Here is a 72,089-nt window from a genome sequence, read left to right on the forward strand (position 1 = left end):
ATCCAGCATATCAATGATCGGTGAGTGGCTGCGTGTTGAAGCTATTTGGATGCACCGTCATCTGGTTAACGCGGAAGCAGCAGACTGTAGCGCTGTCGTCGACGGAGGCAGAGCTTGCGGCACTTTGCATAGCCACGTGCAACACGTTGTGGATGTTGCGTGTGCTGGAAGATCTGGGGAAGCCACTGGATGGTCCAGTACCGATGTACGAGGATAATCAGTCTACGATTAGGATTGCCGAAGATTCCAGGGAGTGCAAGAGGATGAAGCATATGGATACAAGGTTTCATTTCCTGCGGGATCTGGTACAGCAGAGGAAGATATAGATCAGATTTGTGCGATCGGCTGGGCAACAAGCGGACATCTTGACTAAGGGACTTCCGGTAGCTGGTTTCAAGACACTCCGCTCCAACCTTGGATTGGAGGTATGCTGTGGTTGAACAGGGGTGTTATTTTTCCTCTGTTCGGGACCTAACACCACTGCGACCAGTAATTTGGTCTATTGTAGTATATCCCGTGTCCTTAGTTTAGTGCATGTCGTATTACTACATCACTATTGAGAAGTGATGAAGTATTCGATTTTTTTTACAGTTGTCATTCTTGCATTTATCGCAAGGATCCGACTCTAATTAAAAGTGTTGGAACACCCTCCAAAGGCGCGCCTAAGGCGGAATGTTGAAACACCCTCCAAAGGTCAACATTGGGTTCCTTTGCAACAAAATTAGGGAATGACACCGATAATGACCATGTTTTAATCACATGAAACTAGCGAACAACGAATACAAGATTAGAATCGCATAGATTTTTTTTTCTTGATTTGTTTTCCGTCGATCTTGTTTTCCGTGCTGAGCACCAATGCTACCGACGCCAGTGAGGCAGCTCCCACATCTGGACCCTACCTATCGACCCATCAATTCATGAACCGGGGACCAACGGCTTTACTTCCCTTCAGAAGGAAGGCGTGATCAGAGATGTTATGCCTCAGAACATCCCGGCGGCGCCGACTGGGATTGAACCCAGGCCTGCTGGGGTGAGAGATAATCACGCTTACCACTACAACACCGGCGCCGCTGAATCACATAGACGAAGACTAACTAACTCATTTTTTCCTTGTCTCAAGATCATCCTCGGTGGACAAAGCCGATTCTTGTCACTATCAACAAGGCATAAAAAGTAACAAGGACTAGATGTGTTACTTTGATTACTGAAAAATCCTGTTCTCCTGGTTTGAAGTAGTCACGACTAGGCTCTCTTAGCCAGATATTAGAACGCGCATGCTGACCCTGAGGCAGTGTAGAGAAAAGTCTCATTAGTACCACACCTGTGACAATGTTTTACAACCACCTTACAAATAAACATCAGCCTTTATTTGGATGACAGCCATATTGGAATAAAGCAGATTGTTAAAGAGTTCTAGCAATTCAATAATCATTAGAAGTATTGCGGATGTTTTCGTTCAGTGCACTGCAGTGATTGCTTTCTAACACCAGTGTGTCTGGGTTCAATCACAGTCGAGGTCGTTTAGATTTTTCTGAGGTGAAAGTCGTTGGTCCCGGCTCATGTGTTTATGGGTTCGATACGTTCCAGATGTGGGTTTGCCTCCCTGGAACTCGGTTGCCATCGGTGATTAATCATCAATTGGACAATCCTATTGGAAATCAACGTTGGTCGGTGGTTGCGGAACAAAGACCGAAGATAAATAATGCAAATAAGAAGAAGAAGAAGAAGATGTTGAATGGAGATGACTCAGGAAAGAAACTCAGACCTTAGCCTGAATGGTAAGGTAAGGTATGTACCGACATAAAGTTGTACCAACAATCAATACGAAACTAACGATTTTAAATTGGCTCACTACTTGACTAGCCTATTGGTCCCAAGCAAACGATTAACGTATCCCATTCTAGTCGAAATTCTAGTACTACGCAATGTTTGTTTTGATTCGCTATGAAAGTTTGACAGATAAAATGAGGGGTTATTGGTGTTTCCTATGTTTCGAGGGGTGAATCGATTAGCTTGGGACAGAGCTGAGCCAAAAAGTTGAGCACGTTATTTCGGGACCTTCTAGTCTTAGAGTTACCTCTATGGTTGTACTACTTTAATCTAGAAACGCAATTTACGTACTATATTTAAAAAAAATACGATGGTACTACATATACAGTATGCCTGTACATGGAATATTGTGTTCCAATTACTGCCTATGAGAACTCCATAGGCCTTAATTGGAACACACCATAATAGGAACGTATAGTCATTGTAGGTACACCTTCCCTAATACAAGTAAAAGTACTAGATATCTGGAGGTGTCTGTCAGGTATTCTATTCTGATGTCTGTTAGACGGATATCTAGGTATGTTGACTGCAAAACGGTTTTTGTATATTTTCCGTTAGATGTCACTGCTAAAATCCGCATAGTGATATCTGATGCAAAATAAGTACAAAAGCTGCAATAAATGGTTCATTCTCGCTGAATTCGAAGTCCTCAAAAACAAAACATAAATTGTTGTAAACCAACAACCGAAAATCTAGATATGTAGATGATTCACTAGTATATGGGAAAATTATTATTATTATTTAGCTTTATTAAGGAGGCTTTCAGCCTTAGGCTGGTTCGCCTCCATAAATATGGGAAAATTATAAATTTATAAAATATCACAATAATACAAAATGTTGTCGAAATACGTGGAATTAGCCGCTGCGTGAAATTATGGTACTTTACGGTAGTTACATAAACAGCACTATAATCTAAGAGGTGCAAAATAAAGTTTTTTGAGAACATTAGCAAACTAAGTGCCAAACTTAGTAACCCGGTTTCCTTGAGAATTGCAAGTTAGTGTGAATTCCATGTGAGTATAATTCAAAGATCCAACCATAACGTGAGAGGTAAATTTCGAATTCAATTCAAAAGAAAACGGAAATATTCTAATGTTTGAACATGATTTATTTAAGATCTTCATATCATATTGTTTTCTATAAATAGAAGCTATATTTCAGTAGACTTTCGTTTTGATAATTACAATGCGTGGTATCATTTCAGATTCTTCCGGTTCCTACAAACTAATCTATCATATTTTCGTTCTAACAATTTAAAATAGCCATGCATGATAAATAGCTTATCCATGTTTCGAATAAATATATCTCTGAATGTTCCTGTTTTCTCATCAATATGACGATATAGTAGTTATTATGTTAAGTGACAATTTCCTATTACAGTAAGGGTTCGATTTTGGCAACACATTTTTTTTTTTGACTTCAATGCTTTCCTCATTTTTTTATAATTGCAAACCAGATTATCTGATCGTCCATCCCAAGGTTTGCAATTACCTATCCGGAGAGTCTAAGAAATTTATTAAATCAGAGTTTGACGTTTTTAAGTGCTTAGTATTATAATATAGAGCAAATAAAAACGTACGAGACCTGTTGCCAAAATCATTGCCCATACTCTACGCTCGTGAGTAGGAAAGTTTTACGAATTGTATTCAGAAATTTATACAGACAAAAGTCACTAAAACGACGAGTTTCAGTTCTTATTGCTAAGGCGCTTCAATCGCTCTTTCAAGGAACCAGCCTTTAGTTTACCGGTCGATGTTTGCTTGCTATTGCTAATCGTAGTTGGGGGTGGTCGTTTAGTTTTCTTCAACCTGGAATTAGTAATGAAAAAAATAGAATAAAAATATGACATGTTTATTTGGTTCTTACAATTCGTTAGAAAGCTGCAGAATTTCTTTCTTAAAAATGCTTTTGAAGTCATGGGAGAATGGTGTCCATAGTTCGAAGAATTGTTCCGGTTTGCACTCCTCCATGATTCCGGATTTCGGTGTGAAGTTGTAGAATACCATAGTTTTGAGGAATATTTCTCGACAGTCGTCTAGTTTGCGATACTGCTTATCAATCCTCTTGCTTGCAACTTCGATGAAGGCTTCCATTTTCTCTTTGAACGGTTCAATGTTGTTTTCAGCGGATTCCAGTATTACCTTTTCCGATATCCGTCGGCATTCTGCGAATGTTAGTTAAAAATACGTGAACAATTATTAACAATACCTCTACGTTGTTGTCAAGAGTTTTAATGCGTTTCTAAATTAAAAATTGACCATTTTGAAAAAAAAAAATGAATAGAAGAAAAAAAAAATATAAAATTATAGTTTATTTCTGTGATTTTCGATGGTTGTTCGATGGTTTGATAGACTTTCCATAGACAAAAATAAGAGTATTCCCATCTCACGATATATGTATATGTTGCATTAACAGCGAAGAAAAAGCGTTTTTAATGTAGAGAGAAATGCTGTAAAATACGCCGGTGATATTTCATATACGAAGACATTTTGATCAAATTTTAATTGTATCAACCGGTTGTATTAAGCGTTTCAATGCGTTTCTAAATAAGGGCCACACACTTGGAAAAATTGATGTAAATTTAGGTGCTCTGAGACTGACATATACGAGCGTCAATTTTGACATAAAATTGAGTCATAATAGACGCAAAATTCAGCTCAATCACGTACTTTCGAACTTTTCAGTCTCGGAGCACTTAATTTTACATGACATGTTTGTTTACGTCTCATCCTTCATGTCAAAGATGGATTCCAGCACGTGTAAGATTAGGTATTTCTAAGTGTGCATGCATCAATCATGTCACGCTAAGTTTAGAAAAAATCCCTCCCCTCTCTCCCCTTTCGTCACGCTTTTCCTATATCTACTGCATTGCTTGTCACAAAATCTTACACTTCCTCCCCCCCCATAATATATGCATCACCCCATGTAAAATTTATCATTTTTACTCCAATAAAAATACACACTACGAAAAAGACATGTAAATTTAAATGCCCTGAGACCGACACATGCAATGAATTTCCGCAATCGGAAGAGGAATGTATTCTATGAAGGGAACAAGAACGCGTGTTTTGTTTGCAAGGGGAACCGGATGAATTCCTATCCCAAGTGGAAGTCACGGAAGCAGCCAGAGAAGCAACAACTGAACGAATAACGGAAGCAGGATGAAGAAATCGTGACCAGGACGAAGTTTGGAAGTTAGTTCGTATGGTGCCATAGCGGACGCGATTGAGGTGCTAGCCGAAGAAGTTATGGCAATCTACGAGACGACCCCAGATGAAGACAGCTAAAAAAAGAAGAACAAGCAAGTGGAAACCAGATTCAGAAGCGGTTCGATTACCGTGAAGACCCGACTTACTTGATGGCAAAGGAATTGTTTAATCAACAACAGCATATTATGGAAGTGAAGTAAACAGGAGAAAGGAAAAAAATTACGGGCGCATGAGAAAACAAGCAGCCGCTTCCCGAGTAGACGAAAATATCAAATCAATAGCAAGTTTTACTATTAAAATTGGGTAACAGAACATCAAAAATTGCTATTAGTTTGATTTATCAATCAAAGAGGTAAATATCTAAAATAATATCAAAAAATCAATGGGACAGAAACTGACCAAAATGTATTAATCGGCTCCATAAAGCTAACGCGGTTGAGCCTTCCAAATAAATGAACGGATAAAAAAAATCATCTGAAATTCCTACTTACCGTCTGTTTTGGATTTGAGCATGTTTAGCTGCGTCTTACAATCGTCAAAGTCCACCAGCACAGCTCGATCTAGATCGCCAGGATCTGGTACTGGCAGTGGCACCTCGTGCAGAAGAACGCCCTTCTTTCGGCATGCGCCGATGTAGGTCTTGATGATGAAATGCAGTAGAGTGATATTATTGTCTTTGGATTTTACATCCTTCAACTTCCCGAGAATTTCCAGTCCAAATCCGTCTGCTTGACCTCGTGTCCGATTACCGCCATTCATATAGTTTCCCAGCGTCAAAATAATAGAAAATAGGTGCTTGAGCTGCTCGCTATCGATCAGAAACTCACAGGTATGCTTGACTGTCTCTAGTTTTCTAGTTACGGAGATGTAATGTTCATCAAACTCTGCCTGAAACACAATACAAGAAATCCTTTCCGAAAAGGAAGAAATTTCCGAAATACGTAACAGGAACTGCTCTGGAGGATCCAACGGTATGTTTCCTTCGGCACATTCTTTAATTTGGGCGAGTTCTTCGTCGGAAGCTTTGATTTCAAGTATTTTCTGCAATGCCTCCAGACTGACCACTGATGTATCACAGTGATAGATTGCAAACTCAATCTCATCGAAGTGGACGTGTAAACTTTTGGCGAAAATTCCAACATTCTGTGAGCGCTTGCTGTCAAGAACTTTGACGGTTTTTTCAGGCTTTTCGACTTTTTCTTTAATTTTCGGTACAACTACCTGCCGGGAGAAGAGTTCGGTGAACTCATCCATATTGTCGAGATTAGTTTCCTCCAATTCTTGCCAGAGTGGCAGTTTGACCTCGTCGGAAAGCTCACATGGGGCGTCTGTTTCCGTGACTGGACTCGTTTTTGGTGCTACTATTCTGGTCCAGTATAGGGGTTTCATCGGTTTTGGGGGATTAACGGCAATCTTACGAAGGGCTGTAATGATGGACATATTTAGCAGGAAAAATCACCTTTGTTTTGGTTAAACACCAATGGTGAATCTATATTTTGTTACAATGAAGGTGAATAGTTCTATCGAGGCTGTACAGTTGGATGGTTTCAATTGATCTACGCTATATAGTGACACTATTCAGATTGAAAAACTATTTACATGAAGTGAAAACCAATGCAGGCAGCTTTCGCGTATGAATTCATTTGTACTACCAGACACCACGAGGAAGAAAACTCAAATAATACACGATACGATACTTTAAACAAATATCTTGAAATTTGAGGATTTTCTGTCGAATACAAAATTTGTTAGTGTGCATTGTCTCAGGTTGTCTATACAAATTACTCAAAATAAACATAGAGGATTGAAGAATAAAGATGGCTACAAAGTAGATACCTACAACTAATAAAGAAAAACTAAATAAACATTGTGGATGATAAAATCAGAGTTGTAAATCGGTGTAAATCTAAAACTATCCTGAAACATAACTATTTATATGAACATAATTTAAACGAACTTAATTGAGTATAATTTACTGTTTGATGTTCAGTAAAATTAAAAAAATATCTTTAACGAAATGCCTTAAATAAAGATCTGACCCTTCTTACTTTCAGTAAGACCACCAATGATCTTATTTTTGAATTCTCATGTGATTTAATGTGACGCATGATGGGTTTTAGTTTAAGTCTGATTATGTCTACTTTCCCGGGGGTATCTGCAACCAGGGTTGCTTCTACTCACTTGCTATTAGATGATATAATTATATGTTGTACTTGTTAGTAACAAAAAGAGAGTGAGAAGTATGTGTTTGACTCATAAACCTGTCAATTTCGCTTTCAGAGCGTCATAATCAGCGATCTTATGATTCGCGAGCGTTCACTCAAAGTGAGCGCTCACGAATCGTTTAATCGCTGATTGTGACGCTCTGAAAGCAATATTGACAGGTTTTATGTGTCAAACACATATTTAACGACCTCTTATTGTAACTTCCAAGTACAGTTAAAATTCCTATAGTACGGATTCGTTCTTGCCGGTTTCTTATAGTACGGTTGCCACTGGATAACTATAGGACGCCCATATTCCAGTCACAACTTCGTGTCCATATTCCAGTCACAACTTCGAATTCATTCTGATAAGACGTCTAGGATTGATTTCAAAAAATTCGCTGAGCTGTAGGATCAGATTCATGAATTGATCAATTTTACGGATGTTCCGGATCTTCCGGAGGACCATACTGTGGTCTCCAGTGTCCATATTCGAGTCACAACTTTGAATTCAGTCTGATAGGACGTTTTTGAGTGGTTTCGAAAAAACCGCGGAGGCTAGGATTAGTTTCATGAATTGACCACTTTTACGGATGTTCCGGGTCTTCCGAAGGATCAGACTCGTGACTTTCCGGATGCTAAATGTTCCCAAAAGGTGGCAAATTTTCTGTTTAATAACTTTTCATACGACACCAGCAAGTTATCTCTTCAAATTACCCTACAATAAGCGTTTGTCCCCAATTAGCTCTAATCACATATGCTACGTGTATTCGTTAATGCCGGGTCCTATAGTGCGGTCCCTACTAACCGTACTATAGGAATCTTGACTGTACTAATTATCATCATAACATCTAATGTTTTCATAATTCGGAAAACTAATTTTTTATAGCTGGTGAGTGGAAGTAACCCTGTCTGGAACATGTACAGATGTGGTCCTGGACTACTTAGTTTGGCTGCCAATGACCTTGTTTTTAAATTCTAATGTGATTTGAGGTGTCGCATGATGGGTTTACTACGTTTCAGGCCGATTCTAGACTTAGGATATGAATTCATGAGAGAATGTTCCGATATGACTGGAACCAGTTTATAACCTCATTATAAAAATATTTGATAGCATTCTACGAAACCATGATAACTTTCATTTGTTGCTTGCTTGTTGCGTTCAATTCTGTCCAGTGGTTACTGAGAAACACTTCGGCCCAAATTGTTTGACACGCACTTACACACATACACGTAGACATTTTCTGATCTCGTCGAGTTGAGTCGAATGGTGCACTCTCGATCATAAGTTTAGGGCCACCCTTTAAAAACATGTGAATGTTTTTTGCTCATATCTCTGCCATTTTACGACCGATTTTCGATCTTTATAGGTTATTTGAAAGGTATTGACTTATATTTCGTTCATAGGTAACTGGTTTAATAGCCAGTGATTCTCTGCGAAGTGATTCTCGATATTCTTTTGTTTTGTTGACGAAAAATCATTTACGTGCTGTCATAGAATCGTAATTTGATGTGTCACATGATGAGTTTTTGCTCAATTCATTATGTTCAATTCGTCATTTGGCGTGGCGTTTGGAAATTTTGAATTTTGATAGGGAGATTAATAGCACTAAACTACATATTTTAAGATGGGTTAACTGAAAATTCAATTGGATTTAACGTAAGCATTCTTTATTAAAAATTAATGAAAAAGTCCCAAAAGAGCGATCCATCCCTGTTACGCCAAATGACGAATTTAACGGAATGCAGTGTGCTCTATTGTGGTTTTGATACTTGACGAACTTCTCAAAAACTTAGAAGCAAAGGGCTTCGAGATTATTGGCTTTGCTGATGATATTTGATGATGATTTGATGATTTGACAATGTAATTTCAGGTAGAATGCAAACTGCTTTATATTATGTTTCGTTGTGGTGCGCTAAAGAAGGGTTGGATATAACCCCTTCTAAGACCACAATTGTACCGTTAAGTTAACACGGAAAAGAAAATTTCCTATAAATAACATACAATTGAAAGGAACATCTTTAGAATTTTCACGCATAGTCAAGGATCTGGGTTTAATTCTTGACAGTAAAATTATCTGAAATTCACATCTAGACCAGGCTGTTAATAAGGCAACCAATGGTCATTGCTTGGATAAGTAAAAAAAATATTGGTAGGAAATGGGAAATGGGACCTAAAACCAAAAATGATCCACTGGATTTATTTGACAATTGTATGACCCAGAATATCCTACGCATCATTGGTTTGGTTGCCGAAAACTAATGACAAATCGGATCAGAAGAAGCTGGGAAGACTGCAAAGACTTGGTACTCTCTCAATAACTGGTGCAGTGAACAGTACACCGAGTATGGCGCTGGATGCTCTATTTTATCTGCTTCCTTTGTATAATTTATCCAATTAGAAGCTGAAATGAGCCTTTTAAGGGTTCACAGACAAACTACTTCCTTGAAGGTGATCTTACCGGACACCTTAGTATTCTAAAAATGTTTGATATTGATTATCTTGTATTAAAAATGAAGACTGGATGGAGAAAAATATCATTTCGATCGTTTATTCAATTCAACAGAATTTGATCGTAATGTTTGAGAAAGTGGGGGACCAAACATCCGTCCACGGTTCAACTGTTTTTTATTCAGACGGTTCAAGATTGAACAATCGTGTTGGAGCAGGGGTAATTGGTCCAGGGATAGATATCTCAATAGCTATGCGTTACTGGCGAACCGTGTTCCAAGCAGAAATTCAAGCAATTCTGCAGACATTATAAACATTCGAATATCTGCATTATGTCTGATAGTCAATCAGCATTAAATGCTTTAAAATCAACAAAATGCTATTCAAAACTCGTATGGGAATGTGCAATGTCACTGCAGAAATTGGTATGTCGAAACTATAGATACTATAGATTCCATAGATAAGCGGAGGTACAAAAAGTTGTTCTGGCAACCATGAAAAATAAATGATCTTACTGGCATCCATGAAAAAAATTCATGCCATCATAGAGCTCTTCGTTGTGCAGTTTTGTTTTGTTGCGTGCGTAAAAGTTCAAAATGAAGTGCAAAGCAAATCTTTGCAACAATGTATCGAGGAATGGTTTGCTTTATCTTTCCTTCTTCCTTCGTCTTCTTCTTCTTCGCATTTCAAGCTTATTGCATATCGCATATTAGCTTATTGCGTGCTCTCAACTTAGTGTTCTAGATGCACTTCCACAGTTATTAATTGAGAGCTTTCGATGCCTGTACCATTTTTGCATTGATATAATTGTGTGGCAAGTCCAATCATACTTCTATGCCCAAGGAAGTCGAGAAATTTTCCAACCTGAAAAATTCCTAGACCGGACCGGGAATCGAACACAGCCACCTCCAGCATGGTCTTGCTTTGTAGCTGCGCCTTTACCGACTGAGCTAAGGGAGGCTTCCGTTGTCCACGAAATAAATCGGAATGTGCAGTGTGGAAAACGTTTTGTGCTCATAATATTACAATACTTCTCCCTAAAACAACACCATGATGACGTCATGCTTGTTTGGCTACACTAACTGACAGTTCGTTTGGCTACATTATACTTTTCCTCCGCTTATCTATGGAATCTATAGTATCTATAGTCGAAACTAAGGCTGTGAACCATTTGCCGAGTTAAACTTAACTCGTGGTTAAAAGTAACATTTCGAAAGTTATTCTGTATGTTCGAGAATCGCTGTTCTGTCGATCGACCGGTTTTCGAGAAGAACTCAGCCACGGTTGTCAAAATTTAACTTCTTGTCTGTCAGAAATAACCACGCTCGGATAGCAGAGTTAATCGATAACTTTCCATCTGTCAAATTTTAACAAAAAGTTAAAAAAAAATCCACCAAATGGTTCAGAGCCTAAGTGAACTTATATTGGGTTCCTGGCCACTGTGGTATTTAAGGGAATGAAAAAGTCGACACGTTAGCCAGGCTCAACCATACATAGAACCAGAACCATTATGTGGAGTTTCTGCTTGTTCTCTTAAAATGAAGATCAAGAAATGGGAAAAAATTAAAGTGGAATACTTCCATTGCTAGGTAGTTGAAACGGTTCATAATTCCGAACATTTCAATGACTAGCAGTGACTCTCAGTTGAGCTCTCACTGGTTTGATAACAGGACATTGTCCATGTAAATATCACTTGAAGTTAATAGGAAAACTTCAAGACGATATTTGTTGATTCTGAACACCTGCTATGCTGTTGTACAGCTTCAATAAAAGGCGTATTTTTCTGCATACAACTGCATTGTTTAGCTTGATTTGTGCTAAAATTCGGCCCTTTGAAACTAGCCTTTTTTTCAAAATTGCGTATTCGATGTTCTTTAATAAAACCACAGACAAACAGACGTAACTCTTCATTGTGTATCTTCGTTCATGCATTTAACGGTTGATTTGAATATTATCAGTTCCGCGAACTTCCTCGCCGCAGCGCTGGCATCGGAACACTTTGACGTTTCTATATATTCTATAGGACTTTTATGCAATATTGTTTACGAGTTAGCGAGCAAGCTTGTTTTCCGCGAGAAGCCAGAAAGATGTCGTTACTGAGGTTATATGTTTTTAAATACAATGTTTTCAAGAACAAGTTTTTCTAATAGTTACGTCTGTTTGTCTGTGTCTGTGTCAGACTCTGTGATAAAACGTACCACAAAAACGCCATTTATAATCGAAACCACGTCTGAAACAAAGTTGAAGGGAAACATAAAGTATTTCTGGGAAAAATATACTCGGTAATTTATTTTAATAATATGGGGGAAAAAGTCGAAAAAATGTTAAAAATTTAAATAACAAATTATGTCCTATTTCAATGTTTAATTTTTTTATAGGTTATGAAAAATGCAACAAATTGATTAATTGAAAACATTGGACAGTTAAAAATCGACACAAATCGTAGAACAACAACTTTTGGGTAAAATTTTGGAACAAATTTTTTTTGAGGAATATTTTTGTAATTTTCGCACAAAACAATTTGTTTGCTGTTAAAAGCTACAAAAATAAAGCGTACTAAAAAAAAGTTCAAAAACTTGACCAAAAGTTGTTCTTCTACGATTTTCGTCAACTTATAAGTGCCCAAAGATTAAAATAAAAAAAAATGCATTTTCATAAGCTTTTAAAAAAATCTGTTACCTGATCAAGTACATTTTTACGTGATTTCAATCAGGAGTGACGTTTTCGTGCTTCAAAATGTAAAATGATGAATATGCCATATGTTCTTCTACGATTTTCGTCAACTTATAAGTGCCCAAAGTTTAAAATATAAAAAATGCATTTTCATAAGCTTTTAAAAAAATCTGTTATCTGATCAAGTACATTTTTACGTGATTTCAATTAGGAGTGACATTTTCGTGCTTCAAAATGTAAAATGACGAATATGCCATTTTGAAAAAAAAATATGCTAGATTCAAAATGGCCGAATTTTAGCACATGTGCTTATGCAAAGTTTGGTGGCTTCTGGTTTCAGAAAAAAGTGGGAATTAATGTCAAATACCCATCAATAGTGGTATTTTTGGAATCGGGGTGACGACTAGAGATTGGAAATCGATTTCTTACGCCATTTTGAAATCATAGATGGTGGCTTCCGGTTTAAGAAAAAGTATGAAATACCTTACAACATGGGTATTTTCGGAACGGGGACGACACGTAGATGCCAAAAATTGATCACAGACGCCATTTTGAAATTCAAGATGGCCGAAAATTGATGAAAGATGTCTTAATTCAAACATTTTCTCGTTGAAACCCGTGGTGGAGCTTTTTAGAAATTCAAAGTAAATCATCAAGATTGTTTCAATAATTCTCAGGGTTTGAAAATCTTTCGAATTCTGATATAATGAGTTTGATTTTTTGACATTGTACATTTTTCTTTAAATTCCCAATTTAGTTTATAGTTTAGCTTTATCAAATTTCCGCCCCAAAGCCTCAATTTGGACATTTATTCTGTCATCCATTAAACCACATGCAAATTGAATATCATCTGGTTCATATGGGAATTTTAAAAATTTCTTCAATTTATTTGTTACAGTTTGCAATTGTTTTCGTACTTAGTTTAATATTAAGCAAGCAATAGTTCAGAATTTTATATTTTTTTCAAATTCACCAAATTTGGCAAAAACAAGCTACAAATATATCATCAACAATAGTTTTCATTTGAATTCATTTGTTATGTATTGAATAAAATATAAACAATATAAAATTCAATAGTTGAATTGAATAAACAATAAAAAAAAGGCTATGTTTATAAACAAGCATTAATCGATTTTATTCAATTTAAGATGCATGGCTATTTTGCCCCATATGGGTTGGCACTTTTGCCCTTGCCCCATTGCAGTAAAAAAAAAAGATTTTAAATTACATTTTCAAAAATTCGTATGGCAATAATATGAATTTGCTATACGGTGTAGAAACTCCTATAAATATCCACTATTTGGCATATGTAGAACGTACAGTTGTTAAGGTTGCCCCACCAGACCCTATCTTAATTTTGAGTTTTGGAAAAAAGCGTTGATCTGGAGCTTAAATATTTCATAATAGGGCAAATTCCGGCTTCGTCAATGACTTTTACTTTACATAAAGACTATGTTTTGCCTGGATCACGTTTCAGGGAATCATCTGGTCAAAGTTGAGCGTTTTAGGACTTTTTTAACCCCATGACGATATATTATATATATTATTAAAGCCAGGGTTACTTCCATTCATTTCGCATATTTTGTATGGAGTTTTGGAATCATTAGATATTATGATGATATTTTGTATTTGTAAGTGACACGAAGAGGTTGAAAAGATTGCGCTTGACTCATAAACCCTGACAATTTAGCTTTATGAGAGTCAGCGATAAGCAATAAGCGGTTTTATTATTTTGTCTCACCCATTTTTTGTTGTCCCCTCTGTTCGGGACCGAACACCACTGCGACCAGTAATTTTATGTATTGTAGTATATCCCGTGTCCTTAGTTTAGTGCATGTCGTATCACTGCATCACTATTGAGAAATGATGAAACATTCGATTTTTTTTACAGTTGTCATTCTTGCATTTATCGCAAGGATCCGACTCTAATTAAAAGGTCCCGCTATTTATACCCTTTGGAGTGTTGATACACCCTCCAAAGGCGCGCCCCATTTGTCAGTCAAAATTGGATTCCTTAGCAACAAAATTAATGAATGACACCGAAAATGACCATGCATCAGAACCCTAGTCTTAACCACTTCAAACTAGGGAACAACGAATAGAAGATTAGGAATCACATAGATGAAGACTAACTAACTCATTTTTTTCTTGTTTCAAGATCATCCTCGGTGGACAAAGCCGAGTCTTGTCACTATCAACAAGGCATAAAAAGTAACAAGGCATAAAAAGTAACAAGGACTAAGATGTGTTCCTTGGACTACTGAAAAATCCTGTTCCCCTACTTTGAAGTAGTCAGGACTAGGAATCGGTGGTAGATCTTACATCCCGTAACGTACTACGAAATGGTGATCTACCCGCGTTACGGGGCAGCCATTCTTCATTCTTCATTCTTCGTGAAAAAAAAAAATCGCTGATAGTGACTCCTTGAAAGCAAAATTGGCAGGTTTTGTGTCTACAGCACATTTCTTACAACTTCTTATTGAAACTTACAAATACGAAAAATATCATTAGGGGAAACAGTCCTATTGTTGCGGTACTTTAGAAGCGGTAGAAGCATATTATTCAAAACTGTTGGAAAGCGTTTTTACAACGCTCCAAACTTCTCAGGTGAGTGCGACTATTGTTGGTAGCCCCTTTTTCTTCGGCATTTTTTCCATTTGATCTGCGTATTAATCAGCTGTTCTATTATCGACGCATTTCGCGCCAAATCGAATCGAAGCTGGCAATACCCTCTCAGATTTTAATGAAATTTTCTGGATGTTCCAAAATTTATCTAGACTAACATTTAAAAAGGGCCAAACTTTCTCTGACAGATTTAAAAAAAAAATATTATGGAAAAATGACAACTCCTACAAACATGTGTTGTATGGATGACTTTTAGGAAATTGTCCAAGTTTTCGAAAAAATACTGAAAATAATTCCATTTGAGACCTATACTGAAAAACATCGATTTTTAATTTTAAAATCGATTAAAAAATGGCCATGCTTGATTTGGATGAAACTTTGCCTCAAGATAGGTATTTATGTTTACTACCATCCATACATCGCGAGATGGGCACTTTTAAGGAAAAAAAAGATTTTCATACAAAAACTTTTTCATGTCTGAACTGTTTTTTTAACGTACCATTTTCACACAAAACTAAACCAGTGAAGCTCAAAATCATCTCAGAATCCAATGAAGCTCAATTTGTGATTCAATTTTGTCTGATCAGCAACGTATCACTTGGATTAATAGAGAATTCTATATGAAAAGGGCTTATATCATTAGAAAATAAAAAAAAATTGATTATATTGTCTACTACTGAGGCAAAATCCGATACTTCTATAGCAACTTAGCATTCTTAGCTAAAATTATCCATAAAGAATTAGGTATGAACAAAATTTAAATTGAGATCTTCTTTCGTATCAACAACGATTTGGGAAGTCATCCTATCGCATCATAATTCTATATGCCCTTCTGTTATTTATACCTAAACCATTAACATTATATACCTACCACTTCATTCTACCTATGAGCACTATAAAACTAAGCAGTCAATCTGATAACGAAAGTTGTGAAGACAATTTTTAGTAAAATTATTATCATAGACCAAAGTAGTAAATTAAGGCTCAAAGGATTGTTATACTGACATGCAGGTTTTAAAAACCTGTTTAAAATACTGAATTGCCAAGGCAGGAACAATGTAAACACAATTAGATATATATCATAACAATAAAGGCTGGTAAGTTACTGTAGTAACTGGAGCACCTAGGTTAAAATGAAATGTAATTTATTTTGAATATAGAACAAATAAAAAGTTTAAAAAAAGGTTCAAAGGATTGAAATCTTGTGAAAATATAAATAATCCGAGATGCAACCGAAATAAGTTACGGGCCATATCGTCAACGATGGTAGAGAAAAAAAATACATTCTATGGTTATAACCACAAAATTCTTAAACGATGAGAATTTGTAAGTCATGCCGTAGCGTGATATCTCATAATAGAAGTCCAGTAATGAAAAAACGCCGATCGGTTGGAAATGAAGTAAATATCCAACCGTCAACTAGTGGGCAGCAGCATAGTGATGATCCAGGTCCATCAATGAGTGGCCATCAATCCGTAGATGAGCTAGGTAAGAACAGTCATCCTGATGATTCTATCAACTTTTAACTGAACCTCCTAATTGCACTTATTATTTATTTTTATTTTCTTCTTTCCTTCAGATACGGTACCATCGGTTCTATCATTGGAGTCAGTTCCATCAGCAGATGATCTGCAACGCCCATACAATGTTGAGAAGTTTAATGGCTTTGTGGAAACGTCGAATTTATCTCCAATTTCATCGAGGAACATGAGGAGCATAGATTAACGTTAAAAAAATCTCTAGAAATTACACAAGCAGCGCGAAAAAATATATTTGGCCCAGACATTAGCAAAGTAGAGACATACGAAGAAATTATTGTGCAGCTAAAGGAGAAGTTCAATTCCCCTACAGCTGACAGAAAAGATCAGATAACAGTATTATCAATATTGCCAAAGTCTTGGTCTGTGAATAAAGTCGTAGCAGAAATTCAAGAAGTGGGCATGGGATCAACGCAACGAACTTATAACTCATGGCTTTATTTAAAAACAACAGTCATCTTTTCTAAGAAATAAAAATAAATCATTAAAGGAAGGGGAAATTCTAGCAATTTGTGATTTTTCTGAAAACTATTCATTCATTATCCAAAACGCTGCTCAAGGATATCACTGGAATAATTCTCAAGCAACAATACATCCAATTGAAGTTTATTATAAGAAAGACAATGAACTTGAAAATGTTAGCTTCATTATCATATCAGAAGTAATGACTCACGATACAGTTGCAGTTCAGTTGTTCATCTTAAAAATGATAGATTTTATTAAAAAATCGATAGATTTTTCTAAAGTTACTTTTATGTCAGATGGAGCAGCCTCACAATAAAAAAAACTATGCTAGTCTGTGTAGATTTCAGTCAAAGGATGGATTAGAAGCAGAATGGCATTTTTTGCAACGTCTCATGGAAAAGGTCCCTGTGATGTCATTGGTGGCACTCTCAAGCGAATGGCAAAGAGAGCTAGTCTTCCTCGAGATTATGGAAACACCATAACAACTCCACGAGAATTATATAACTGGGCAATTGAACAAACAGATTAAAATATCACAAAACTACGTTTCGAGTACATATCCACTGAACAGTACATCGAAATGTCAGAAGAACTCTAAGAACTATATCACAGCACAAAGACAATATCTGGCACATAGAAATTCCACAGTTTTGTGCCTATAACTGGTGACAAAGTAGCGGTGAAAAGGTATTCTAATTCAGAAGATGAACCAAAAATATTTAACATGATTGGAAAAAGGAAAAAATAGTATGTATGAAATAGGTTTAAAACATTGAAAATATATAAATAAATGATGTATGAAAAATCTTGTCTTTTTTCTCTCAAATATTATCAGATTTTGCCTCAGTAATAGACAACAGAATAAGGGAATGATATTTTTTTGACAATGTCTACATGTCCAGAAAGTTTTATTAAACTCTGATTAGACAAAATTGAATCCTAAATTGAGCTTCATTGGATTCTGAGATGATTTTGAGCTTGAAAAACTTTTGATAGAATTTTTTTCCTTAAAAGTGGCCATCTCGCGATGTATGGACGGTTGGTAGTAAACATAATTACCTATCTTGCGACAAAGTTTCATACAAATCAAACATGGCCATTTTTTATAATCGATTAATGGAATTTTCTTCAGTATTTTTTTTTCGATAATTTGGACTATTTCCTAAAAGTCATCCATACAACACATTTTTGTAGGAGTTGTCATTTTTCCATATTATTTTTTTTTAAATCGTCAAAAAAAGTGTGGTCCTTCTCAAAGGTTAGTCTAGATAAATTTTGGAAAAACTATGTATATGCATTATTTAGTCAAGATCCACACATCCAGAAAGTTTCATTGAAATCTGAGAGGGTGTTGCCAGCTCCGAATACGATTTGGCGCGAAATGCGTCTATCAGCAACTCGAAATCAGCCTCATTTAGTAGTGGGTATATTTCATTTAAAGGAAAATCTGGCTTAACAGGATTGCTCCGTTGCAAAAATGAAGCTGAAAGACTAAAGAAGGGTTTTGATGGGTAAATACAGTAAAATTATCGTTTAAACTTTATGTGCCGAAAGCGGTGAATGCCGAAGCCGACATTTACCTTATTTGAATTGTAAAACTTAAAAAAATACTAGCGATTTGGTTGATTTGTATTGTATTTTGAAATTGAAACCAGACCCCTAAAAAGGGTGGATTCACAAGAAAAAGTGTGAGTTTACGTTGAATCATCTTGGAGTCTTCTGCGTTCTTAGCTGATAAGTGCGCCGAAGCTACCAAAACGATTTAAATTAAAAGCGCACTTTTATTAGCGCTTCCGCACTACCAATCGCACCTATAATGTGCGCAATGTCTCTGTGAATGAAATAGTTTTTAATTAATATGACGGCTCAAAATCAAGCCGTAAAAAAAGTGTTTTCGATTTTGTTTCAAAACTCTTGAATTCCTTTGGAAGCCTTAAAAAATCATTTCAAATTTGCAAGCTAAACCATTTTGTATGATCAGTAAGCATGTTATCTTCATTCAGAACTGTTACTAATAAACAGATGAGATAAGTTGTCTGAATTCTAATGTTGTGATGGACAGTCATATGTATGATTTCATTCAACTTTTTCGAGACATGTTTGTTATGCAGACGTTGCCATAGAATTGAGGTAGTTTAAATTAGCTGAACACGAAACTTTTATCTTATTGAGGTAGTTATGAATAAACAAATTTCAACACTGATCTTATCGTCCGTAGAAAAATTCAAAGTACACACGTTCAAACGGGATTATTCAAAACCAAGATCTTAGAACAGAGAATAGACAACTGAGAGGCTACAAATTGCTAGAGGTATCTCTGTGGAGATTGATCAAAAACGCTTACTATTTGCCTGATACCATCCTCCGGGCGTTGGTATTGGTAATGGTAATGGTGGTGGAGGGCCTGCGATGGCCACGTGGCCGGAATAGGCGGCATTCTGAGTAGCGCTTGACGGTAATTTACCTGGTCCCAGGGGAGCAGCAGCGGCAGCAGCCATGGGTGGAGGCGGTGCAGGTGCACCAGTTGCCATGGCCAGAGTAGCCAATGGCGGTAGAGGTGGTGGTGGTGGCAAGGGCGGTGCTGCTGGTGGACCACCGAAACCGACAACTCCCGGTGGCATCGGAGGAATGGGAGGAGCTAGTGAAGAAGAAGGAGGAGGAGGAGGAGGAGGAGGAGGGGGAGGAGGAGGTGGTGGTGGTGGTGGCGGAGGTGGAGGTGGAGGTGGTGGTGCTTTAAGCATAGATGGCGGAGGGGGTGGTGGAGGTGGTGGAGGAAGTGGAGGAGGTGGGGGAGGTGGAGCTGCAATCGGAACAGGTACATTATCGATGAGCTTTTCTGGGTCGGTTTGCGTTTCCTGGGTTACTAGTTGTTTGGTCGTATCGGGAATGCTTTGCACTGGCTGATCACTTTCGACAGTACTGGAACTTTGCTCATTTGTGGCCACTGTTTGCTTACAGCAGTGTTGGCAGATATAGACGGTAGAATGAGCCTCGTTATGGTTGTTATTGAACACAGTGCCGTTAGTTAGGTTACTATTGCTATCACTAGTGTTAACGTTCGGCGCGGAGCAATCACTGCGGTTATGAATACTGTTAGGTAAGCTTGTGTTAATCATATTGGAATCACATTCAGTCGATAAATTTCCATTAATACGTGGTGTTTCTGGTTCCTTTGCTGAACTAACGAGTGGCGGTGCCTTTGGAGGTGTCACTGGCTGTTTCGTATCTTGTTCGATAGGATAAATCGTCACTTCGGATTCATTGAGCAGGTCACTTAGAATGCACGTTCGATTTTTTGCTTCCACAATTTCCACTTGATTTGAATGACCATTATCCACTTCAATTAGGAATGTTCGAATCAGTCTTTTCACATCTGTCATATTTTCACACTTGCTCACTTTGTTCTTTAGATCTTCGAGGTTGGAGTCGGCCTTGGGTTTGACTGCCTTCGGAGTACTTGTTTTGATGATCATTTTGCGCTCCTCATTTTCGCTTTCTTCCACAGGACCGGTGGTGGAATGAGCTGCCGATTTGGTTGCTGCTTCGGAGGATGGAACAATGTGTGGCCAAACAACGTGGGGTTCCAACCGACCTGGAGTCAACGGTGCAGGGGACGGTACTTCCGTGTGAGTCCACTGGTACATCAGGTTTGGCTGACAATATAGAAATGAATAGAGATATTCGGATTATTATCGCTTCATTCAGCCATTCATTGCATATTTGGTCAGTTGGATTTAATCGAAGAATTTGTGGTTGTTGATTTGCGGTTGCAAGAGGGTGAGTTTCCACTGCCACACCGGAGAGGAAGGCAACATACATATTAATTCGATCAAATGAGATGAAAACGAGCTTGAAAGCAGCCAATCTTGAGGAGACGCATTCATCGTCATCTTTGAGTCACCTTCACATTGCGCTCTTTGAATGACGAAAGCCGAAATGATTTGATCATGCATGCAGCTATACGACGGTGTGTGGCTGGTATAGCATATATGCGTAGGTTGTTGAATTATATTTAACAGCCGGCTAGATAGGTACCGAAAACAAGAAACGATCACGAATAAGAGGGGTATACCGAATGACAATGCCACTGGACCTGCCCGCCTGAAATGTGCATTGAATTGGATTGTAGGTGGTCGTTCAGTGTCTACTGAAGCAGCCACTATGGCTTGTTGGTAAATTTGATGAGTTTGATATGTGAAATAAACTACATTTTTTTTTCATTGTGTAACCAATGATTAATTAGTAATCAATGGGTAATTGCCGAGATCATAATTCGATTTAAACCAATTCAAAAGCATATGTGTTAGATATCAGTCTTTCACTCACCCGAAATGTCTCCTGCGTTGGCGCCAGTTTATCCGGTATTTGTTTAATTACACCGGCAACCATCAGGTTTGTGCAATACTGCAGCATCACCGTGTGCAGCTCTAGCTCGTTGACCCTTACGTTCGTGGACTGAAGAGTTGATGCTAGCCAATTCATGAGCATTTGACCTGGGAAAGGATAAGAAAACCGTCGCAAGTTCAATGTTGATTACTGTTATTCCCGAGAATGGACTTTTATCTATGATATTGGATGACAGAAGACACATACTCCTATCCGACAATGACGCTTCCTTATCTCCAACGGACAACAACTGATAAAAATTGCTTCCACGCTGAAACCACTTTCGCCGATGCCATTTGTAGCATGGGTGCTCGTCGTCAAACACTACGACCACTTCACGTGTTTCGTAAATCAGGTACACCCAAAAAACACCCTGCTGGCCGAGAATCATCTTTCCTCGGTAGATGGCAAATTGAATTAGAGCATTGAAAATTTCGCAGTTGATTGTGGATTTTTTCCACTCCAATTGTGGTCTGGTAAAAGATTTTTTCCGGTTTCGATGGCCCCGTAGCAAAAGTCGAAACCTTTCGCAGCGATTTTCATTGATTACGGTGAATTTAAAGGCGTGCAGAAAGAGTTTGTGCGGGAAAAGCTGCTCGCAGAAGATTTTTGGCTTGATGAATGCACTTTCGGTCATTTTTGGGTACCGAATTTGGCAAACTATGTGACTCAACTATGAATGTTCACTGGTGTAGTTTCGAGGCAAGACTGATCAAGCGAAGCAGTGACAAACGACGCGACGCATGGCTATTGTTTGGTGTCTACGTTTATAGAACCGCGATAAGTGGGTGTTAATTGACATCGGACTGGAAAGGTGTGAGCGTAGCTGAGGATAGTGCTGAAGGATTTTTAATATAATAAATATTGCAGATATATTTGCATGGCATGTATTCAGTGCTCGTGCTAGGAAATTTTACTTTTCAATGGTAGCTTGGAAAAGAGCTGTTCATAAACTACGTACACAGGTTTTGAGAGATTTAGACCTTCCGCTTAAACAAACATTCATTCATTTTTTGAATGAAAATTTATTTGGACCGTAGCACTTGCAAAACCTTTTGAATTTTTGTAACCTGTAAATTTCTCATGATTTGAACTTTGTTGGCGGATTCGACTCTGAGGAGTTTTGTAATTGAAGTTTGGCTCTGTTTAGTGAAAACACCAAAATGTTTTCTCTATCCAACGTTTCGGTCCTCATTGGACCTTTTTCAATAATTTGAAAGTGAGGGTGTTTTCTTGTCAACTTGACAATGTTAAGTGTTAATTTTTGTTTCTGAATTTAGATACTGGGGTTGATTAAAATTTTGATGTGTTTTACTACCGGTTTTGATAATATTTAAGTTCTAACCGCTTTCTCGAGGATATCCGAAACCAACTACAGAGTGACCGTTCTTTGGTGGTTCTCAAAATGTTTCAATTAACATCAACTTGCATAATCAAGTAGCTTGATACTCAAATTTAAAGGGTTTAGTGGAAAACAGATACTGGCCACTTTTCCAGAACAAATTCAGTAGACGACAGTGGACTTGTTATAGAGCCTAGTGTTTGAGAAAAAAATATAATATTTCAGATTTTCAACCTATATACCACAAAAATTGCAAGTTTGATATAACCTCAGAACATGCGACACATTTCCAATATACTAAAATAGTTTCCTTGTCGAATGCTTCTAGGTTCATCATCAGTAATCAATCAGTTAATTATGAGCATTTCCAGACCAAATAACAATAAAAAAATAGTCAAATTTCAGACTCGACCTTCTCCGATTTGTATGAAACTTTGCATAATTGTTTGTTATGGTCAATCATTCACATTTGAGTGAAAATTAGGCCATGGTGAATAACAGAAAAAACCTCAAAATGGTTTATTCTAAATTTTTCAACAAATTGTAACTCGAAAACGTTACATCCGATCAAAATGACGTCCGAGACAAAGTTGTAGGAAAAAGTTATCTTGAAATACAAAAAAATATGTTAAAACTTATGTACGATTGAAGACGTAACGGGTTTTCCAACTCCCGAGAGCAAACGCAGCTTTTGTTGTGCTGTTAGCTTTAAGCTGCAAGGTTATGTTTATTTAATCTAAGTTTCAGTAAACCTTTGTGATCTTCTGGAGTTCCGGGTACAATTGGACCAGGTTTACCACTGTTTATTACGTCCAAAACAGCTAGTTTAAACGGCTGGTCGTCGAAGAAATCCCGTTGCAGCGCGTACGAGCGCCTGATGGACACTCCCGTCTTTGCCAGGGAACACCTGCTCGATGCGTCCTCTCAGGACGTCCTCCTCTCAAGATCCTTCTCTTCTTTGAATCATTTGTATTTGCGTGTGATTACTGGCAGGTATTCTTTCTCCCATCGCCACCAGAATTCTTCACTGATGAACTGCACCAGATTTCAGTTGGTCCTAAGTATAGCACGGCTGTCTACATGAGCCGTCGGATGAATTTTGACCCCAATAGAAAAAGCCTCCTGATAAGCTGACTCCAATAATGGTACAAAAGTGAGTGGCCTACTGTTGATCATCGCCTCGGCTTCTAGGATCACGGTCTCCAGGGCTTCGCCATCGGGCTTACGAGCGGCATCCAAAACTGCCCCGGGTGCACCCTTAACCGCCCGAGCTAACCGTTCTCATATGCCTCCCATGTGGGGCGCAATAGGTTGGATGAACTTCCAGCTGTTTTATGCGCTCGTGAAAGGTAAGCGCTAGGGTATCATTCCGCTTCTCGATTTTTCCCGACTTGTACCTTGGAAGTACGTCCCATTGTCAGAATAGAATTCTCTTGGAGGACCACGGCGAGCCACGAAGCGACGCACTGCCATGATGCAGAATGTATCACCTCCATGTGCACTGCTTTTACCATCAGGCATGTGAACAGGGCAATCCAGACTTCGACCGACTCAGATTTAGACTGGCCCGAAGTAGTCAAGTCCGAAGAATGAACAAGACCGAACGATGGAAGCAAGGCACATCTTTGGTAGTGTGGCCATTGCTGGGGGCCTAGGCTTCCGTTGGCGTTGAAGAATGCTGTTCCGGCCATGATTTTGCTGGTTCGAAAAGGAAATTCGGTCATCGAAACTAGAAATTCTTTAACGAAAGCAATGGTTCATTCTTCCATTTCGTTGCTTGGTCAGCAATGTTAAGGTGAGAACCCGTCGCCACTCCGACACATGAATCTCCAGGCCATCAATATTTTCCGGAAGAGCTGACCGGAAATAACATTTCGGAATACGAAGCAGGTCCAGCGTTGGAAAAATTCTCGTCCAGGTACGCCAGCATTCGTACAGATCGTTGAGAATGGTAACGTCCCAAGCTGTATCTCTGGCCCGAATATCCTGAATCAGGATATTGCCATGAACGAGGTCATCATCACTTTAACGACCTCGCGTTTCGTAGGAAAATGACTATTATACAAAATTGGCTGAAGATCATCTCTCATGACGTCGTCTTCTGGCAGTCATTTTATCCCGAGCAGTGATTCGATATTTCCTCTTCTCTTCAGTAACATTTTTTTTTCTTTCGTCTTCCGCAACTACTCCGATCCCACGCAAAACATTCACTTCATTGGACAAGAAGTGTCGCAGCGTAATCCTCCCATCGAATGCACCATTTTCACCTCATTTACCACATACATCGTTTCTTGGACTGTTCGGAAGCTATCCAGATAATTGTCGATGTAGTGCTAGCTGATTATGGCTTCATCGGCATGGGGAAGCTTGTCGGAGAATTTTTGGGCATTCCGGTTATCACAGATTGTCCGACGCTAGAAAACAAGTCGATCCAAATGTGGAAACGTCCATGATGTAGACTTGCGGGTCTGGTCTGACGCGAAACACAAATCGGCATCATAATTGGTGGAACATCTGCCACTGGAAACAGTCGGACTTGACATAGAACCTTCGGAAGTGACGTTAGCAGGTCCGTCTCTTTAAGAACTTTGTAGTTGATCGAAGTTCACCTACTTTAGCTGATGCATCCCTGATTAATCTGATATTGTCCGGTTTTTTTCTGTCTGGTTACTACTCCTAGAGGTAAGTACCAGACCCGGTTCGTCGGTATAGAAGTCAGCTCCGTAAGAGAAGCCTTGTGCGCATAACATTTGCGCTCATAGTCCGCATAACATTTGCGCTCATAGTGGTTGCGTACTTGCTCCGCTGGTTCGCTTGAAATTTCCTTTCAAGAGATTCTAGCCGGCGGTCTGCCATCAGATAACAGTCAGGGAAGTCAGGATCGTCGACAACAACCCCTTCTCGAAACGAGATCCTTCTCTCGTATGATGTGTTGATTCTTATCCTCTTCGGACTAGAGTTTGTTAAACGGTTTGACATTCTGTCCGTTCGATCTTTTTCCACTTAAGGATTCATTCGACCTTTTGTTCCTTCAATCTTTTGCCCATTCGATCTTTTGTCCTTCGCATTTTTTTCAACAACTCTGCGTCTTGGTCGCTTGAAACATTTGGCCGTAGAAAGCATCTTACTAGGTGGTTAGGATCATGAAGTATACTGCCTATAAACGCATATCTGACCCATATGGATTTTCATTAATTTCAAAATGTGAAAACAACATCGTCAGTTTGTCCCATTAAGCAAAATAATCATATCATATCATGTTACAGTTCTGCTTTTTGAGTTGCCATATTTTTCGTTGATAAAACAAAAGATGCAAGCTTTATTGCAACTGATTTTAACTTTAAATAAGTTATCAATAAATTGATGATGATTTTTCGAATATTTTCACGGGAATTGCACTTTGTAAGTTCGACTGTAATTTTCTCAATGCCTACTTTTTCTATATGGGGCTGATAAGGGATTATAAGCAGAATATTCTTCATGATAATTCATCCTAGATGTATTTTAACCATCAACAATCAATTGACAGTCCTATTTTGATACAATAATGTTAGCACTTGAACGAGGAAACCCTTAACAATCGAATGATAACTGTATTTTTATACCAAGAAGTTAAGGTCTTAGACTTATATATTTTAGTTTATCCTATGGTTTAAGGTATACTCAATTATCTTATATTCAATTCACTCTCAACTAATAATATAATGGCTATATAATACAACAAGTTCCCATGCACACTACCAACCGCGTATTGAGAAAACCCTGAACTTATCTGTCTACCATCCAGAACCACTTGGTCACCTCAAAAACATTGCCGAAAACAGAAACTTCCTAGATGACCAAAATGTCATGGTACAGCCTATACAGGAAATTAACATGTATACTAGCGCCACGTTGTGGGTAAATTCTAAACTAATTTGTCGACCATCTCTCATGGTTCAGCTGGAAAACTTATCTGGAGACAGCAACTTCCTGGGTGGTCAGGATCTTTACACAGAAAAAATACTGAATTTCAACTATCGCGTAAAATCTCCCTTCGTTTAATGTTGAGCTATACTTGGCATAAACAGCGAAATCGTTTACAAGCTTGCATACAATATTGCTAATTTATGCAATATTGCGCTTAAATTTACACGAAATATCGCGTAAATTTATGCCAAATCTAGCGTTAATTTTATGTGCGCTATATCTCGCAGAAATTTACATGAATTTTTCAAACGGTGTAGTTATTGCTTATACAGGATCTTCACATGCACATTGTCCACCAACCAAATGGATTTAACCCCTTGAACAACTTTGCCGAAGACAGTAACATTCTATATGGCCTGGTTCACAAGATATGCCACATGCTACGTGTACTCTATTTAGGCGATTTCCATTTGCGTAGTCTATGTCATTATGTATCTTTTTCATCTTTTTACGCCAATGGTGCTCATTATAATAAGCAACTTTGCTGAAGACACCAGGTCACGGAAATGCTTAGTTTTGGAGTTATTAATATTGTGCATTTAGATGAAAATTATCAGTATGTCGGACACGTAACTGGTAGCATTGCAAAAGAGTTGTAGAAAGTACCAAAGTTGTAGAAAGTACCAACACTCTTAAAGTTATGATTTCCGTAAAACTCGGAATTCAGACGCAGATTCGGAAGTCGAAAGCCAGACTTCCTAACTTTAATTTAGTGCTGACGACACAATATTATTCCGCTAGATTACATTACTGTTTCACTGACAGTGCCATGGTGACCAACTGTATTCATCAAGTATTCATGTTTTAGATAGGGTTATGCCATATTTTGATAATCTCTTTTGGGGCTATCCACATTCCACACAGCAGAGCTTGTAAGGGTTGCGGGTAATTTTGCCGAATGCCGAACAACAAAACTCCAAAGAACTGCTCATGTTTGAAAGAAGGAAAAATCTCTTAATATTATTATAAACTTTTTTTTAATGAAATTTTAGAACAAGCTGCGTTTACTGCGCAAAAAATAATAAGATCATCAAAACTCCAACAAACTTCTCTAGTTAAAAAGGGTGGCTAAAAAATACCAATTACATAACTAAAAGCTTATCTTTAGCATAATAATGAATCCATCAACAATATAAAATTTCAGTTTTATACAGTATACAATTTAATAAAAAATCCCATATTTATAATGTCAGAAAACCAGAATTGTGGTAAGTGCAAAAAAAGTCTACAGGGCTGCCATTTAGGAATCTAGTATTGTTCAAAAATTGAAAATCTATTTCAAGTATTCGGCCAAATGACTGGACACCTTTTTAGGTCGTTTTTTGAAAGCTTTTAGACACCCTTCCCCGTGGACAATCATCCATATACAAATTAAACAAAAAACGAAAGGCCCGTGATCAATCACAAATACTTCTCCCCCTCTATACTATTAACCTACCGTAATAGACCGAGTCTTTCAATCCGGACATTTCTTTTTTCATCAAATATGCACTTGGCAACTTGATATGCACTTGGCAACTTGATAACTATGTTAGCTGAACATAGACGACACTACAGGATCATCATCAAATTATAGTATGAAGAAGTGTTTAAAAAAAATTATTCTCTGTTCCTTTTAAAAGATAAATTTTAATTCGTACATGAGGTAAGGTATCATTATGAAGCAGAGTTATGGAACAATAGCCTGTTTCTAGGACATACTTTCGATGTACAAAGTAAGTTCTGTTATTGAAACTAAACTTCTTGGGCGAAGGTCAAACACGTACTATAAGAGCTATCGAGAAAGTTGAAGCCAACCTTGAAATCATTGATGAAAAAAAAACCGCCTACTATGATCCGCTGTAATAGTATTTAATGATCTTTTCAAAACCGTCAGCAGTCAATAAAAAGCAGTTTTGCACGAAAAGATACAATTACTAGCGATAAGCATGGCAATGCAAGCTTTAAGCTGAAAAGCTTAGAACAATTGGAATACCATCATAAAAATATTGAGAAAATTATTGAAAAAATTGCAGCTCAAATTAAAGATGGTCTAGCAATCGACGCGTGAATGAACTTAGGGTCTAGGATAAGAGAGGTGCGGATTCAAAACAAACTGCCTTGAAGACAGATGCCTCGATGGTTTCTAGGAGCAGTGCCAATAAAAACAAGATAGGCACTATACGATTGGCATTGGATTTAATAGTTCTTGTGGCTCAAAATCAGTCAGTCTGCTTTTCCATTACCCTAGACGCTTACCTTAGCTGAATAAGCCTTTTTGGCTTAGTAACATAATTTTAGCTAATATGAAGCTAATCCCACAAAACATTTGCTATACTTTCAACAGTCCAAACGGTGTTCAGTTGCTAGCGCATGCTATTTCATAAAAATATTATGACCATAAGGTTAGTGTTGAGTTACATAAAATACCAATGCTATTAAATATCAACAATAACTCTGATCTGGAACATATTAAGCACTTTAAGATGCAAGCTGTTTTCAGATCAAAATAGTGATTAAAAAGTTGTTTTTAGATGAAAATTTTATGAAGATAGCTGAATTACCTTCGAACAATATTAAAACGTAAGATTGTTTGATTTATTTAATAAGATACTAGAAGATTATTGGATACATAAATTACTGAAATTACCGGTTATTAGACTGTTAAAAACTGCTATTTCGGTATTGCAGAATGGCACGATATTACCGGTAACACCGGTTAAACAACTCTAGTAATGAGATATTCGTTTTCGATATTGTTATCATACATACATTGATCTTCTCAGAAAAAGCCACATTTAATTGTGATGTTCCGCATCATTAGAAAAGTTGAAGCACCCTCTCATCATAGTTCTCACATGAATCCTCATTCAATTGTCATGTTCTGTACTATTTGAAGAGTTCTCGGACCTCTCCAAAGACGGGCCCTCTTATCAATCAAAATAGATCTCACGAGAAGGCTAGCTCAATTGTGATGTTTCGTATCATTCGAAAAGTTCTGGGATCTCTCCAAATCTCAATCAATCAAAACAGGTGACAAAAACAAGCGCTGATACTGAACCCTAGTTCGAACCTTTTCTTGTTTTCAATCTCAGTTTCTATGAGACTCACAACCGTCAACAAGAAGAGCTTAGGGTCATAGTTCGATGTGGAAGATCTTGCACCCAGTAACGCACCACGAAAAAATTATCTACCCACGTTACGGGAAACGTTATATTGATGAAGAGATTACGCCTCTTACCTTCAAATTTTTCGTACGCCGAGAAGTTCAACTTTTCCGGTACAAAAGATGGACGGGAGATTCTGCTCACCGGTGTGCTCTCGGTGGCCTTCCCAGACGACAATGAAACCACTTTTCGAAGAACATTTCCTTCGCCAATCGGTAGCTTAGGTGTTGCCCATTGTTCGTTGGAACTTGTTCGGTTGCCATCAGACACTTGGGAGATCGATACTGGAATGTGAAATCAAACATCACAACACGTTGTGGACTACTAATGCAATAAAGGTAATATTTTACTCACAAGGCGTTGCATAGAGCGAGCTTGGTGTTTTGATCTCCGACAGTTCCACCTTCTTAACACGAGCCACATTGAAGAGGCTTTTGTCCTTGCATTCATCTGTCGGCGTTGTCATTCCATCGGCTTGAATCTGAACCGTTCCACAAGGCGTAATGATGTTGTTACGAAAATTAAGAGCCATTTCTTCACCTTCCACACTCTGGGACTCGACTTCACTAGCTTTTACTTCACACTGGCCATCTAAACTGATGTTGTTCACATTTTCCACCTTACACTTTTCCAACCACTGATCGTTGCTACTTTTCACACTAATGTTCGAAACATTGGCGATCGTTAGCTTTTCCCTCCATCCGTTACATTTAACACTGTTGCTGGCATTCAAATCGATGGATTCCACTTTATGAACACTAAGTTGTTTCAATTTCTCTGCGGTCAAAGCTTCCAGCGTTCGGATCGGCGTCGCTTCGGCTTCTTCGTCTTGTGCTTCGATGAGATCCTCCTCCGAGTAGTATGCTTGATTGATTTCAGTTGCGAATGGCCCTACGGACGTGCACGGATCCGTGAAGATAGAATCCGAACTGGAAGAGGTCGTATGCTCAATATGATGGATAACTTGGCCGGATTGGTCTGGAATGAGAAAAAAAAATCAGTTTGTTTTTTTTTTTCATATGCAGAAGTGCAAGATACATTGTTATATTGTAGACCCTTGCGTGCAGACACTTGGCACGTTCGGTGAAAGCCCTGTGTTGTTGATACCACTGTGTATGTAAATATCTTCTTTTCCAACATTGGATTTTTTCAGCATGCTTTGGAGGCTTATGCTTTTAACGGGGAATGGCGTTATTTAAATTAGCAATTGTATTTGGTACCATTGTTTCCAATTCAATTAAGCATGCAGGCAAACGATCGTTGTCTACTTTGCCTACCTACACCTATATAACGTTCATAATACGGTAGGTACCTATCGTTTAAACGAGTTCATATTCGGTCTTCTAGGTTCGAAAACGAAGTTGCTGGTTTCGGTCAAATGAACTATTTTATTTGTTTACTTATTATTCTAAGGCAGCGGTTATTAAACTTATGCCTATTGCAACCCACTTTGAGAAATTGCATAAGTTCACGCTCCAGCAATATTGAATATAGATGTTGGAAGGCCAAAATGATATTCAAAACTCTAAAATAGCAAAAGCAATGTCAAATTAATTAGAAAGCATCTCAAAACACGACTCCAAACCAACTTGCACCGCCAAAATGAACTTAGAAATGCAAAAATGGCCCTAAAACGCTGAAATAGCTTTAAAACCCCCCTGAAAAACCACAAGATAATCTTGAAAAATCCAAATACCAAAAATGCATACATGGCTTTAAAACACTAAACTGATTTATAATAGTTTTGAAAGCGCAAAAATAAACATTAAAATCACTAAAACATAAAACTCTTATAATAACCTTGAAAACGATAACTCTCACTGAATCGCCAATATAGTTCCAAAAACGTCAAAAATGGTAAAGATTCAAAATTATCAAACTTTTAACACTAACGCCAAAACGGTCTTAAAATCGCAAAAATGACCTGAAAAAGTCAAGATGGCATACATATTTATGAAAGTGGAATTCCCATGAAAAAAAGCATATAGACGAATTTCATGCCAACCCGGCCAGTGGTTGGCAGTACCCTCTCAAATTCCAATGAAGCTTTGTGGCTGTTAAGATTTTGTCTACTTCGTCTTTTTTCCTTGAAAAAAATCTAGACTACCAGTTGAACAGAGAGACCTACACAAATTTTGTCTAAGATTGATTTGTAGAAAATTATTTGAATTTTCATAAGAAAATTTCAAAACATTAAAAATATCATTCGTACGCTAAAATTATAAATTCAAAAATATTATTCCTCAAAAACTTAATTTAATAAAATTTTAATTTTTTTTTTATAAAAAGGCCAATTATCTAAAAGTCGTTCGCACATCCCAAGACGGACACTAGAGTGGGTCAACTTTATATGGCGGATCACAATCCTCGGCATCTCACAGCTCTTTGGATCTTAAGTCGAATCGATTTGCATTCTTCAACGAAGTTGTTTTGTATAGTTTTCACAATTTAACAAGCAATTGAACAGTTTTGGACCATTTCCCATACAAATTATAAATCTCTACTGCAACTCCAGATCGTAGCCAATTTCGTTCAAATTTGACACAGGTGTTGGGGACCTCAATACGAATCAAAGGAGCTGTGGGGGAGTAGGGAGTTGTTAAGTTGACCAACCATAATGGACACTTTTACAGGAAACAAGTTCATATCTCACCCCCGGACAAGTCACGAATGACCCAAGAGTGTTAAAGTGACTATAATAAAAAAAAAGTTATGCTAACAACGCTGAATGGAATCTCACCACATGAATTTCATCCAGATCCCTTACAAATTGGAATAAAACATTGTTGGTGTGAAGACTTTAGCTAATTAGGCAAGTTAAGCTAAGCATATGACTTTTTTCAGTGCATGTATCAAAATGAATAAATGAATGAATAAATAAACCATCAAACCAAACGATAGGTATCATGGTTCCATAGAAAGCTATTGCATATTTTTGGAATGGGTTAACGGGTTCCGGAGATAGAGCCGAATCATTTTCTTATGAATACTTTTTAGTGTTGGAATGCATTTTTTTTTGATAATTTCTTATGCAATCTCACATTATTCTCTACACTTTGCACTTCAACAGTTCTGAGTTGAGAGCTTTCTAAGCCTGTACCTTTTTGTATTATTATTATTGTGTCATATTACTACAACCAGGGAAGACGAGAAATGGTCAAACCCGAGGAGGCCCCCCGAGCATAGTCCAACATCAAAATAATAACAATTCGATAACAAATTTTAATGTCAACATAATTTGATTTCAGTTTTTTTTTTCAATTTACGAGTGACAAATACGGAGTGACTCGAGATTTGGGCGTAGCTTCTCTTGCAAACAAATACGTTAATCGCCGATTTCTTACAAATAAAAGCTCTATCTTGAGAACTAATAACACAATCAGGTAGAGCAGGCCCGCCAAACGGTTTTAAACTGCGTAACAAATGCTAAAACCCAAATCAGCTGGTGGGCCAAGTCATATTATCTGATTTGGATTCCAAATTGGACCAAAAGTAATCAAATTGCGTACTTAAAACCCGAATTTATCCACCTATGGTGTGATCAGACCCTTCTTACTTATTCAAGTTTATTTATTTTATTGTCATTATCAGTGACCAAGCCCCCCACCCCCGTGTCATCCAGTGACGCTACGCCACTACCTGGGGGTACCCGGAATATATCCGGGTGTAGTCTATTTGGTGAGGCTACCAATCACCTTATCATCGTATTTTAATGTGATTTAATGGGTTTTAATTCAATTCATATTCAAGCAACTTCCCCGGGGTACCCGGAACATGTCCAAGTGTGTCCAATGTGGTCTGGAACACTTAACACGACTTGCATTGATCTTATTTGAATTCTGTAGTAATTTGATGTGTCGCATGATGGTTTTGATACGTTTTCCGTTAAATCCAGCGTGAAGGCCCACATTCACCGGATCTTATTCCGGCCATATCTCCGGAACCGGTTCACCGATTCCAAAACCGTTCAATAGCGTTCAATGGGACCCCAAGACCTATCATTTGGCGCCGAGTTTGTCCAAATCGGTTGTGCGGTTGCTGAGAAACGTAAGCGCATTCATTTCGTTACATACACACACACATACACACATACACACGTACACACACACACACACAGACATGTTCCGATCTCGTCGAGCTGAGTCGAATGGTATATGACACTCGGCCCTCCGGGCCTCGGATCGATAGTCGGTTTTTCAAGTGATATCTATACCCTTCTTTGTAAGAAGGGTAAAAAATACAATTTTTGGTGTGAATTCAATGAAATAATAAAAATGTGTATATATGCTGAAATTACACGAACTAACCGAACCCAAACATTTGATAGTATGTGTGCATATGAATTCATCACTGACCGACTAATCGTGGTTTTCAGAAGTTATTGTCTGGTTTAACAAGCACTTTAAATGGCTAAACTAAATAATGAAAACAGAGCAACGATATTCAGCAATGTTTCAAAATCCATATCTTTATTTATTCTTGTTATTTTTTTAAGGTATGTGGCTTAGTGATTTAATGAGAATCTTGAAATTATTGAAAACTCTCCAACACTCGTTGAATATTAATCTAAGAAACTGTTTCCAAAATCCGCAAATATGATTCCAAGTTTTCATCTGCGTAAGATTAACGAGAGTATAGTACAACCCACGGGCCGTATGCATAACTTTTTCTAAGTTCGTTGCGGGCCGCACGTTGGGCAGGCCTGAGATTGAGGAATAATTGCTCTATCATTTGGTATGTTTGTTTACCAGATTGAGCTTTTATTCGTGAGAAATCGGCGATTGACGTGTTTGTTGACACATCTAGCTCGGTAAAATCTCCAACAGCCGATAACCTAGGCATTTACTTTTGCTGATATCTCTGAAAAAATATCTGTTTATTAGCTGATATCTCAGCAAAATGTTATTTGTTAGCTGAGTCTCGGCAATTGTTTGACTGAATCTCAGCCAAAAAAATTGCAGAATTACTCGGCTGTTGGAATCTCGGCGAAAATTTTTAAGTGTCCACAAAAGCAATTAGGACCAAATCTCAAATCACACCGGATATATGATATCAAATTTTGTTTTCATTTTACTGTACGTTTGATCTACATCTAAAGTTGCTGTTGATTTTGTTTTGTTTTCAGAAGTATCCTTTTACAACAAATCAACAACTGAAGTTTAGTTTTCATTGCAGAACATCAAATTGTTATCAGCAGGAAAATTGTACATCAAAAAGAGTTTTCAGTTTGCTCACACTGACAGCTGAACTAGTTTTCAATTTGATATCACAGGAAGGGTTTGAGCTCTCAATTTTGATATTTTAACCCTTGAAACGACAAAAATGACAGCAACCTGATGATTAGCGTTTAGGTAAAATTGTAAAACGGTGTAAACGGTGTAATTATCAACGACATCACGACATCAAATTTAGTTTTAAATTTGATCTCATACTTTGTTCGGGACCGCCTTGTATTGCTATTACGTTTACGCAGTAGATACATATAACATGACACACGATTGACATTTATCGATCCGAGTTGTGTTTGAAAAGACTACTTAGATAAAATTTAGTTTTAGTTTTTAGTTTTAAGATGTAAATTGTTATACTGACAAAATACTGAATTGCCAAAGCAGGAACAATGTAAAAACACTTAGACTCAAATTTTGGGTTTATGAATCAGCCTAGTTAGTGAGTGAAAATGATAATACCGCTGATTGTGACTCTCTGAAAGCGCCCGCTACTTGTAACTTAATAGTACAAAATATTATCATAACATCTAATGATAACATAATACTGAAAAGCATTTGTTATAGCGACACATGAGCTAGAGCTTCTTTTTTGAAACCTAGTATTAGTCACCACAGACAAACAGACATAACACTCGCAACTTGTTCATCGAACAAGTATTTAACGGTCAATTTAAAAGTATCGTAGTGGATAGTACCAGCACCTGTGGCGCGTATAGTAAATTCCCTTGCGCTTGACAGATGGCGGTAATGTTTTAGCGACGATGTTTTACAGTGAGAAATATTCAATGTGTTATGTCTGTTTGTCTGTGTAGTCACTATAAATGGAGTTCCAATTTCCTGGTCAACCCAAGTGAAATATCTTGGATTAGAACTAGACCAAAAATTAACTTTTAAAGATCACATTGAGGGCATTCAAGCCAAATGTAACAAATATATAAAATATTCCAACAAAATAATTAATAATTTCAGGCAAAAATCGTTGCAATCCTCAATTGCATCGATTAATTCCCTTTATACTGAGATAAGATTTAGTTTTAGTTTTTAGTTTTAAGATGTAATTGTTATACTGACATGTAGGTTAAAAAACCTGTTTAAAATACTGAATTTCTAAGGCAGGAATAATGTAAAAACACTTAGATATATATCATAACAAATTAAGGCTGGTAAGTTACTGTAGTAGCTGGAGCACCTAGGTTAAAAATGAAATGTTATTTATTTTCGATTTGGAACAAAGAACATTCTGAGTAATGTAGCCCAATCACTATCATCATACTTTAAATAAAATTCACCAAAGGGAATAGCTTTCCTGAAGCCATCACTCATCTTATGCTTCTCGATCTCTGCTCTTGCAACGAAAGAATTACTTCAATGTTCAAAGCACACCAGTATATTTACCAGCGTAGAAGTCAAATTATCCAATTCCACTAAACTGTAAGCCATAACACTTTTATGAACTTCAATATCACGTTTCCACAGACCATCGTAAATGTAGTTTACTTCACTGTGTACGATTCGTGCAGTACCACTTTTGTGCTCCCATTTCGTGCACCGTTAGATTTCTTCCATTCAAAATTTAGATGAATGTGTAACTGGACCGACCAAAGATTGAAAGTTCGCTTCCTACTTAACTAATGCAAACAAACCTTCCAACTGATAGGAATCCACTCGAAACGGACGCCTTATCAATCCGTACACTTCGATCTGTCACTGATATTTTCAAAAATGAAACAAATCAAGCCACACACTTCACATGAATGAGAGGTAAACCGCGAACCCGACGCATAAAAAAAATAATGTTATTCATCGCATCGAAGCGTAAAGAGAGTGGCGGTAGGCAGGCAGCGATCAAGGTTAAAAACCGTAGAACAGCAATCACAGCTCTGCTACATATCCACAACAACATACTTTGCTTCCTCTTTAATGCTCTTTCACTGAGGTCGTTGCGCACCGTACATTCTGAAACTGTAGGTTTATTCGCTGAGCTATGTGCCCTTAGGTGTAGAAGGTAGGACTGTGGAAAAGGTATTTCTGTTCGTTGGAGTGAAAGGTTCCATGTAGGAACTATTCGGTTGCAAAATGGAGGATCACTTAACGAATTCCGTCGGTATATAGGTAGATCACCCATTTGAGGGCGACCTGTTGGATCATTTCAGAACACTGTCTATCGCAATTTGAACTATTTAACGTACCTTTGTTTAGATCTGCAGAATTTCCGTTCGAGGCTACGTTTTCACTGACAGAATTGGCCCTTTTCCAGGAGTCGGTGGTCAAAACGATCGACCCGGACGATGGACCGTAAGTGCAGCGATCCAGCTGTTTTGTTGTTCCCTCACCCAGAACCAGTTTACTACTGAAGCTGTTTGGGTTAGGTATTGTTGCTATAGCAGCTGAGGAAGCCGGCAATTTGTTGTTCCCCGTTGGTTGCGATATTGACTGTGTTTGTGGTGCTTTGGTGCTTCTAGATGGTGGTTGTGCTAGTGCTGTTGGATGGTTGGTGGTGTTGATCGTTTGGAAGGAGGTCACCGACTCGCTAGCACTGTCCGTTTTGGGGTGCTTCTGTTGTGCTTTGTTATTGTTGTCGTTGGCGATCGACGATGATGTCGTCATCGTTGCTGCCGGACCGTTGCTTCTAGTCGCCGGTAGTGAAGCTATGCTTTGCCGATCATGAGCCGCAGTTATTGCGTCATGCTTACTATCGGTATCTAGCGGTTTCTTCGTGATAGGGCTATTATCGTCGTTGCCGTTGCGCTGCGACTCATGTGCTCCTGTTAGGTTAAAAAACAAAGTGGAAGAAAGAGTGAAGATGATCGTAGAGGGAAAAGGGATTGCAGAGAACCAGATGATGTACAACGAATGTGATGGATGCATAGGTGTTGTGCTATGTTGAAACTAAGGGTTAGTAATACGTCGCAAAGCTATATAGATTACGTTTTCTAGGTGATAATTTGAATAAAACCCTACATGGTATATTAGACGTTATCAATGTCATTGAGATTGCGGTACAGTTGACTCGAGGCTGTTAAGTCAACAGCATAAGTATGTATCGTGGGTGGAAGACTTTGACCGAGACCTCATCGTTAGCGTGTATTTAAATTGTGATCATGGGGATAACACATAAAAGTTTTGCAAACGGAGTACATGCAACTACTTACTGAAGTTGCACACTAGAATAAATGCATTTGGATAATCAATCTTAAAACGAATAAATGCATAAAATCATAGCATGCTTGACATTACAGACACGGTTATCTGAAACCGAAAAGCAAGCATTACTTAGGGGTCATGCACTAGTTATACACTCGGAATAATTTATGTAAATTTAGGTGCTCTGAGACTGACATATACGAGCGTCAATTTTGAGATAAAATTGAGTCATAACAGATGCAAGAATCAGCTCAATCAAACGTAATTTTCGTCAAGTAATGAACTTTTCAGATTCGGAGCACTTAATGTTACATGACATTTTTGTTTACATGATATGACATAATGGTTTCCGTCACGTTTAAAATTAGTTATTTCTAAGTGTAAGTATAAATTATTTTTAATTTTTCAAAACTCCCTCCCCCCATTTTAAAATTTTAATTGAATTTTGATAAACAACCACTCCACCCCCTCAAAATATTAATAAAATTTTCAATGATATCAAGTTTAAGGTTTTCAATCTAGAAACCGTTAAACTTTAAAACATTATAATTCACATTCAATGTGTTTTTATGTTACTTCATACGCGAAGTTAGCGATTTTCAGAGTTGGTTGGAAATGCTAACATGAAGCTTTAGTGTGATATTTATTAGCTAGAGAATGATCTTTAGAAGAGGGTAGGTGGATAGTTCCGTTAGAGTACGGTAGTATGAAAATTGAATATAAGTTGAAAATGAGCGAAGGGCCATTAATGCGACAGTTTTTAAAGTTAGACGCACATCTTTTGCCTAACCCGTACGATGTACGCGGAGACTTGAAGTATGTCTCCAAGTTTACAGGCAAATTTGCCAATTGATGAATTTATGCAAACACAGCAAAAAAATAATTTTGATATCACATCAAAGTGGATGCACTACAATCATGTCGAAAATTTCATGTAATTTTTATGACCACATAAATAAACAAATGCAGTAAAAGCAGCGTAATGTCAGTTCATGCATTGTATTAATGATAATTTTGTCCTTTTTAGCAAGTAATATTACACCATAACTTCGACATGATTGTAGTGCATCCACTTTGACGTGATATCAAAATTATTTTTTTGCTGTGAAGGTAAAACTGGCCATGCGATACCTAGTTTTCAGATTTGCAATTACAAAACTGATGATGTACTAAAAAATATTCCATACGATTTGACAGGTAGCAAAACGTTATTATCATATTTCACATCATTTCCATCTGCTGGTCGACCGTCACGTTAATTCATCAATTTGAACTGTCAAAACCAAACTAGATCATACTGTTATTTTAAGAAGAAAACAGAAAAGAGGTATTGAAATCTGAGTGAAAATAAAACTGGTTTTTTTCGTTAATAACTTCATGATTGTGAGACATTTTTTTTTATTTCGTACTTATTCTAATAAATAAAAATATCAACTGGGAAAATCTTACACCATCATATAATCACAGACAAACAGACATAACACATTGAATATTTCTCACTGTAAAACATCGTCGCTAAAACATTACCGCCATCTGTTGAATACACTGTGGTGGGTAGTACGCTGAACAGATGGCGGTAGTGTGTAAACGTCAAACGCAAGGGAATTGACTATACGTGCCACAGGTGGCGGTGCTACCAACTACGATACTTTTAAATGGACCATTAAATGCTTGTTCCATGAACAACTTGCGAGTGTTATGTCTGTTTGTCAGTGGTATAATCGTCTTAAATTTCAAATTCTGAATATTTTTCAAACGATATGAAAAGAATGAATTGATCAGCTTAGATGGCATATTATGGCATTCAGAAAACAATTTTGTTTCACTTCCATATTAACCGATTTAAAATGTGCACAACATAGCCTTGCACTACCGTAAAGTGCCGTTTCCGGATCCATTTCGAAAAATGTCCCAGGGTGCCTTCCATTCATTTTGACTAAAAAAATGGAATTATGGAATAATAAGATATTATGAAAATATTTTGATTATGTAAACAACAAGAAAAGATTGTTAAGTTTGTGTTTGACACATAATACCTGCCAATTTTGCTACATGAGAGACGCAATAAGCGATTTTGTAATTTATCTCACCCACTCTTCGCTCTTCACTCTTCGCGAAGAGGCGATCAGAAAAACGCTCATTGTGACTCTGCCAAAGCTAAATTTGCAGGTTTGATGGGTGAAACACAAACTTTACAATCTTTTCTTATTACTTACATATACAAAATATGATCATAATATCTTATTCTTCCATAATTTCATAAAACATTGTTTTAGTCAAAATGAATGGAATGCACCCTGATGTCAACCAAGCGTGGCGCAGGAAGAGATCTTTCGGGAACCACAATAAACTTCGACTTACTTCGCGTAACATCGTATTTCAACTGCTTACGAGAAACGAACAATCAGGTACTGTCGTTATAAGTGAGTCATGCACAGCTCATGCACTAATTTTCTTTGTTTACCAACTTGACACAGAGGGTCGGCATTCAAAGGATGACTACGATGTGTATTTCTAAAGAAAGCTGGCTACGGTGTCTAAAAACAATCTCAGATTAACATATAAAAATGTTAGTCGTGAATCTTAGAATCTTATTTCTAGTAGGTACACACTCAATCTAGCGCGGTAAAATCTTCAACAGCCGATTTCCTCAGCATTTACTTTTGCTGATATCTCTGCAAAATATCTGTTTGTTAGCTGAGATGCCAGCAAAAATCAATCTTTTTAGCTGAATTTTGGCAATTTTTTTTTACTGAATCTCAGCAGCAAAACTAAATTGCAGAGCTACTCGGAATCTTGGCAAAAAAAAAATTAAGTGTGTATGAGATCTCAATAATTTTGCAAGGAATCAGCTATTTTTACAAGCCTCAGAAGTTGCAAAACATCCTTATTTCAGGATGTTGACCATGATGCCTCAAATATTTTTCCTATTCGCACATTTTCTGCATATCAAAAATCCTAAAAACTTTATAAGGTTTCTTTTGATGATTGCAGGGAAACTTTTGCGAACTTTTGCCACCTACATTTCGAAGTAAGAGCTGTTGTAAGGATGATGGTTGCAAAATTCTTCAATGGAAACAGGCGATTTTTGGGGAAAATCGTTCCATAAAGGAAAACTGTTGCTTGAATCGGAATACGTTTTTGGTAACTAACTGTTCTACTTCCGATGTGGTTCTGTAATGATTTCACCGTAAATTATTTATAACAATTTTGCACTCACATGGAGAGGCTACCTCCTGCGCAGCTGCATTTCTCGGAACATGGTGAAAATTTGTGATTTCCACTGATATGGAAAATGAGTTGATATACTAAAGAAAACTTTTCTCATTCTGGTGATATTGGAGAAATTTGTTGTGTAGGACGGTATTATTCAATAAGAGGTCATAATAATCCTCTTTAGGCAAACATCGGCATCGAACGCTCTCGATTAATAACTGTGGAAATGCTAGTATGTGATAAACAATAATTTTGAAATGCGAAGAAGGCAAACATTTGGATAGTCACTAATTTCGATGAAAAAGACAACTGAACTTCATTTAAGCACTCTACTCTAGAATGATTATATATGGTTTTCACAGTGATGCCGTAGCAGCAAATTATTTTGAGCAATTTAAGTAATTGAAAAACATTTGTTTACATCTTTGTGCAATGTAGCATTGACGACACCGTAATGAAATGAAATGAAAATCCAACCGGAAAAGTCAAAGATGCACATCAGTCTGATCGGAATGTCGTTTTATTCGAAGGATGTTTTGCAGGATTGATAAAAGTCATGTTTTCATGAATTCCCTATGCAGCCTGTCAGCATTATCATTATCGCGCGTAGAGCTTTTACAGCAATCTTCCAATAGAATCTTAATGGTTTTCTTTGTCCAATATTTTGATTTTACTGCTCAATTCATTCTATTACTCAACTTGTTACCTTAATAACTTTTTAGATAAAATTTTGACTTTCCAAAACGCGCTCAAATCAGTCATTCGGTCTAATGAATGTGACAAGTTAACAAATCAGCGGCGCCGTTGGTGTAGTGGTAAGCGTGACTACCTCTCACCCCAGCAGGCCTGGGTTCAATCCCAGTCGGCGTCGCAGGGAAGTTCTGAGGCATAACATTTCTGATTACGGAAGGGAAGTAAAGCCGTTGGTCCCCGGTTCATGAGTTGATGGTGTCGGTAGCATTGGTGCTCTGCACGGAAAACAAGATCGACGGAAAACAAATCAAGGAAAAAAAAAGTTAGCAAATTAGTGAAATGGATCGTAGAGTTCCACTTTTTTAATGCAAGAGTTAACGTTAAACCGTTTTGCACGTAATGCGGATATTCCAGGTTTTATAAACAGTATCATGCCAGAGCGATATTTAGGTCACGATGGAGTCTGATGAATGAATCTCTTTTTTAACTCTTTATTTGTTTCAAATTCAAAATAAATTACATTTAATTTTCTTCTAGGTGATTCAGCTACTACAGTAACTTACCAGCCGTAATTGTTATAAATATCTAAGTGTTTTTACATTGTTCCTGTCTTGGCATTACAGTATTTTACACAGATTACCTGTATATCAGTATGAAAATTGACATTTTAAAATTAAAAACTAACACTAAATCTTATCAAAGTATAAAGGGAATTAATCGTTACAATTGAGGATTGCAACGATTTTTGCCTGAAATTATTAATTATTTTGTTGGATATTTGTTCTAAAGTCACAACATTCGAAATTCTATGTACCTCGATAGTATTGTATTATATTATTATTATTTAGCTTTATTAAGGAGGCTTTCAGCCTTGGGCTGGTTCGCCTCCACTCGATAGTATTGTACCAGGGAGGCAATTTCAAAATTACCTTTGTTGTGAATCCTTTGAAGTTTTTTTTTTGGGTAGTGCAACAACTAGACCATATTGGCACAGCAAAAAGCATGACCGGTCTTAAAACTTGTTCAAATATTAGAAGTTTATTCTTCAGGCAAAGTTTGTGGTTCCTGTGGTTCTTCCATTTTTGTAAATAAGAAGAAAAAATATCTAAACTTTTCTGCAGCCTGTTGCAAATAACACGAAGACTTCTTCCTTTAGCAGAAACGCCTGTGTTGTCGGCGAACAAAGATGTGTGGCAACCCTGAGGCAAATCAGGGAGGTCCGGATTGCAAATGTTATAAAATATAGGCCCAAAAATGCTACCCTGAGGAACTCCTTTTTGTTTTGTTCTACCTACCAATGCTACCGACGCCAGGGAGACAGCTCCTACCTATCGATCCATCAACTCATGAACCGGGGACCAACGGATTTACTTCCCTTCCGAAGGAAGGCGTGATCAAAGATTGTATGACCCTGAGGAACTCCTGCTCTAACAGGTAGTCGTTCAGATTTGGAATGTCGATAATTTACCTGCAGAGTTTTGTCAGTTAAATAATTTTGAATGAATTTGATAACGTAGAGTGGCAAACCTTCATGCCAAACACGGTTGAATGCTTTTTCTATGTCTAGAAGAGCAACTCTAGTTGAGCAGCTTTCAGATTTGTTTGAACGAATTAAATGGGTACCTTTTAAGAGTTGAGTAGTTGAATGCCCACGGCGAAATTCAAACTGTTCATCTGAAAAAATTGAGTTCATATTGATGTGAAGCATCATTTTATTATAAATTATCTTTTCTAAAAGTTTACTTACTGAAGAAAGCAAACTTATTGGACTGTAGCTAGAAGGTACAGCTAGATTTTTATCTGGCTTCAAGATTGGAACAACTTTTGCATTTTTCCATTTATCAGGAAAGTACTCCAAATGGAAACAACTGTTAAATAATTTTTACCAAGAAAGGCAAGGTACTAGTTTTTTGATGAGGATATAAAAAATCCATTATCATCTGGAGCTTTCATATTATAAAACTTTTTAGTTACATATCTTACTTCGTCCAAATCAGTCCTCCAGAAATCAGCAAAAATATGTTCTCGGGAGAAAATATTCAGATAATTCCGCGCAACCTCATTCTCAATAAGACTAGTAAGACCAAAACTAAAATTATGGGAACTCTTGAATTGCTTAGCAAGTTTCTGAGCTTTTTCCGAATTTGTGATTTCCACCTTCTTTAAGCGCTAAAAAAGGCTTTTGAGTTTTTTTTTCAGAATTTTTTGAGCTTCCAAAAAGGTTTGGAACTTGGGTTTAATTTTGAAACCTTATTTTCAAAATTTTTGTTCTGCAGGGCAGAGAATCGCTTTTTGATTTGTTTTTGAAAACCTCGCCAGATAAATTGTTATGGCAGGATCGGGTGTTCTTTGAGATTGCCTCGTATGGAAATTTACCAGACGTATAAAGAGATGAAGAGCATTGTCTTTTATAATTGAATCGAATTTAACCTCGCATTTGGTACTGAGGCAGATCTTGCTTCAACTATAGAGTAGTCAGAGATTCAAGAGCATAATTAACATCATCTTGCCCAATCTGGGTAAATTTTATCTATAAATGGCTTATCTGATCTTAGCGTGCAGTAAACTCGAATCTTAAATAAATTCGAAATATCTAAGTTTCGACATGTACACAATTTTTAACGCTGCACAGTAGGCCTGGCCGTTTTAATGATTGTGTCACATATCTAGTGAGCCACAAACATTAATATGGTAGGCGAACGTATATCATCAAAATTATCAATCAACTATCATATAAGAATATGTGATTTCGTTCAAGTCCTAAATTTTGTGTAAATTAAAGCATTTCTGATCTGAAATGTTATTAATAAGCACAACATGCGAAGCTCGTATTATGAGAATAAAACTAAACTAAATAAATACGTGATGGTCTTCGACGACAGTGTCGTATGACAGTGACTGTCATACGACATTTTGGTTTGGCACTGTACATTGATAGCTTATTTTGTCAGTGTCGGAAGCAAAGGCAGCCGATTATCACAGAAAATTTGTCGACTAAGGTGACCACTTACAGCACTGCCTCTACATTCAATTCTGCTTTTACTTAATTTTTTCGATTATGCCCTCATTTGGGGTGAGATCAAAAATTGGAATACCACAATCTATTTTTTCCTATTAATTTTTAAAAAGGCACCTTAAGTTTGATTGCAATTTTAGATCACACATTCACAAATATGGACGAAAAAGAATCACGTAAAAACAGAATTGAGTGTATACAATAAAAATGCAATCTTTTCCGAATCAACGGAGCACAAATCTTTAAAAAAATAATTGAAAACCCAACGAATCTTTCATCGAACAGGCTACCGTGCACCGCTACGCTCATTTTGTAATGGCAAATGAAGTTAACAAAGCATGGCTCTGTTTAATTTTTCCTCGGCTGCCGATGCACTAAATAACCAAGTCGGCTTCCATTTGGAACCGAACCTAATATTACATATGTACCAACCTACGTTTATATATTTGTTTGTTTCGCAGCAACAAAGTCAGGAGAAAGTAACCTACGGAAATTACCCAAATGTTTAATTGAATTTGCATACAGTTTCTTTTTTCGAAGCCGCCTTCCGTCGCACAGTGGTGATTTCCGAAGCAAAATGGATTATAATTGGCTGATACTGAAATCCTAATATGAAATATTCTTAAGGTAAAAGGATCGAGAAATCTGTTTCGCACAATTTCATTCACTATGGTGGCACTTGTTTTGTGCCTTTGCTACCCTGAACATCCATGAAAGATCTGAAAATTTTCGAATTAAGCGATATATTTAGACATGAGAAGTGCAGTGCAAAATGAGCTCAAAACTTGCATCTGCTTTATTTTCGGTCTTTAAACTAGTGCAAACAACTTTTTGAATATTATATACATCATAAACGTTATTTTTAAAAATGGAGATAATTATTTATTTTTATACATAATTGACATATGTGGATTATTTGACCCCATATTCTCCTATAAAATTCCCAATAGCTTCCCAATGGTCATCTATTGACTGTTGAAAACATAATTGGTAACTTTTACCAAAATTCACTGACGCGTTTATATAAAAATCATTAATATTCGGGACTGAAACACGTACTTAAGCGTGCGCAAGCGGAATTGATTTCATGGAAGTTTTCCATGAAGAAAACATATATTTCAAATATATAATATTTGGGTTTTCAGTGGCAGCCAATTTTAATGCCTTATTGTTCCTAAAACTCCCACTGTGCGTCGCTTCGTTCGCACTGGGTTGATTATCTGTGGTACCGATTATTTATTTAGTTAAGTCTAAGAAAATATTCCATGCTTCGTGCCCTTGCTACGCTTCGCGTAAGAGCATAAAGGCACACTTTAATTAATGAAATAATGAAAATAACGGATTCCTAAATCATAAAACAGAAAGGCGTGCTTTGGTTGTTTCGTTTGTGCGGTGTTTTCTGTAAAACTCACCTCCGTCACATTTGGCGGACTTTTCATCATTTCCGTGGCCTAAGATGAATTCGTACTCTCGCCTGCTGATCGCTCCTTCCGTAAGTAGCGAATCAGCTGATTTCGACAGTTGCTGACCTTGGCCAGCGGTGGATGCTGCTACTATTGGTGTCGTTGTTGCTGTTGCGCCGTGCTCAATCAATATGTGAGAAAACCCATCTTCATTTTCGGCATCCACATCGGATTTGCTGCTACTCTCGATGGCCATCGTTGAGGTGCCATCGTGATCCACTAGGAGTTGCTTTTTCTTACCAAATTTCATAAAACTGCGACCTTTCACAAGATTCTGCTTAGGCAATCTCGGAAGGTTGCCTTTGCTTTCACCTGCCGCTTGGGTGTTTCCCATGTTGATTTTTTTTGTCGGTATGTATTCACTGTTTAGGGCTGCACAATATTCTACGGCGATGCCAAATGTGCACCATTCGTTTGCGTGAAAACTTCCATGTCTTGTACTGTTTTTAGATGCTATTTTTAACACTTTTGTTTTCGATTAGAAGCAGACCCCTGATGATGCTGCTGCTTCGTTTGCTGTGTCGCTACAAGCAAGTGGGGTTCACGGGTTCACTACATTTGTTTCACACATCACTGGAGCGTACGATTTGCGGTGACTTTTTTCTATTCTGCATTATTATTATCAGGAAAATCTTCGTCACTCCGTGTGACTCACTTTTTCTGACTTTCAATGATGCATGTAAAATCATTCACTTGATATGGCCTATGCCAGTACCACACACATTATAAACACATTTTAATCAATAGCTTTCACTTGAAAAATAGCCAGCTGGAGACGCAACATAAACACTGGGCCTTGACGAGTGTTTTTCCACATTTTCCTTAAACTCTCTTACATCAACTGTCCATGAGAGCGCGCATGCGCTTTGTACCATGCTCGTGCTGAACCTAGCAAGCGCGCAATTTTCCACCGGCACTCGGCGTATGCTTCTGATCACGTTGGCGGTTGCTTTGCCTTTGAATCGCAGACCGACGTCGTGTTTGAGCGTCTTTACCGGCTGCGGCTCGGAGTTTTTTCTTTTGACATGTTCTCTCCCTCTCCCAAGAAGGCGCGGAGAATGTGTTCGTTAATGTTTTGAACGGGTGTTTGTATGTGTTGGAATGCCAACTGCATGCTGCATGAATGGGACTAGAACGGTGAGTCATGGTTAAAAATGCTATTACCTGCGTGATGTGATCCTGATGATCATCCTGCTGATGCCTGTTCTTGCTATTTCTATGGGGTCATGTAATAAAGGGTGTATTCGATAAAAATGGCACACACATATTTACTCACCAAAATTAAACCGATAAACGGATTTTCTTGAAATTTTCAGAGAATGAAAAACTACTAATGAGTTATGATTAACAACATTTGTTTTATTCAATTTCGTCTCCAATCCTGAATGCCCGCACCTTCCTTTTCACTCCACCATTTTCTTCAACTTCAGCTCTGTTTTAATAGTTTTGGAATGTTTGCGAAGTTCCGTCTTCATAATTGTCCAGAATTTTTCAATTTGACGAAGCTCTGGTGAATTTGGTGGGTTCATATCTTTGTGTGTATTGTGTGTGTATTTACAATCTAACTCCCACTGACTGGCATTTACATTATGGATAGAATCCTCCTCCATCTTTTATATAAATAATTGCAAGAAGCTTAATTCCGGGAGTTAGAAGGAGACAGCTCTACCGCAACTCCCATTTCGCAAAAGCCCATGTTAAGAGCGCAAGCATTCCGAAGCTATTTTCGTGTACGATAAGCCCTGCTCCAATACATTTCAATGTGGGAATCACTAATAATGTACTGGAACTTTCAATCAAGCGGTATTGCTTGATTGACGCGTATTTAATGAGTTGGATATGTTTGTAGTATCACTAGTACTAGTATTAGTACTCGGAAATATAATAATACAACTTGGTACGAGAGCTGTCAAATGTGATGATATAAAGAAATACAAAAAAAAATGCTCTTACCGCGATGTGATGTAAATTTTTGTGTGCAATTCCTAAAGTTGTACAGTACCAAAACAGTCAAATGATTACAACATTGTTTACGATCCTATTGCTTGTTCATTTCTGGATTTTTTGTGGAAACAAGTAGTCAAATTTTATTTTTCGAAGGCGTGTGGAGGCGTCTTCCTAATTAGTTTACCATTGGGGTAAAATGGACAATGCCAATAATTCATAAGATACAAATTGTGATGCTCGGATCTACCCTATATTGTGGATTAATTGAACATACACAGAAAAAAAATTTGAATTTTAATAGTGATGTAAACATTCATTAACGTAAACTTGTATTTCATTTCACGCAACCAAGCAACTTGTAAACAATGTTGTTTACAACAATGGGCTATTGTATACAATATTTGCTACATTGCATGAAATGTCTCAGAACTTTACATGATATATAATGTAAACTTATATGATATGTAACGCTCCATTTATGTGCATCATACTGAACAGAAATTTACACTACTTTTTCGAACTGTGTATAGAGCATTTCTAGCTCAAATCGTTAAAAAAAATGTCAATTTTGTCTCGACCCCTTCTGATTTGAATGAAACATTGCTCACGTGTTCGCTGCTACTAATGGTTGCATTTTTCATTTAAATATCATTTTTTCCTCCAGAGTAACTTTTGAAAAGGGCGTATAAAAAAATGGATTATTTTTTATTCAAAAAATCATAACTTGAAAACTATTGATCTGATCAAAACGGCATATGAGAAGAAGTTTTAGGTAGTTAAATTATTTTTGCGGAAAAAATACACTGAAAGAAAAAACTTCGTAAATTAGTATTTAAAAACGTAAAACGATGATTATCTCAAAACACCCCCCCTTCGATCTTTATAAATTTTTTTTTCAAGAAAATTGATGGAATACCCTTGAATTTCGTGAAAAGTGTATGCTGGTAACTTCCTTAAAAAGAAATCTATAATTTTTTAAATTTTTGTTGATTTTTACAAGTTGATGAAAATGCATATTTTTTTGAAAAATAACAATTTATTTGGATTCTACGCATAATTTTCGATAACTTTGCATATAGAAACTTTTTTCCTAAGTCCAGCCGTTCTCAAGTTAATGCAAATTAAAAAAAATATAATTATAACAATTTTCAACATTATTGGCCATTTTCAAATGTTTGTCGAGATGTCCAGCAACGAGATTTTATTTCATGATTGTATATTAAAAAACAAACAATTCATTCTCAGATATGGTAGCTGTCAGACTTACCCGTTTCTATCTAGAGGCAGCGGAAGAGAAGCACGTTGATATGGTCAAATGAAAGATTTGTTGAGATAAAAAACAGTATATATTTATTATTTTATTTTACAACTCATATTATTTGAATACATTGAATAATTTGGGTGTATCGTTTGAATTAGAGAATATTTTTACTGAAATTTGGTTGTTTGAAACTGGAATATAGCAATGATATTTTCGAGTTCCAGGAATTGGTTTCACTTTCTTAAAAATTGGATCAAATTCCGTGTCAGCCTTTTTGTATTCTTCCGTAGAAACATAACAAAATGACATTTTTGTTTGAAGATCTTCTTTACGACTATTTGCCCAGTCGTACAGTTGTTAAGGGTTCGTTATAGGGTGCTCGTGTTGCTTAGCTAAACTTGCTCTGGTTGCCATTCTCTTAAGGGTACCGCCAATCGCATAACAATGACCTTTGCCGTGTGAAGTTGCAAAAAAATGTCATTCAATTTCTACATTATGCTTATCTTTAAATCCACAAATGCTAGCAAAAATTTTTATGTTTTTGTATTGTGATGCTGCTCCATCTGACATAAAAATACACTTTTGGACTGTTATTTGCAACTTTAAAAATTTTAATAATTTTGAGATAAACAACTGAACTGCTACTGTGTCATGCTTTGAAATTGATTTAGGTGGAGGTTTACAACACTTGAAATTGTTATCCATCGTAAAAAACTACTTGCTTTTTAACTTGAAACGCTAAGAGAGATGAACTGAATGGAACAGGTGAAGATCGTCCCAATATATATATATATATGTAGCAGAATAATTACAATGTTGACATTATACCTATCTTCATTAGGTACAATTGATTATAGCAAACTTTTTTAAGTGTGAGTGTAAGAAGCCTCCACGGAGTGCCTTTTTATGTAGTTGTGATATCGCGGGATGAGCTCTTAAGGCACAATATGGTATACGTCAGAGAAGTACCTAGAGAATTTATCTCAATTACAGGTTTAATAACATATTTGTTTACCTGTTTATGTTTTGAGCCTCTGTTATGACATACACAATTCTATCCAGGTATACAACTAATAGAGGACAGAAAAAAGGCACATGAGTGGGTTTGTTGATTATTTGGGTATATTTGAGAGTATTTACTTATAAACTTGTTTCTTTTCCGCTGCGTCTAAATAGAAACGGGTAAGTCTGACAGCTACCATATTTGAGAATGAATTGTCTGTTTTTTAATATATATTCATGGAAAAACATCTCGTTGCTGGACATCACGACTAACATTTGAAAATGGCCCAAAATGTAGAAAATTATTATAATTATTTTTTTTAATTGCACTAACTTGAGAACGGCTGGATTTAGAAAAAAAGTTTCTATGTGCAATGTTTTTGAAAATTATGCGTAGAATCCAAATAAATTACTATTTTACTAAAAAATATGCAATTTCACCAACTTGTAAAAACCAACAAAAATTTCAAAAATTATAAATTTTTTTTTAAGAAAGTTACCAGTATACAATCTTCACCAAATATTAGGGCATTTTTTCAGTTTTCTTGAAAAAAAAAAAATTATAAAGATCGAAGGGGGGGTGTTTTGAGATAATCATCGTTTTACGTTTTTTAGATACTAATTTACTAAGTTTTTCTTTCAGTGTATTTTTTTCCGCAAAGATAATTTAACTACCTAAAACTTCTTCTCAAATGCCATTTTGATCAGATCAATAGTTTTCAAGTTATGATTTTTTGAAAAAAAAAATAATCCATTTTTTTATACGCCCTTTTCAAAAGTTACTCTGGAGGAAAAAATCATATTTAAATGAAAAATGCAACCATTAGTAGCAGCGAACACGTGAGAAATGTTTCATTCAAATCGGAAACACTCATGACCAACCGGTTTGCGTTTTGGGCTGGAAATGCTCTATATCAAGTTGAACATTGCATTAGGTTCTAAGAACCATTGACAGATTCTCTTCGTCGACTTTCTATTTGTATCCCCACGCCCATTTAAAGACATTCCCATGTATTTTCAGCACACAGGTCGATAAAATAAACTTTTATTTAGCATCTAATACGACAAACACAACAAGAAACGGTTATGTGCTCCGAGATGTGCTCTAGTTATTAACGAAAGAGAAAGTCGACGAAGAGAATCGATCAACGTTACTTAGGACCTAATACAATGTTTAGCTTGATATGTGCAAAATAGATGTTCGCACTCAGAGCTAACGTAATGCTTTATTGTTCTGTTAGTAGTTTTGTTATTTGTTTGTGAATCATCCTAACCGCTTTCCTAATCCATATGACATCCTACTAACCCCGAGCCGACCGCGGAAAATCGGTCTTCCGCAAACTATCATCATTTGTGTCATTTGAACCCCAAACCCTAAACAAGCTTTGATATATTCCTGGCGATGCCTCTGGCTTGGCTTGAGCAAGGAAACACCAACAGCATCGAAAGAATGATTATCGAACAAGCGACGTGCTGATTGGTTCCCGACACATAGGGGAAACAATAGCAGCACGCATTGAATAAATAAAAAGAAGAAGAGTAGAGTATTTAAGCAGTCGCCTTTCGCGCGAAGAGCATTAGTATTAAAACAGCTGTATTGAAAACAACAAAGAATAAAATTGTCGTATCTTTAAATTATTCTCTCTCTTACTCACAAGCCGAATCAAATAGCCTTTGTCAAGGCTCAAAATAGTCACTGTCGCTGTCGCTGTCGCTGTCGCTGTCGCTGTCGCTGTCGCTGTCGCTGTCGCTGTCGCTGTCGCTGTCGCTGTCGCTGTCGCTGTCGCTGTCGCTGTCGCTGTCGCTGTCGCTGTCGCTGTCGCTGTCGCTGTCGCTGTCGCTGTCGCTGTCGCTGTCGCTGTCGCTGTCGCTGTCGCTGTCGCTGTCGCTGTCGCTGTCGCTGTCGCTGTCGCTGTCGCTGTCGCTGTCGCTGTCGCTGTCGCTGTCGCTGTCGCTGTCGCTGTCGCTGTCGCTGTCGCTGTCGCTGTCGCTGTCGCTGTCGCTGTCGCTGTCGCTGTCGCTGTCGCTGTCGCTGTCGCTGTCGCTGTCGCTGTCGCTGTCGCTGTCGCTGTCGCTGTCGCTGTCGCTGTCGCTGTCGCTGTCGCTGTCGCTGTCGCTGTCGCTGTCGCTGTCGCTGTCGCTGTCGCTGTCGCTGTCGCTGTCGCTGTCGCTGTCGCTGTCGCTGTCGCTGTCGCTGTCGCTGTCGTTGTCGCTGTCGTTGTCGCTGTCGTTGTCGCTGTCGCTGTCGCTGTCGCTGTCGCTGTCGCTGTCGCTGTCGCTGTCGCTGTCGCTGTCGCTGTCGCTGTCGCTGTCGCTGTCGCTGTCGCTGTCGTTGTCGCTGTCGTTGTCGCTGTCGTTGTCGCTGTCGCTGTCGCTGTCGCTGTCGCTGTCGCTGTCGCTGTGGCACTTGCCTTTGATAAAAAAAAAACACGTCTACTGAGGATTCATATTTATGAAAAAATCATATATCAATGAAACAGTCATCGGTTGTCATTGAAAAGCAATGCAACTATGTTCTGTCAATCTAATTGACTTTTATTGGTTTTGTTGTCTTGTAAATTTTAGCTAAAACGGCCTCTTTTCTGATTTTTATCTCTCAATCTATGAAATATACACGAAAACTATGTTGGAACGAAAATTCTAGAACAATATGAGGAACATTATGCCGTACACTACACATTTTTATATCATATGGGTGGAAAATTCGTAGAACAAATACTTTAAAATTCTTCACTTTTTAAGATATCTACGAGCATGAAACTAAGTCAAACTTAAATAAAATCACTTCGAATAGTCAACCTTTGGTTACAAAGTTGATACATAACACATTAAACTTTGCTATGAAAGTTGTTACATCAGCTTTCGTTGTTTCAGTCTCGAGATACAAATATTGTAAGCCGTAAATTACCTTAAAAACATAAAATTAACTTGAAGCACCTCTAAATCATCACCGATTTTGCTGAAAATTTGCACAGAAGTTCAAATTAACATGACGAACAGTAATCACGGTTGACCCGTTACATTCCGAACATTTCGTTTAAAATGACCAGGTCTAATATATATATATACAGTCAACTCTCCATATATCAATCTTCTATATCTCGATATGTGACCACATTTTTCTTTATGTCGATGGATATCTCGGTCCCTATAAATGGTCTGCTAAGCTTTTCTTGTTCTATATCTCGTTCTCTCCATATCTCGATGGTCTCTCCAATATCGAGATATAGAGAGTTGACTGTATTTCAATTGTTTTTATAGTATAGTGTAACTAGGTTACAAAAGTATCCCACCGATTTATATACAATCTGGCATCACTTACAGAAAACCGTTCAACCGTTGTCGCTGCATTCATTTGCGTTTGGCAACTTAGGGCAGATCTGTCAAACAGATTAAAAATGGGAGTTTGTTTAGTTCAACGGAAAAATACGTCTGAGTCCGAGCCGAACCACAACGAATGTCCTCGTGTATTGAAGCTCCCTGAAGGGTAGAGTCATGATGTTCCAGATGCGTACTCCAAAACCTTTCCAACCACAAAACAGTGGACATAATAGGACATAGTAGACATTTAATCAAACAAGTTGACGGTCAGACAGTGAGATAAACTAGGCAGTTAAAGTGACGTAAAAAAAGCGGCTGATTTTATAAATATTTGCAGGAATACTAGCACCACAGACAAACAGACATAACACTAGCAAGTTGTTCATCGAACAAGCATTTAACGGTCAATTTAAAAGTATCGTAGTTGGTAGTACCGCCACCTGTGGCGCGCATAGTCAGTTCCCTTGCGTTTGACGTTTATACACTATCGCCATCTGTTCAGCGTACTACCCACCACAGTGTACTCAACACATGGCGGTAATGTTTTAGCGACGAAGTTTTACAGTGAGAAATATTCAATGTGTTATGTCTGTTTGTCTGTGCTAGCACCTTCGTTGTGTAAGGTTCCACCATACTCCAGGCCAATGCTTCAAACGAAGGTCCTACCATAGAGGTAACTCTAAGACCAGAAGGTCCCGAAAAACGAGCTCAACTTTTTGGGTCAGCTCTGGTATTATCTTCGGTCCCAAGCTAATCAATGCACCCCTCGAAACTTAGGAAAATCCACGAACCCCTCATTTTATCTGTCAAACTTTGAAAATCTCTCTAATAAAGCAAAAAAAAAAAAAAATCTGTCAAACTTTCATAGCGAATCAATACAAACATAGTGTAGTACTGGAATTTATATTAGAATAGGGTACGTTAGTCAATTTGCTTGGGACCAATAGGCTAGTCAAGTAGTGAGCCAATTTGAAATCATTAGTTTCGTATTGATTGTTGGTCCTACCCTTATGCCATAAATCCTACCATCAACCCCTTGGTGGAAAGTTGTGTGTTGCACGTGTCGACGTGCATACCTGCTCAAATGATCATTTTGTCAAGCTTCTGCATTGGAAGATGATGTCACAGCTGTTGTTTGTGGTTACAGCTATCGGAAACTAGGCACAATCTGTTTTCCTATAATTGTTCACAGAGGACACTGCAGTGCAAACCATGTCTAGTACCTATATATATATGCATTTAGATTATCATTCGAAGTCCCTCCTTTTTTACACATTCTGCACACAAAATAGCTCACCCCTCACAGAATTTCCCGCCGCATTTTATGTATGCGGGCGGGGCATACAGTATCTTTTGCGCAGAATTTGTAAAAAAAGGAGGGACTTCAAATGTTAAAGCAAATGCATATATAGAGGTACCAGACATGTTTTGTAATGTCAGGTACTCTATTTTGTAATCTGTGAAAGGGAAATCACAAATCGAGTGTCACCAATATACATTGCATGTTGAGAGATTGAGCTCGTGAGAGAGAATTTTCTCTCTCAAATTTGAATTTTTGGCTTTCTGGGGACTGGTAGTAAATCAGGTAAAACTGTATGGGGAAAAATAATTTTTATTTAATTGTAGCTCATTTAAAAATAATTTCCGGGAAAAAACTGAACGACAAAGTCCCTGATTAATTTCTTTAGGTTGTCGTTCACTTTTGTTGACCTGAATATGCACCGAAAACGAATTATTCCCACTTCTCTCAATTTCTATATGGGGATTTTTATCACTTCCTACCAGCGGAACAGCGCCATCTCTGTGAAAAATGGTTGAACAAAATGATTAAACCTGGCTATCACGAGTATAAAACCCCGCCACCTCGTTGTTACCGCACCAAGCCGGCGTAGTCCAAAAGCTTCACGCTGTGAGCCGTCCATCAACCAACATCAGTCTCGCCATCTTGTGCTATACGAAAGTGAGTAGAAAAGGTATCCGCTGGCGCTACACCTACCTGTCACCAACGTCGTAGACACCAACCAGCATGCAACACGCGCGCAACGAAACATCACCCAGCAACATTGCACAGTGACATGACCAGTAAGTGAAGCCCACTAACCCTAGCTAGGAATTAATAAATAATGTTGAAACAACTTTGCTGATTTAAACTGCATGCCCTGAGTAAACCGTGGAATCTGTGTAGTGTGAGGTTGGATTTGAGATACATTTAGAACAAATAGTTTTCTTATCTCGGTAGAAGCTCCGAGAGAAACTCCCTGTAAGCAACTTGTGGAAAACCATCATACTTTTATTCTCCCATTCGTTTGTTGGGTTCAATCGAAGACAACAATTCAAGAAGACTGGCAACTCTTCCATTTTCTCATACGAACGCTATGAGACAGATACAACCGCGTCATCTGCCGCTCAAAGGTGAATGCTTCGAACAAATTTGCTCATTTTTCTATGCGTTGTTTCCACCTTTACGCAAACGCAGCGCTATTGTATCTGTCGCTTGGACTCTGGCAAAGATGCCAGTCTTCTTGATATGATGTCTTCGGTTCAATGCAAATATTTCCACCATTTGTAGGATTTTTATAAACCTGCCGTGTTGCTTAAGTGAAGCCCGTGCTTTTCCTTTCCCCTTAAACAACTCCCGACCCGTTACAATAGAATCATTTAATTTTCAAGACTGTCCGGCCAACCCCTAGAACCTGCCCATTACACCAACACCTTAAAAATTGTGTGAATATTAGTATCATTTTTCATTAAAAAAAAGTGATATTTATTATGATTTAACATTAATTGGTTTATGTAGCTTCATTAAGCATGACTTTAACTTACAGAATACTGATACTACCAGCAAAATGCTATTTTTATTCACAATACACTACACAGTTCGAAAAAGTAGTGTAAATTTCTGTCACTATGATGCACATAAATGAAGCGTCACATACCATACAAATTCACATTACAGATCGTGTAAATTTATGAGTCATTTCATGAAATATTCTAAATATTGTATGCAACCATCCATATTTGTAAGCAATATTTCCTGCAAGTTGCTAGTTTACGTAAAAACGAAGTTTACGTGCTTCAATTTTAGCATGCATGGATATTTACATCACCATTAAAATTCATAATTTTTTGGTGTGTAGGTTGCAAAGAAGAAGTAGTAGAGGTGAGAAGCTGGTGGAAATTGATGGAGCGACAACGGAGACCGAAAACGAACCAAACCGCAAAAACATGTTGTTGCAGATCTGGCAACAAAACGATGCAGAAGAAGATGGTGAGAAAAACATGAACTCAATAATTGTTTAAAACAAATATTCACTTGGCTCTATTTAGCTCCAAGACACATTGAGCCTACCAGATAAATAATATAAAAAAAAAAATCAAGATCCTGGACATGAAAAAATGTGGCAATTTTGAACAGCAGGAACAATTTTGGAACAGTGACTTCGAAAAAATGCTCAGGATCTTTGGAAGAGGAGGAGGATTTGTAGATCTTGAGCGAATTTTCAAGATCCCATGTTTTATGCTAAGAAAAATGTAAAGTTAAATAAAACATTATAAAAAATTGTCTACAGTGGAACATTTTTTCAAGATTCAGAACGTGGAAAGATAATTGAGATTTCGTGTTTATAATTTTTTGACAGCCTGAAACTGAGGATAAATTCAAACATTGTATGATTTAAATTGATTTGAGAAGTTATTGAAGTACCAAAAAACAGACAAATTTTTGAAATTAATCTTCATCTTAAATTTATGTTTCATGTTTTTAAACATGAAAAGTTTCCGAACGAAAATTTAAATAGTTAAATAATATTGATAAAACATCATGCAGGCATATTAGAGTCGATTCAGAATGCTTGTTTTGCACGCAAAGTCATAATATTTCATCCAAATGTTCCATTATATCAGATGATATTCAAAGTAGTAATTTTATTGCGTAACTGCAACGTAAAATCAATTTAAATCGACATTTAATGTTCCAGATATTTTAAATCTAGATTTACCCATCATATCTAGAAGTTGGGATCGGAGTTAGCATAAGAAAATGAAAAACAGAACAAAAATCATATATACTCTACCGTGTAAAAATCGACCAACCGAGATTAATAAATCCACATGCTAAAACATTTTTAAATGTTTGGATTATGTTAGCTCATTTAATTTAAAAAAATCATGGATTTTCGTAATTAACTTAATTAATTTTGGAATCCATGTGCAATGTGCAGTATTCATCAGTTTCATTCCCACTAAAGACTTGACAAAATCTAACCCCCCTAAGTACTCATTCCCTAGGTAAAAATTTCAAGATCACCGGTTTTAAAATGAAACTACAACGTGTAGAATCGGAACCTACCTAAATAATAATAACCAAAGATTTAAGTAAAAGTAAATGAGAACATCTATACAACTCTCTAATAAAGAAAAAATCCCAAAGAAATACGTATATTTCATGGACATCAAAATTAATCAACAGGAATTAAATGGAGCATCCGCTAACAACCCTATTTTATTACTTCAATATGGATTTTCATCAGAAATGATTCTTTTTTAGATACGTCATTTCTAGATAGAGCTGGAATCAGGGCGAAACAGCTTTTGTAAACAATGACTTCTATCGATGATTTCTAGGAACTCAAGGCACGCCCACGCAGACCAACATATCCATCGGATAGGGGAAGTCTTTCCCCATCTGATGAGGATGTTGGTTTGCGTGGGTGAGCCTTGAATTTCTAGGAATCATCGATAGAAGTTATTGTTTACAAAAGCTGTTAGGCCCTAATTCCAGGTCTATCTAGATTTGATGAATTTTGGCCCAAAATGGATTTGAATTCAGGCGATAGGTTGTACCGTTTTCAAGAAATCGTTTAAAACTTACCGCATAAAAAGCGACTTTTGGGGAAAAACCACATAACAAGAGTCGCGTAAAAACACCACGTAAAAATTGAAAACCACGATGATATAAAAATATTGATCAATATTGAATTCAAAATAAAAATTACCCATATCATGAACGGGCGATGTACTACAATCTATAAAAGGGCTTGAAATTCCCTCTAAAACACTAGTTACACATTGGAATGACCCTAGATCTAGTATTACAGGCAACAAGATCGCCGCGCACATAGCTTCCGTTCAGTTCTTTGCGAATCATTAGAAAATCCGTTGAAGATAAGACTTAAATCACAGAACAGAAGTGGAAGTGTGAACGAACATTTTTGTTCACCAAGTGATGTTTGGGGATGCACTTCACACGGGTTTTCTGTGGACACTCACATAATCAAAGCATGCTGCCCATTGAGCTTTTTGACGTTTATAACTTGCGTAGTTCCATTTTCAAGTGAGAAGTTTGTTATCCTCACTTTCGCTCCAGCCAAAATTGTTGGTTTGTTTATTGGTATCCTCACTTTCGGAACATCAATACTCGCGCACATAGAATGGACTTTATAAACTGCAGGCAAAGGGTGCCTTCTACCGTTCTACACTTTTGGAACCGAAGTTCCACTTCTGTTCTGTGCCTAAATGCTTTAAATATGGTCGATGAAATCACCAGGTCAAATATGCATGCGGCTTGCTCAAACAGATTATTTGTTGAAAGCAAAAATGAACTTTTAACTGCTCTTTGATAATGGAGTTATTTCATGTGTTGTGTTCGAATTGATTTTAATCTTATTATTTATTCTCAGTATTCGTCAATAGATGCTGAAACTGTGATCTCATCTCTTATTATGATGTAATATACTTTTTTTTTTTTTTTTTTTATGAGAGTTCTGATCATACTTATGGGATCGTAGTGAGCTGTGCTCGAAGAGAGACTTAGAAAATTTTCAGCCGTCAATTTTTGCTCCGTTTTTTCTAGACTTTTGTGAAGTTGTAATTAGTGTTCCTTCAACTATTTGCCACCCCAGAGTTCTTAAACCACTGATCATCTCGGAACCTAGCACCATTGGTTGTTCTTTGTGGCTCTTTGTGTTCCTTACAAGTGGGTCAGATTCTCCGTTTAGCCACAATTGTGCTTTCATCATCTGACTAATCAACTGATTGGCCATACAGGATTTTTGGTTCGCTTGTCCGATACTAAGAATATGAAAACCTATTTTCGAGCCCAGTCAACCAACCCTTGAGTATGGAGATCACTGTAACAGGACATCGATCATGGATCAATTTGGTGAGTCCGTTGCAATTTATTCTGGTGCTTATAATTGGCAGGATCCAATATTGGACAGTTTGATGTTTATAAAGTACTATCAGTTAAAACTGTGTTTTTGAGATTTGTCTATATATATTCTTTGGTGCTTCCTACATCGGTTGCAGGACAGTGTTACCGATTTATATTGGATAATCCAAAGCTATGTTGATCATTATAACATTAAATTTTGAATAACAACCCTAATAAACAAATACCATAAACGAACTGTATCTCGGATAGGTAAACCATCCCACATAGGGTTTGGATGATACCCCGAACACGTCGTTAAGCTCTCTTTTATGGTTATTTTTATTAGGGAAATGATAAGACAATCTTATTCAAATGTCGTAATAATACCTCTGACCAAGGAAGAATGATTTATATAGTTTTCATAAAAGTTGACGATACAAATACTAATGAGGAAAGGAATTCCGCATTTCCTTTTCCCAAGTCCTTTTCCTCTCCTTCCCTTCCCTTCTTCTCTTTTCAGAAAGCGAGTAATGGCGCTATAACCATATGCCATATAGGGCTAGGACAAGAGTTAGTGCTCAGGTCCCAACCGCTAGAAGAAAATGGTAGCGAGCAAGGGCGCTATAACCTAGGCGAATACAGCATTCCCTCCGTATAGGTTACGTCCGCACACCGCTCTCTGTTGTCCTTCGACTGAGGTCGGCTGGATCGATTGAGGGATGGCAGTGGGTTGGCGGTGCCGTCCACGCTTGTACGGAGGGAGGACTGTACGCTCGAACACAAGGGGTAAATACCTGTGTTCAATCCCAGGAGATCGGACAATCAAGGAGTGTACATTAACTTTCTTAGCTCTGTCACTCCCAACGATTTATATAGCCTATTTTCAAATCCTGCATACGGAGCGGTTGGTACGGTATGTCCCCGCTCTTTGATTACCTGTGGATTAAATGTTAACCACTGTCTATACTTATTAAGTAGACATGGTAAACATTCACTTCCACAAAAATTAACTTAACGCTACACAGTAGGCCTGGCCGCTTTATTGTTTGTTTCACATCCTTGATGTGCAGCAAGCATTAATAATGACAAGAAAAATGATAGATGTATCATTTTCCAGGATTCTTTCAAGTACTGGCTGTGTATGTGTAGACTAGAGTTCTGATCATACTTATGGAAAACTACCAACACACGATGAATTGTGAATTCAGAAGAAACTAAACACAACGGTGCTCAGCTGTTGTAAAGAGTTAAATTGCATCACTTAGAAGTACTCGCCAAAAATAAGTCTCTCAACTGATTGTCATGAAATTTTCAGGGAATGGAATACTATATATATGTATGTATGTATATATGTATATATATAAGCTTGGTTGACGTATCTTTCTTTATGAGGTTTTATACAACGGTTGACTCTAATTTTTTCTGCTTTCAACCATGGTTTTAACATTTCCTGCTCCGTAGTGACAACTTTAGGATGCTTCCGGAGTTCGTGCTTCATTATAACCCAGTATATTTCGATCGGCGGCAATTCCTTCGGCACGAAATTGACCCCATTCGTCTTGTACCACTTCAGAACGTCCTTGGAGTAGTAACAACAGGCTAGATCCGGTCAAAAAAATTGTAGGACCGTTGCGTTGCGTGATTTGAGAAACGGATGCAGTCGTTTCTTCAGGCACTCATTCATGTAGACTTGGCCATTTACGGTTGTAGTTGTTACGAAAGGCTTGCTCCGTTTTCCGCATGAAAAAATCGCCTTGCCAGATCATGAATTTCTTGGGGGAACTTTGGCATTTGCTGTTTCCTAAGGGACTCTGAAACATCGAACTTGTCTTCCGCAGTCACATACTGGTTTCCCGGAATTTGTTTAAAGTCCGATTTTCCGTATGTTTCATCGTCCATGATACAGTTGTGTGGTTTTGTCAACTTTTAGGTGTAGGCGTTCTAGCTGTCCTATTCTGTCGTTCATTGCGGTTTGGTGCTTACTGAACCTTGAATGAACGTAGTCCTGCTCGTTTCTTGGCTTTCTGCACGAAACTTTTTGTCAGGTGCAGTTTTTTCGTGACATCCCGAACGGAATAGTTGGGTTTACGTTTGAAGGCAGCAACCACTCGCTTGTGATCTTCAATGCAGTACGGAACACTTTTTCATGCACTCACTTGGTTCCGATCGACAGTTAAACGTTCTCCGAAACATTTTATGACACGAAAAACAGTAGATAGTTGGATTCCCAACATATTTTCGATGGCTCGGTGAGAAAGATGTCGGTTGTTGAGGTGAGTGTGCAAAATTTTCTCGCGCATGTGCTGTTTTTTCGACTACATTTCCAAACCTAATAGGGAAATGGGGGTAAAATTCCCATATGCTCCCTTTCTATCTCAACTGCCAGTTAATATGAATGGCTTCCGTACTTTAAACGTACATGAATAGATGCAAATAGCCTTTTGAAGAAAGTAATCAGTCCCATGTGAAAAAGTAGGCATTGAGAAAATGGACGTCGAAGTTACGAAGTGCAATTGCCATGTAAATATTTGAAAAATCATAGTAAATTTATTGATATTTTTTTAAAGTTAAAATCAGTTGCAACGAAGTTTGCATGTTTTGTTATATCAGCGAAAATATGGCAATTCGAAAAGCAGAACTTTAACTTGAGCTATGGAGCTATGGATTATTTTGTTTGAGCATGAGCATGATTGACCGCCCACGGTTGCTACTCTGTTATTGACAGACCAGCTGTAATTACACAGAAAACCAATAGACGATGCTTGGGACTAGCAATCATCATCAATGTGTAAAAACTGGTGATCTCAAACTAGGCAATACCAGCGCCGGCCGCACCCGAACACTGGTCAAGAAAGGAAGGGGTAGGAATGTGTTGAAAAGCGATTATTTTGCTTGATGGGACAAACTGACTTGATGTTATTTTCACATTTTTCATGACCAAAGCCCGTAGTTTTATCACATAAGGGGCTGTTCATAAACTACGTAGACAGTTTAGGGGGGGGGGGGAGGGTAAACAATTATCCTCGGCCCATACAAATGTAAAAAAAAAAATTGTATGGACAATTGTCTACGGAGGGGGAGGGGGGTGTCAAGAATCCCAAAAAACTGTCTACGTATTGTTTTCACAAAATTGACGAAAATCCATATGGGACTGATATGCGGTTATAGGTAGCATAGATAAAGCCTAAATACATGCTTCTTTGGTACCTGCCCAGGACTGAAAGCCACCTTAACCCTCCGTTACTCGCACCAACTTTTATAACACGAGTACTCGCGCGTTGTACTTTGTACAACAGTGTGAATTTTCCATTGCCATTTTGCAGCCGAGCTACCAATCGATATGCAACCAAAGGGTATTCATTAAAAATCTTGTTTTTAACTGAACAAGCTAAAATTTTATCACAGTTATCCCACAAAAATGCCGATAATAGAGAAAATGTGAATGGAAACCGCGTCCGTACTACGTGGGATTTGACTTAATTGGTTACAACATGGAAAATCTCGAGATCCTGATCAGATAGAAAATTACTGTCTTCGGCAAAGTTGTTCTGGAGATCATAATCTTTTTGCTGGTGGAGAGTAATTCAGAATTTTCTCACTACGTAGCGCTAGAATACATGTGAAATTATCGCATGTGATATATCTCGAGATCATAACCAGATAGAAAATTACTGTCGTCGACAAAGTTGTTCAGAAGGTCAAGGCCTTTTCGTTGGTGGACAGTAGTTCAGCGTTTTCTCACTTCACGGTACTAGTATACATGTAAAATTCTCGCATATATAAAATATTTCTAGATCCTTACCATATAAAAAGTTACTGTCTTCGGCAAAGTTTTTTAGGAAGTCCAGATCTTTTCGTTGGTGGAGTAGTTCAGAAAATTCTCACTACGTGGCGCTAGTATATACATGCAATTTTCGCATATACAATACCTCGAGATCCTGAGCAGATAGAAGTTACTGTCTTCGGCAAACTTGTTCAGGGTGTCAAGTAGTTTTGGCTGTTGGACAGTAGTTCAGAATATTCTCACTACACGGCGCTAGTATAAACGTGAAATTCTCATATAAAATATCTCGAGATCCTGGCCAGATAAAAAGTTACTGTCTTAGGCAAAGCTGTTCAGGAGATCATAGCTTTTTTGCTGGTTAACAGTAGTTCAAAATCTTCTCACTAGGTAGTGCTCGTATACAAGTGAAGTTCTCGTATGTGATACATCACTAGATCCTGACGAGATAAAGAATAAATGTCTTTGGCAAAGTTTTTCAGGAAGTCAAGACAGCAACTTTCTAGCTGATCAAGATCTCGAGCTATTTAATATGGCAGAAAGGCACGTATATACTAGCACCGCATAGTGAGAAAATTCTAAACTATTGTCACCCAACAAAAAGATCTTGACTTCCTGAAAAACTTTGCCGAAAACATTTACTTTCTATCTGGTCAGGATCTAGAGATATTTTATATCCAAGAGTTTCACATCTGTAGTAGCGCTGAGAATTTCACGTGTATACTACCGTCGCGTAGTGAGCAAATTCTGAGCTATTGAGCACCAAGCAATAGGCTTTGATCTCCTGAAAAACTTTGTGAAAGACAGTAACTTTTTACCTGGTCAGGATCTCGAGATATATCACATGCGAGAATTCCACATGTATACTAGCGCTACGTAGTGAGAAAATTCTGAACTACTGTCCGCCAGGGACAAGGCTATGATCTCCTGAACAACTTTGTCAGAGACAGTAACTTTCTATCTTGTCAGAATCTTGATATATTCCATGTTGTAATCAATTAAGTCAAATCCCACGTAGTATGGTCACAGTTTTCGCGGTTTCCATTTACATTTTCCCTATTATCCGCATTTCTTAGGTGTCAAAATTTAGCTTGTTTAGATCAAAACAAGTTTTTTGAGGAATACTCGTTGGTTTCAGATCGATTGGTAACTCAGCAACAAAATGGCAATGGAAAACTCATGTGTGTTGTACAAAGTACAACCAACAATCAATACGAAACTAACGATTTTAAATTGGCTCACCACTTTAGTAGCCTATTGGTCCCAAGCAAACGATTAACGTACCCTATTCTAGTCGAAATTCTAGTACTACGCAATGTTTGTTTTGATTCGCTATGAAAGTTTGACAGATAAAATGAGGGGTTATTGGTTTTCCCTATGTTTCGAGGGGTGATTCGACAAGCTTGGGACCGAAGATAGTACCAGAGGTGAGCCAAAAAGTTGAGCACGTTTCTTCGGGACCTACTTGTCTTAGAGTTACCTCTATGGTACAACAGCGCGAGTAACGGAGGGTTAATAAAGATATTAAAAAAATTCTTTGGCATCATACACTGAAACAAATCGACATGTACCGTTTATTGGATCCATCTTATAACATAGCAATGTCAGCAGATTTATTCATTCTATGTGATGATTGATAGATTCCATTGGATTATCACTTAAAAACTATGACTGCGATATAGAATGATTTCTATCGTAATTTCACATACTTAGTACTTGACAATACTTTGCTTCGAACGTGGTTAGCGAAGGTAAGAAGTATATGAATATTGTCTGATATATTTCATGGTGAAAAACTGTTGATATGTCATGGGTGGGAACAGACATCTAGAAACTAATGGAAAATCATATAAGTTTGCACTATGAGAAAATTCAGTAAAATATACCTGTTTTCATGATGAATATTGCTCACTAAAATATATATTTTATAAGATAATCATGTATATTTTATTGGAGTTGCTTTTACTGATTTTTGACGTTTGTTGATATGTCGCGTAAATAGACATGTAGAAACTATTGGACTGTCATTTAACTTTGCAGTATAGGAAAACATGTATATCTCATTGGAATAGCTTCCTTTGATTTTTGAGGTTTAGAGATTGTAAACAGATCTATCCCAATCATTAAATAGTCATATATAAATGCCTTTTAAGAAATCCAACAGCAAGCATTTGTTTTTGCATGTTTTTCTGGGATGAATATCGCTCCCAATAAAATACATCTTACATGATTGTTCTTTATAAATTATTGAAACAATTTTCAACTATGTTAACGTACACTCATTGAAATGATTAGTTGAACTAAATACTACTAACAACAATGATACTGTATTGAATAATCTTTGTTTGTTATTGTTTCATATGATAATTTGTTCCAGAAAAGAATGTATTGAGATTGAAAAAAAAAATGATTCTACTGTAATATTTACTTTGCTATGATTCTAATTGTAAGCCTTCTACACGGCTAATTCAGATTCCAGCCCTAAGTAGTACTCGAACTTCATGAGCCAGTTCTATCAAATCATATAATTTAGTCGTTGATTTATTGCACACAGGTGCATTAAGAAAGATTTGAACAAACCACACCACCGAAACGGAACAGTGCTATTTGTCTTCACTCTAGCAGAACGAGCATAAAGTTGCACTACATTCCGTGTCGGGAGAGCTGTTCTTACTTCATGCTATTTGAACGAGCTCAATCTTGAAGTCAGCCGTGGCCCAGTGGAATCGAGCACAGACACCGAAAGCATCACACCTCAACAGTTCTTGATCGAATCCCAAATCAGCTACAATAAAAAAAGGCACAACTGTGAAAGCTCCCACTGCCTGATGTTTATTTTTTCGAATTTATTTTTAGAAATCGATTAAATATATGTGTCAAAAGAAGAAGTAAATTTCATTTTATTTTCACATAAACTTTATTTCGATTGATTTATGACACATATATTATATTGTGGTGAAAAGTATAGCTTATGCTTATGGGTTTCAAATCCATTTCAGTTAATTATTATAATTTGATCGATTTTCATTTATCATAGGACGATCATATAAAAGTTACCAAATTATCAGCATTGTAAATGTATCAGATATTCATATAGAATTTACCTGACACATTTCCAATCATATCATTTTCAATGGATTATCTTATAGCGCAAATTTATTAGACTTCCACATAACAGGAATATGTCAAATTCGTTCAGTGTAGCAGTATAGGGTAGGCGATAATCTCTTCAGACAGTGGTGGCGGGGGAGATACCCCTCACCATCACTTCCAAACAGGGGAGTTTGGTAAAGGAGATGAGCTGCCCGATTCGTGTCTTGGCCTTTGCTTATTTTCTACTCTGTATATACAATCTTCACACTTCCGTACTCTAACGGAACTATCAACTCTATACTTTCATCCAAGGTTGCAAATACTCATTTCAATAATGTTTTTCGGAATAATAAAACCAAAAGATGGTATGATGGCATGTTTTACTTGTAACTTACAAGAAGAGGTTACAAAGTAGGCGTTTGAAACATAAAACCTGTAAATTTTGCTTTCTGTGAGTCACAATCAGCGATTTTCTGATCGCTGAGTGAGTGAGTGAGTGAGTGAGTGAGTGAGTTTGTGAAAAATCGTTGATTGTGACTCTCATGAAGTGAAATAAACAGGTTTAATATGTCAAACACATTCTTTGCAACCTCTTCTTGTATCCTACCAATTCAAAATTTGATCATGGCATCTAACTATTTCATAATTTAGAAAAACATTGTTTTAGCTGAAATGAGTATTTGCAACCTTGCTTTCATCTCCTCATACATCGTATAAAATGACCACTTTAAGTCTGATATCTGACGTTAAGCATATGCAACTACACAGAAAAAAAAAATCTGAATTTTAGCTATTGCGTAAAATCTCTCTGCGTTTAATTTTGAGCAATACTTGACATAAACAGCGAAATTGTTTTCAAGCTTGCATTCAAAATTGTTAATTTATGCGATATTTCGCATAAATTTACACGAAATATCGCGTAAATGTATGCGAAATCTAGCGTTAATTTTATGTGCCCAATATCTCGCAGAAATTTACATGAATTTTTTAAACGGTGTATGTAAATCGTTTTCTTCACGCATGGAGTAATACAAACATAATTAGTTAATGTGTAATATTTTGTCAATAGTCTTATACAACATTTAGATTGCATTGCACTTAAATATAGATTCTCTCCCATCTCCTGTCTGACTGACCGACAAAAATAACGAGACTAAAATCGCTAAGAACAGTCATCATCGGAATGCCGTATGACATGCAGCGGCATCATATGAAGATTGGCGGAGATTACATGACTGGCACAGCAAACAGTTTAAGGAAACTTGTGTAACATATCACAAGGACCTAATACACCGTTGATCGACCCTGTTAATAGTTATTTTTTGTTAGCTTATTTCTGGTTATATTTGCAGCTTATGTGCACAGAAGTTGCTTTTCCACCAAAAGGGATAATCAATTATGAGTGTCGATCAATAAAAGCTATGAACCTTTTCAAATGTTCTGCGGCAAATACTTGTTGCGTATTCACAATTTATGAATTCTTTAATGCTTTAAGAAAGAAGTTTTCATCATGAGACACATTTGTTGCTATCCGTAGTCTTCCTTCGGACGCGGTACGATGTAGAAAAACTCCTCTAACATAAGCCCCAGGAATGGTGATACTGATGGAAAATGAAAGATGCTTATTATTATTTACATTAAAAAAGTTTTTATTTCTCATAGTTTCTCTTCTGCTTTCAGTGTATTCCATCATATAATAGCGTACATAATTTTACTTAATCGATTAAAAGTTTTTCCATACCGCACTGCACTGCCTGCACGCTTCTGTTTATATTTTTAATCTTCGCACTTTGATTTTTCCACACTGCTCTGCAACAACCTTTGCAGAATGGAAAGCACAGCTTTGCAGCCACCGAATGGCGGTTTTCTGTGGGACTTGGAGTTTCCTTCCGCTCGCAGTTTTAATTAGTGTTCATATTTTCCATTATGTTCCTTTGGACCATATGTAAATTAAATTTTCTCTTTCATTGCCGCAGATACAAAGCTTATGCTTTCCATCCTGTGATTGCTGATGCTTGTGTAAAATAGCTACGCTTTGCGCGTTTATCGTTTTGCGCCCTAAACTTAAACGTATATTTACAGGAAAATCTGTTTTTTTTTCATTTCAATTTAGTTAAACTTTAGATTCTATCTTTCAGTTAGATTTAACGAATCCTTAAAGCTACCGGAGTATTTTACTCTTTTTACACAAAGTGAAGCTTACCAACTAACTGCACAGTTTCTTCTTCTTCTTTTAATTTTTAAGATCGTTTGGACTTGTCTGTGTAAAACTGTGTTCTTTTTGCAAAGCCCGCCATCGTTTAATATTCATTTCTTTTAAAAAGGCTCCATCATATAAAACGTGATGACTACCTATCTAATACTATTAGAGATTTCGGATTGGGGTCATTTTCGTTTTTGAGCTACGCCCGTATCGCGTGGAATCACCGTTGTGTAAAGACAGTTCATAGTAACACTAGCATAACGCAAAAACGAAAGCGACGGCTGACATGTTGGTTCGCCAATTTCTGCATGCGTTAAATCAAACGAATCGATTGAGTATTTTTAAACTAAAACAAAGAAAATAAAATGTAATATGGAGAATATTTTGTGCGAGATCATAAAATAACGCTGGTCAAACTTAAGCATTATTCTTTTAATTATAACGATGTGTATCGAAGTTTCATTACAGAGGAAGACTTAAAACAAAAATTGCAACTATGAAACGTAAATAGCCGATTATTAAAAACGTGGAACAAAATACTCGAATTGCTGCTTTGGATTAAAACTTGGAGAGTATAATAAAACGGTGCTATGGTAACTCAAACAATTTTTAGTATTGAATGCAGTGTTCTTTCTTTAGATGATAGATTAGGATAACGAAACTGGATTTTTTGATTATTCCAATCGCTTTTGGATAAAACGAGATTTTTATGACGATTGACAATCAAATGCTTAATTTACACCTTTACAGCCCAATGATCAACTAATCAACTAATTTGACGAAAACGAGGTAGCGTATGATGCTTTCCGGTTGGTACAAATTATACTTAAGGCTAAATTTACTTTGATGTTTTTTTTTTTCGAAAAATTCAAAAGCAGTTCTTTTCGACGCATTATTTCAGATTGCAATAATCTCGCGTCATTCCATTCATTTTGCTATTTTACATATCAATCTCAAATAATGCTTCGGAAAAAAAACTACTATTGATTTTTTTGAAAATCCATGAAAGCAAATTGAACCTTAAAAGGATAACGAGATTCACACTCCACAAGAACTTCACTGTGATACTGCCTTGCGGCAAAATTCAATTCTATAAGTATCCCGAGCAGAGTTTGAGATCAAATCCAAAACAACATTCCTCCGTCAATATCAAATTGAATACTAGTTCTGCTCTCAATGAAAGCAAAATGAAGATTTTTTTTTATACATGAGGGAGAGAAGAAATTTTCCAATTATGTTCGAAAATTACAGCAAAATGAAAACAATATTATTTCATAATTGTAAACTGAAATCAAATTATGATTTAAATTTGATGTTGAATGCTTTTGCCCGGGATATTACAGGAAAAAACAACTGTTTCAAAATAAGAGCAGTTAATATTGGTCGTCTAATGAATCTTTCCACAAATTCCTAACTCTGGGATTAAGGCTTCCAAGATCGTAGTCAGGGGTGGACATAAGGGCAGGGTTGTATTTTGATGGTGGATCATTAGGAAGAGTCCCACCAGGCCGAACGCTGTCAGGCCGAACGGTGTTAGGCCGAACGGTGTTAGGCCGAATGTATCAATGGTGACTACTTGGTTACAAGTAGTCAGTACTATTTTCAATGCTCCCATTGAGGGCTCTACATTTTCGAAGCTCTAAAATGAACTCAAGCTTTGTTTCTCTCATCCAAACGTGTTCAACGCCTAACTAGACTATCAGCAAGAAACGAAAATGCAAAAGAAGCACGCTTAGAAGGAAAAGCTGGCTGTGGATCTTCTCGTCGTTGCTTTGCTCATCGCTTTCAATGTAAGTAACGTCAATTTTCTAGTTAAACGAAACCTCCTCATTATGGATTTCAATCCCTTTCACGAACAGTCTATCACCACTCTTTCAATTTGTTTAAAATGCGTTATGTCCCATGTGCGTTAATTTTGTTTAGATAAATATGTGGATGCAAGTTAAACTAAACATATTACGTGTAATCTTCAAGTGTTCCCTAATAAAAAATAACCATAAACGAACGATAACCCAAATCATTGAACTATTCCACAAATGGTTTGGATGATACCCAGAACACGTCATTAAGCAAATTAACCATACAACTTTTATTAGGGTTTTCACGTGATAAATGCTTTAAATATATATTTGCATTTTCCGTCATATACGCCATGAAACCTTTGTTGATGTGTTTCATGAAAGACGAAACTATCAAAGTCGAGCGCTCTTTGGTTCGTCCGTTTTACCGAAGCTTGAAAGAAAGACCAATGGAGCGACGCGACGGGAGAAAGAGAGACAAGCGATCGAATATTTGTTTTAGCACGCCGACTGAGGTTCTAGAATGCTGCGAAGCTGTTCGACTTTAACAGAAAAAAAAAGCCAGCAGTTTCTTCGTCGCATCGATTTGGTCGATTGAAGCTGATATTGTGACACCCTGCTCCCATTACTCGATGGCCAGCTTTTGATTTGTTGGACTAATTTTGACGTCGAGCACATAGTCGAGCAGTTTTGGGACGACCTTGTTATTAATTGTTTTAAGAGTGATTTAAAGTAAATTAGGCAGCACATTGCCGAATTTTTTTAGAGAGAGCATAATTTCTCGTAATTTCAGTAGAAAAATAAATTCTATATATTTTCCACGGCAAAGTTTGAGTGGAGGAAACATAATTTTAAACTGCTCGAATGATCCATTGTTAAGTCCCAATATGTCAAACAATCGTTCTAGTTCCACAATATTGGGATTTATT

At 37.3% G+C, this 72,089-nt stretch overlaps 1 protein-coding gene across 3 annotated transcripts; it reads right to left on the reverse strand.

Annotated features, from left to right (window-relative positions):
* Positions 1–2,951: 2,951 nt before the first annotated feature.
* On the reverse strand, positions 2,952–47,532 carry capu (cappuccino). Of its 3 annotated transcripts, none has more exons than XM_065217668.1 (9): positions 46,552–47,532; positions 37,260–37,835; positions 30,194–30,817; positions 29,914–30,123; positions 21,323–21,489; positions 19,461–20,649; positions 5,531–6,463; positions 3,697–3,994; positions 2,952–3,638 (listed from the first exon to the last, which is right to left on the reverse strand). In XM_065217668.1, the coding sequence occupies exons 1-9, from the start codon at positions 46,934–46,936 to the stop codon at positions 3,518–3,520; spliced, it is 4,503 nt and encodes a 1,500-aa protein (XP_065073740.1). In that variant the 5' UTR covers positions 46,937–47,532; the 3' UTR covers positions 2,952–3,517. The 3 variants fall into 3 exon arrangements, with proteins under 3 accessions (XP_065073740.1, XP_065073739.1, XP_065073741.1); XM_065217667.1 differs by having other exon boundaries at positions 19,341–20,649; XM_065217669.1 differs by lacking the exon at positions 37,260–37,835 and having other exon boundaries at positions 2,953–3,638; positions 19,341–20,649.
* Positions 47,533–72,089: the final 24,557 nt, after the last annotated feature.

The sequence above is a fragment of the Ochlerotatus camptorhynchus genome, unplaced genomic scaffold (genome assembly GCF_037179485.1).
Source record: "Ochlerotatus camptorhynchus isolate MF236.1 unplaced genomic scaffold, CSIRO-AGI_Acam_v1.1 ptg000078l, whole genome shotgun sequence".
NCBI lineage: Eukaryota > Metazoa > Arthropoda > Insecta > Diptera > Culicidae > Ochlerotatus > Ochlerotatus camptorhynchus.

Excerpts from the sequence above, each read along its gene's own strand:
- capu (XM_065217667.1), bottom strand. The coding sequence starts at position 46,936 with ATGGGAAACACCCAAGCGGCAGGTGAAAGCAAAGGCAACCTTCCGAGA. Across the intron at positions 20,650-21,322 it reads CAACGCAGGAGACATTTCGG|CCAAACCTGATGTACCAGTG; the intron begins GTGAGTGAAAGA and ends CTATATTGTCAG. Across the intron at positions 6,464-19,340 it reads AGGATGGTATCAGGCAAATA|CCCTTCGTAAGATTGCCGTT; the intron begins GTAAGCGTTTTT and ends CCATCATTACAG.